Source organism: Trifolium pratense, linkage group LG4 (genome assembly GCF_020283565.1).
Source record: "Trifolium pratense cultivar HEN17-A07 linkage group LG4, ARS_RC_1.1, whole genome shotgun sequence".
Taxonomy (NCBI): Eukaryota; Viridiplantae; Streptophyta; class Magnoliopsida; order Fabales; family Fabaceae; genus Trifolium; species Trifolium pratense.
In genome coordinates this window covers 29,605,318-29,666,274 of record NC_060062.1, presented here as the reverse complement: position 1 = coordinate 29,666,274, position 60,957 = coordinate 29,605,318, and the positions used below count along the sequence as shown (strand labels likewise).

The window sequence follows — 60,957 nt, the reverse complement described above, 5'->3', positions numbered from 1 at the left end:
TATGCAAAATCAATAATACTCAAACTAGTCATTATTCTAACTAGTTATTCAAACTAGCCGTTATACAAATTCAATATTATTCAAATTATCCGTTATTAAAACTAGCCGTTATGCAAAACTCAATATTATTCAAACTAGCCATTATTCAAATTCAGGCTAGTGCTAGGGTGGATCATTTTCACAAGTCCACCGTTGACGAGTGCTTAAAATTATCAAAAATTCTAATTCAATCGTATTCTAGCTAGTTATTCAAACTACCCATTAGACAAACTCAGTATTATTCAAATTAGTCGTTATTCAAACTAGCCGTTATGCAAACTCAATAATATCCATATTAGCTATTATTCAAACTCAATATCATTCAAATTAGTCGTTAATTATTCAAACTAGCCGTCAAGCAAACTCAATATTATTCCAACTAGTTATTCTAACTAACCATTATGTAAACTCGGAATTATTCAAATTAGTCGTTATTCAAACTACCACATTATGCAAACTCAATGTTATTTAAACAAGCTTTTATTCAAAATCAACATTATTTCTATAAATGCTCTTAAGCTTCACAATACTTCCCAGCTTCTCCCTCTCTCTACAATTTATTATCGTATTATCTTCAATATTAAACTTCTTTTCACATGGATTTGGATCCTACTAATTCTTCCCACGTAGCAAAAATGTTCATGGATTTTATGAATGATGGCACGGAAGAAAAACTTTTGAGACTTTACATTGAACAAGCACAAGAAGAAGCTGCTGCAGACAGCTCCAGCAGGCGTAGACGCCGAAGAAAGAAAATAGAGAGGAATTATGACGCAGGACATGATTCCAACTCAACAAAGCAAGATGATGCTGAGCTTGATCCAAAATCAAGAGATTCTGATGTAAGAGAAGATAAAAGACAGAGTAGGCTGGAAATTGGTGATACTGAAAGCAGCACAAATATAGAACACCATGGTAACAGGAAAGATAGGAGATCAAGAAAACACACGGAAGAAGATGAATCTGTGCCTAGATCAAGAGAAGATCATGGATTCATGACAGGAAGCAAGATAAGAGATCTGGATACGATTCTGACCGAAGAGAAGAAAAGAGGTCAGGATTCTCAGGGTTTGTCATGGACAAGAATGAATGTTGGAGTAAGTCTAGTGACATGAAATGTTGTTCGTTCCATGTAATATTTTCATAGTCATTTTGTTTGTAATGTGATGAATTACTTGCAACACGCAGTAATTGTGTTAAATCCAAATCCGATGGTTTACTTGCACTGTCTGGGAACAATAATGACTCTTCTGTTTGTAATTGTACCTTCTGTTTGAACAAGTTATGATTTATGTTCAAATTCTGAATTTGACTTACATTGAACTATACATTATTCGAGTTCAATGCATTTATTTAACCGTAAATTTAACAAGTTTACGTTTTAGTCCAAATTCAAGTTATTTAGTTCAGATGCATTCCAACCGTAAATTTACCGAAGCTACAAAATGCACAAACACACCGTCTTTTGCTTAGGTAGCACAATGATTTATTTTGAAATTTTTTTATAATAAAAAAAATTTACTTGTGCTTGAAATCTGACTAAGTTACCACATCATATCTGGGAGGAAAACTGAATAACAAAGACTTAAAAAATGTGGGTAGTTTATCTGAAGCTCGGGAGGAAAATTTGATAAGAAAGACCTCCATGAATTGTGCTTATCTTGGAGCATCGATAAATAGTTTAACAGGACACCTATTATTAGTGTTGAGCAAGTATTTGAAGTGCTTCAACCTCACGCAAAAATCAAGAGCTTAAAAATACTTAACTATGACGGATCATGCTTCCCCTATTGGATAAGAATTCTTAGTAGTTTAGTTTCTCTTGAACTTAGTTTTGCAACAACTTGGTACCAGTTTCGCATCTTGGTAAAATACAATCTTTAAAAAGTCTCAAATTATACGACATGGATCATGTGAAATTCATGGATGATGATGAACCCCGTGATGGTATGGATGTGGGTGTTTTTCCATCTCTAGTCTCTAGAAGAACTTGAATTAGAAAGGTTACCAAACGTAGAACGGTTTATGATCGTGGAAAGAGGGGAGATGTTTCCTCTACTTTTTGTGTTGAACATCGACCATTGCCCTAAACTTGAGTTGCCATGTCTTGCATCCCTTAAAAACCTCTATGTCAGAGGATGTAACAATGAGTTACTGAGGTCAATCTCTAGCTTCTGTGGTGTTACCACCCTTACCCTTTATGGAGGTAACGAAATAACATCCTTCCTGTTGTGAATTCTTTAATAATCACACCAATAATCTTGATGTGTGGAGCAAATCGAATAAGCAATCAAAACGTGGAAATAGCAATAATAATCACGAACAAAAGATAAGTAATAAAACTGTAAAGAACACGAAGCAATTGTTTACCCAGTTCAGTCAAAACCGACCTACTCTGGGGGAGAGAGCCACTCTCCGTTCCACTATCAATGAAAATCTTGATTACAACGATTCAATACAAAAGAGTTGCAAGAATTAGACTTCAATCCTAATTCTACCCTTTTCCCAAATCTCTTCCCGTGACCAAGAGATTTCAATGATAAGTGATTACAAGATGAAAGAATCAACACCCAAAACCTAGAGATGAACCAAGAGTAACCCTCTTAACCCTAGCCGCCGTTTTGGTGAAAGAAACCCTCAAAACTTGTCCTGAAAAAACAGAAAATGTGACCCTTTAAATACCCTGCAGCGATTTCCGCCCGAGGCGCAGCTTTTTCCGCCTGAGGCGTAATTTCCGCCTGAAACACCAAAATTTCCGCCTGGGGCGCCAAAACAGAGAGCCCCCTTTTTCCTGCTTCAAATTTCCGCCCGAAACACAGGTTTTCCGCCCGGGGCGGAAAACAGCAGACTAGTGTTGTTTTTCCTTCACGTTTTCAAGGCAATTTGCAACAATCTCCACCTTGCCTTTAAAACGATGGTGATGCCAACTTCCCATCAACCACCGTGCTGCTCTCTCCACTTGTTTACACCATACCCTCTTCGGCCCCCGGAGTCTACCTCTCCGTACTCCCGAAAAATGCTTGCCTCCAATTGCCCTTGGATTTTTAGGACAATACACAAGCTAAACCATACCCTCTTCAAACCCCGGATTGTAGCTTTTCGTACTCTTGAAGATATGCTTGCCTCCAACCAACCTTGGAATTTTTAGGTGGTTTCACAAGCTGCAACCTCAAACTCTCCTTGTGTCCAACTACCTCCAGCAGTCTAGCAAGTTACCAAGCTTGATCACCGTTGCTTCCACACAAGGTCTTCATAGCCATACCACTTTGGTGTACCTCCACCTCAAACCGAGATTCCTCCACCAAAGCCTTAAACCGGTATATCCACAATGTCTTCCACCTTGTAACGTAAAACTTTTTCAACTACTCCGAAACACACATCAAGTCATTGTTAGTCTCCAACACTTCCCGGTTTAGTTCCACCACCTAGTAAACTTCATTTCACTAGTACAACTAAAACCAACCAATGTCACTAACAACCAACCGAAGTTTCACAACTTATCCACACCATGAGAATCACAACTAGTAACAAAGCTCAAGAACAATACCTCGCATTGTGTGAAAGAAATTCAACCATACCTTGAACCTTATAAGCTTTCCCGTCGCCAAGATGAACAAACTCCACCTTCAACTAGCTCTAGGGCTTCAAAGTACTCCTTCCTCAAAACACATGTGATCGGAGCATCCAAAGTTCATGACTTCAACTCCATTGATTCCCAACTTCACCACACTAGCACATCCGCATTCTCACAGTAATAAAGTTGTTGTTTCGAACGTAATCCTGAGTATTATTACCACTGCCTCTCCAGGCTGATGTTGAGTATTATTACCACCGCCTCTCCAGGCTGATGTTGAGTATTATTACCACCGCCTCTCCAGGCTGATCAGCAAGCTATGAGTGTCAACTGGTGACTATGAGTGCTCCCGCACTCTCATAGCCTTCCTCCTCATCAACGGCAACATGAGCTGACGAACTACCGCTGCCCCTTCTCTGAGGACAGTCCTTCTTGAATTGACCCGAATCCTGACAATAGAAGCATCTGAACCTGCCACCATTATCACCTTTTGGCCTAGACTTTGACCCATATTTCTTCCCCTTTCCTCTACCGTCGTTCTCACTTCTATCCCTCATCACATTTAACCCTTCCGCACTATCATCAACCCTCAAGTCTCTCAACTTTGTCAACTCCTTGGTCCTCAAAGCCGATTGAACTTCATCCAATGTGATAGTACCTTCTTTGCCATAAAGCAACGCATCCTTGAGATTTTCAAGTGATTTGGGTAAAGCACACAACAAATGAAAGGCCTTGTCCTCGTCTTCCAAATTCACGTCAATGTTCGCCAAGTCGTCAATGATCTTGTTGAACTCTGAAAGTTGCTCCACCACAGGCTTGTTCTCCACCATTCGAAAGAAAAATAACCGTTCTTTCAAACACTGCTTATGTGCCAAAGACTTCGTCATATACAACGCATCCAGCTTGGTCCACATAGTCGCCGCAGTTTTTTCTTTAGCTACTTCCCTCAACACATTATCCGCGAGGCACAAGATAATGACACTCAAAGCCTTATCATTCATCTCGCTTTTTTCTGCGTTCGAGAGAGTATTTGGCATATTCGATATGCCCAACAATGCTTCAACACACTTTTGTTGTGTTAATATTGCCCGTACCTTCACCTTCCACAAACCGAAGTCATTTTTACCGGTGAACTTCTCAATCTCCCACTTAGAACCCATGATACTTAATTCGTTTGATCCTTTGCCCCACGGTGGGCGCCAATTGTTGTGAATTCTTTAATAATCACACCAATAATCTTGATGTGTGGAGCAAATCGAATAAGCAATCAAAACGTGGAAATAGCAATAATAATCACGAACAAAAGATAAGTAATAAAACTGTAAAGAACACGAAGCAATTGTTTACCCAGTTCAGTCAAAACCGACCTACTCTGGGGGAGAGAGCCACTCTCCGTTCCACTATCAATGAAAATCTTGATTACAACGATTCAATACAAAAGAGTTGCAAGAATTAGACTTCAATCCTAATTCTACCCTTTTCCCAAATCTCTTCCCGTGACCAAGAGATTTCAATGATAAGTGATTATAAGATGAAAGAATCAACACCCAAAACCTAGAGATGAACCAAGAGTAACCCTCTTAACCCTAGCCGCCGTTTTGGTGAAAGAAACCCTCAAAACTTGTCCTGAAAAAACAGAAAACGTGACCCTTTAAATACCCTGCAGCGATTTCCGCCCGAGGCGCAGCTTTTTCCGCCTGAGGCGTAATTTCCGCCTGAAACACCAAAATTTCCGCCTGGGGCGCCAAAACAGAGAGCCCCCTTTTTCCTGCTTCAAATTTCCGCCCGAAACACAGGTTTTCCGCCCGGGGCGGAAAACAGCAGACTAGTGTTGTTTTTCCTTCACGTTTTCAAGGCAATTTGCAACACTTCCCAGATGGTATGTTGAGAAACCTTACTTGTCTTCAAAATCTAGTAGTTTATCTTCCAAAATTGAAGGAGTTACCAATTGAACCCTTCGGCCTAGTTATGGAGCATTTGACTATCGATGACTGCAATGAACTCGAGTCATTACCAGAGCAAATTTGGGAAGGTCTGCAATTCCTTCGAACCATGAAGATTGAGATGTTTGCTAGACGGTATTCGACACCTCACCACACTTGATGTTCTATCTATTTTGGGTTGCCCAACATTAATGGAGTGGTGCAAGGAGGGAACGGGGGAGGACTGGGACAAGATATCACACATTCCTAAAAAAGAGATTTACTAGAATGAAGTAGAGATGTTTGAAGTACAATAATTCAACTTCTTTGTTTCTCCAATAAAAAGCTTGTTTGCCTTATGCCTATAGCTAATAGTTTAAAAATCAAAACCCTCTGTTGCAACTTATCACCTTTGTAAACTGCATTTTCTTTTTCTTGAACCTCTTTCTTTGAAAACTCAAAGTTGTAACTGTAGCACTATTTAAGTTCATGAGGTGATTTAGTTTTGATGTTTCTTGTCATTAAAGTATTAAAAATTCATTTAATTGTGTTCATGTGTAGATCATTAATTTGAACTTAATTTTTTTCTGGTTTCAAACAGAGAAATGACAGCCACCAAAGTTAGAGGTCGACTAAAATTATAGAACAAAACCTTCAAGTTCATTCAAATACATGGGCCATGATATATGAAAGTCCTAATGAAGTTCATTGATTCAGAATCGTGTAGTTGTGATTTTGATCTTGATCAACATGCATAAACTTGTCAAGTCAATTACACAATCCAATTATACCAGTGACCAGAGACAGACATTAGAACTCAATCCAATTATAACACAATTACACGATCCAATTAAACCAGTGACCAGAGACAGACATTAGAACTCAATCCAATTATACAGGTACAAATAACAATGAATCACACAAACAAAGTTGTCAACAGTTTCAATAAACATAATACAAATGTTTGACCTATAAACATTTCATGACATATTACACCAGCTCATGTGACATACAGGATCACATAACAAATGCAATCAAACACATTTTACCCTACAAATGCAGCAACCCAAGAGTACATAATACAACAATATAATTATAAAGATCATGAAAATGGTGAAGGAGAATATTTCAAAACCTCATTCTTCTTGTTTGTGTAATCTTCTTAAGCTTGATCACCGTCACCATCACCAGGAAGTGAAAGCAGAGATTCTGTATACAAAGCCACTAGGGATCCATATCTATCATTACTGAACGAGCGATGCTCAAGCAGCTGTCCTTTGCTATTATACTTTACCAATACATTACAAGTGTCTGTTCCAACGATATCACCATTTTTTGCACAGTATTTCGGGCAAAAGTAGTGAGTGGGAATGCCATCAAAAGACAGAACAAGAGTCTTACTCCAAGACGATTGCACATTGTATTTTCCCATCACCCATATTTCAACTTTACCATTATCACCCCACATATCCCATAGACTAAGAAATCCTTTAAATACCCATAAATCATACAATCCAGGACCACGTTTAATATCATCTGGCAAAGGCATCTCTAGAAGTTTCCTTTCCATTAAATGAAAGCCAACAAGAACAGTACACTTTATATCATAACGATAAACCAACCAATGAATCGTATCATTTAAGAGCGACTCGGCTCTCGGAAAAACACAGGACTGCATATAAGGCAAATGGGTAGTAGTACTACTTGTACTAGTACCAGTACCCTCAATTTCTTTCCACATTTTATCTCTCAATGAGAAAAACCCTAAATGAGATAACATATCATCGGCGTTCGGATCATAAGACATAGAAAGCACCAAGTAATCATCTCTTAACCGATCATACCCAAAACCATAAAAACAATTTGCATTTAAATTGGAATCAATAGTAGACAAAGGTATTCGTTTACGAACTCCGGTGGATGGATTCCATATATAAAGATTCTTAGAACGATGCAAAAGTATAAAACCTCTACATGAACCTTTAATATCAAGTTTAAAAAAAGATTGAGGAAACAAAAAACTAATGCTCCGCGAATCGATAGCAGTATCATCGCTAAGCGATGCTTCAAAATCTATAGATAGAGATTTAAGAGCTGGAGTTATGAGCAGAATTCTATGAGTGTGTGTGGTAAGATGAAAATGTGAATTTGCAAAGTGAGGATTAGAGATTAGAGAAAACCATGACTTACAAACGCATTTGAAACGTATGAGAGATTTTACTGGTAATCTTAGTAGGATTTGGATGATTAATTCAAAGGGAAGATATAGGGTTTTCTCTGTCTCCATTTATGCGTCTTCCTCCTTTACGTTTCTCGTTCACCTTCTGATTTAGGGTTTGCTTTCTAACTCATTAAGACACATTTGCCATTCATGATTTCTTTTTATTTACTCCTCCAACCTTATTTTTAAACAAATATAGCAATTTACACACTTATTAAATGTGAAATTTATGTTACAATGAATAAAATGATTTTATAATATATTAAAATTGCATTAAGACTCTTCAATCATGTTAAAAAGTATAATAATTAATTAATGAAAGTACTTTTGAAAGAATAACATTAAATAAAGTAGATCTATGTAACTTTTGCTTATATTTAAAGTCAAAAAATTTTGTTAACTTTTGCTTATAAATAAAGACAGTACTTCATTTTATAAATTAGGTTTGGATATGATTTTTTTAAAAAAAATAAATTATAAAGATATATCTTATTTTTAAACTTATGATAATAGTTTATTTAAATAAATAAACTTTTATTTTAATTTATAAGTTTTCACCGACAAAAAAATATATTTTTATAAGCTATTTTCTCATAAACTACCTTGAAAAACTTATAATAATATATAAAAGCTTATTTATTTGCATAAATTGTTTCGGATAAGGTCAAAATAAGTCAATTCAAATGGGTCTTTATTATTGCAAGCAGAAGTGTAAAAAAAGGAAAACCTGTGGTACATTTGATCTACAAAATGTAATTATTCAAGATTGGTGGACAAATAGTTATTTTAGTATTTTAGACAAACATGTGCAGATGACAAAAAGTTGTCTCGTAGTTTAGTGGGTGACAAGAATTTTAGTTTTTGTCTCGTCCATTGGCCCGTAATTTTTTCAGTCTCAATAACAGTTTTAAAATCAAACATAGTACAACCAAAGTTATCATTTTTATTCCCTTATTTATTTATTTTTTAGCAGATCAAATGCACTATAAGATACTAGTTAAAGAAAGGGTAAAATAGGTTTTCAGTCCCTACTTTTATGGCGAGTTTTAGTTTTCGTCCGTATAAAATAAAATCACTTGTTTTTATCCTTACAAAAAAAAATTCTTTTGTTTTTAGTCTTTAATGGTAAAAAATTTGACATTTTAATGCACTTCAAGTTTAATTTTTAGTCCAAATTCATCTTTCTTTTTTTTTTTTATAAAATGATGCTTATAACATTTCATTCATAATCAAATGACTTATAGATGTCGGTACATCAATGTAAATATGGGAGCGAGCTATAAATGAGGCTATCCTAGCTGAAGCATGAGCTATAACTATTCGCTTGTCTATCAAACTCAAAACACGAGTTTTTTAAATGTTGCTTCAAACTATGAATTCATTCATTCTACACGTCCCCAAACTAAGTAATATCAGTCCCTCCCTCATGAAAGAAAAGTGCAAAATCTACCCTTTGGAGTTGAAGCTCATCATGAACCCAATTGAAGGAAAAAAAAAGAGTCTCAATGCCTCACCTAAGTCTACACTATATATTGGTGAAATCCACATAGTTTTAGCTAGCACAAACCAACCTTTATCATCATGAATGCACATTCCCAAGCTCCCTCGATCTCGTTGAGCCAAAATTAACACATCAATGTTGCACTTGTATCTCCCAATTGCCGGTTTTTTCCAAACAGTCCCTACACGATCAGCCCCGTTGTTACTGTGTGCTGCAAGCTCGGCTGTTGCTGATGTTACATTGACAGGTGCGTGCTGCATAAGGTTGTTGCTGTTGGCATGCTTCCAATCCTCAATCAAATGAAAAGCCGGCTCCAAAATTTGAGCACCTGTTTCTACAACATTTTGCCATAGCCTCATATTCCTATGTTTACATAAACTCCACAATATACCAGCCATCTGAGCAGCATATATAACCTCATCTTATTTTCTAAGTTCAGATGTACATAAAAATATTGTATAAACTATAAACCCTCCAAACAAAATCAGAACTGAATATAAAGAATATGCACAAGTGAGTATATTTGTCAAACACAAACTGCAACTATTTCCATTTCCAACTTATATTCATTCAACAATTTTTTATAGATAAAATGAAAAATCTCACATAAGCTATAGTTACAGACATACAAAATGACTTCTTCATTCATTGATTGCAAGAAAAGAACAAATCCAACTACAAAGCAACAAAAACAAACTTTATCATTTGCTTCCTATGATATCATCAATAACTTTTCCAATAGAAATGAAAGAAGATCCACCATCAACAACAGCATTCCTAGCCAACTCTTTAATCTCTTTCACCTTCTTGTGCACAATGTTATCATTATCCATCAAACTCTTCAACCCTTTCTCAATCTCATCAGCCACAATAACATCACTACCTCTTCTATAATCCATTTTCAGCTCCACACTTAATCCGAATTCCTTCACCATCGTAAAAGCATTCAACTGTTGTTCTGCATAAATAGGCCATGTCAATATTGGCACACCAAACCATAAACTTTCCAAAATAGAATTCCATCCGCAATGCGAAACGAATCCACCAATAGCCTTATGGCCTAAGATCTCAACTTGTGGTGCCCATCCACATATCATTCCCTTACCTTCCAATTCCATCCATTCTAAAAACCCGTCTGGTAACACTTTTTTCTCCGCACGATTAGACCATAAAAACCTTACTCCACTATTCTTAAGTCCTAATGCTATTTCTGTTATTTGAGATGGAACAAATTGAAATCCAAAGCTTCCAAAACATAGAAAAACAACAGATTTATTTGGTTGTTCATCAAGCCATTTCAATATAAGATCATGTTGAGATTGATCTAAATTTTGATTTGGTTGGCTTTTAAGATCAAGCAATGGACCAACAGCATAGATAGGAGGGATTTTTTCATCATGAGCATGTAATGCTTCAATTGAATGTTGTTCCAAATCTGAAAAAGTATTAACAATAATTCCTTTGGTTTCTCTAAATCTCTCAGCAAGCTTATAATAAGCAAAATATCCACCATCTTTGCTAAAACAAGCATCAGGTAAAACATTAGTAGGAGTTTCATTTGACAAACCAGGAATATTCAACAACTGATTATCATCAGTGTTGGAATTATCGTAAACTTCATCGATTCTACGTTTTTGAAGGGAAAGCATGAGACTTAAAAAGCCAACATTAGATGGTACATACAAATAAGAAGGGATACCGAATTCGTTTCCGACATCAATCAGTGAAACACAGAAGAAATCTAGGACTAATCCAACAACTTTGTTTGAACTAGATGATAAAATGGTTTGGATGGTTTCTTTGACATGAGGTTTGAGACTTTCAACATAATTCAAGATGAAGAATTCTGGAGATTTGTGTAAATCTTGTGAAGATGTTTCAACTTGAGGAAGATCAATGAGTTGGATTTGTGATTGTGAGGCTAAAAATGATTTGATGTATGAATCTGAAGAGGGAATGCTTGGGAGTTTGATGCAGAGAACTGTGATGTGAAAATTGTTGTAACGGTTGGTTAGGATATTTGCAAATTCAAGTGATGAAGCTAAGTGGCCAATTCCTGGTGAAGGAATGAAGATAAGTTGTGTTTTTTCATTCATAGCTATTTTTTTCTTTGTGGTGTTGGAGTTGGATTTGAGAGTAATATGATTTATATTCCACGATAGGGTCCCCTCCTATTTATTTATAATAACAGTTAAACAGCTATTTTGGTTTTTAAATGAGTGAAACGGTATCACATCTGATTCTTGAATAGGTGGTCTCTCTTTTTTCCACTCAGCCGTCAGACTCTTACCAACCATAATTCATTTTTGCTTTTTTCTTGGTTCATCCAATCCAATAGGGAGAAGTGATTTAGAATCAATTTTGATATGAAATTACCTTCTCTTAATTATTTTTTATTTCTTTTTCAATTCAACAAGTAATTTACACATGATTTTAGGTTTTATTTGAGGTTTTTTCTTTGTAGTATGGAGTTGTTTGTTATCCCGTCTTCATACGATGTTGCAGATTTATTTCAATCCAAATTCATGGCAGAATTCAATAATTTTATAGTCGTCAATGTTGCAGATCCGGAGGCATACTATTTCTGACAATTGAATTTCATTATATCAATGGTAGGCTTTGTCATATTTGTAGATATTGAGCTATTTTATGCTATTAACTCGGATGTTGTGAGCTTGTTCGCATATTCATTATTTTTAGTTTTTGGCGAATTTGAATATGTAATCATTTCAATTAATATACTCTGCCGATTTGAATGAATGAATATCATTTTTTTTCGTAAAAAAAATAATTCTTGAATAGGCTAATATTACGGACGGAAATGGTCACCACGTAGGACTGATGCTTAAAATATAGTGTATCAAAATTATAAAAACATGCATAAGTATTTTTTATTTTGTTAGTAATTTGATGGAACATACTGAGTAATGCACGTTCATGGGTCTAACTAATCAATAAAAAATGTACATCACATTTGAGAATTATGTTTCCCAACTAAAGGGATGCAGATTTCCTGCAATAGTTTTTCACAAAGTTTTCACACAGTTTTAAATTTGGACCGTTAATTATAGATCGGACAATCCAGATTAACGCAGTTAAAAAATCACATGAAACAATCCCTACCACAGGTTTTTGATCGGATGACTGTAATACAAAACTGCGTGGAAACTGTGTCAAAATAAACTGCAGGATATCTGTTTCCCAACTAAAGTAAGACACAATTGATGTTTATTTATTTATCTTTATAATTTTGATTGATTTAGATACTATAACAATAGTGCTTAGAAAATGTTATGTGAACGGTTACAAACAAAAATACAATAATTGACAAGTTTGTACATTGTTTGATTTTTTTTAATATAATTTTGTTGACAGTTTCAATGTGCATGTTTAGAGCGAGCTACAAAGTCTAATTTTTGTTTATAAAGTGTGATGTTTAAATAGCAGCCCTGTGGTGTAACTGGTGTTCGACATACTCCCTCAGTAATGAATAAAATAATGTAATTTTTATTTATATATTATCACGAGGGGGAATATTTAAAACATATAAATATAAATGGATGCCCGAAGTTTCCAAACAAACTAGCCACTCGAAATTAGCAGCCAATGTGAGGCCAATTCAATCACAGTATCCCAATTTTTTGCTGTCATACAATTATTTATTTAATCAATGTGTGGTGGTGGTGGGTGTGCAATTATTTCTATGCAACAAGTCTTTTAGAATCTACACATAATATCTTTTGCATAATGAAATTTTCAACAAGCGGAGACTTTTCAGAGATAGGTTACCACACATCTGGCATAAACATGTTTTTTTTTAAGGTGTTTACTTTTGTTTGGAGACTTGAGAGATAGGTTGCCAATTAAAATAAATTTGACATTCCTGATATCACCACTTCAAAGGCTCAGTCTTGTGAGGCTGGATACAGGGGTATGGAGTCAACTCAACACTTATTTATTTCTAGCGGTATCTTTGGCTCTCGTTGATCGTCAGTTAGGTCGTTGATTGACTTGTCATTGGTGGATCCTCAAAATCTAGTTGATCATTTTCTTCAGTTTACTTTTTCATCGGGTGGACTCAGAACGCGTCACTCCTTCCTACAACTTATTTGACTCTTATGTATCAGGATTATTTGGAACGAAAGAAATCAAAGATTATTCCGAAACTCAGAACAATCGTTATCTCAATTATTGGACAAGGTCAAACTTTATTCTTATTAATGATTAAAGATAATATATTCCAATATAATTTTCAATTATCATACCCGGTGGTCGAGCCTATTTACTAGAATCTACACATAATATCTTTAGATAATGAACGAATATTCTGCAACCTTGCTTACTGTTTAAAAATAGATTTAAATACATGTTTAGTACAATTTGTTTTTAATTCCTGTCCTTTTTAGGAAAAAAAATATAACATGAAAAAGAATGTTACTCCGGGGAGTTTTTTAAGTGCGCGATGCTTAGCAAAATCTTATTTTAATACAATGTACATTGCGGAGCTAATGTTTAAAATCATCAAAATCTTAGTTTATAGTGAACTGCCTATAAAAATGAGGCTAATGTTACGGTGGACCACCTTTATAAGTGGTCTATCATAGACAAGTGATCTATCGAATATGAATTTTACGAAATTCACTGTTTGATTGAAAGTTTATATTGTATAGATCATCCATAAATTTTTTAAATTTTTTTTAAAATCATTTGATATATTATTGAGACTCGTCAAGATTTACGTTATTTAATAAACCGTTAATCTTGATGTGTCTGGATAACATATCAAATGATTTCAATTTTTCTAAATTTTTCTATGGATGTTCTATATGATATAAACTTTCAATTAAACGGTGAATTTTATAAAATTCGTATTCGTTATAATGTTATTTATAACTGGTCCACCATGGACCACTTGATGAAGTGGTCATATTAGAATTTACTTTGTTATCTTAGTTTACACCATTTAAGAATATCTCTCATACAGTATATCAAAACTGAACAAGAATCTATCAAAGTGATTAATTCATATATAATTATTTTTATTCATTTTTATAATTATTAAAATGTGTATTAGAAAATATTGAGATCTATCAAGCGTAAGTTAATTAGTTTTACATCGATCGAAAGAGTTCACTCAAGATTTCTCCTCTACTACAACACTACTTTTAATGAGTTAAAAAACCATTGTCTAATATTATGCAAAAGGCAACATGTTTTTTCTTGTTTAAGAAAACTGTTGTCAGTGACCACTTATTTTATTTTTAATGTCTTAAAAATTTGCGTTAAAATGTAGTGTCAAAGTTATTTGTATAATTATTGAAGATCTAATTTGTTAATCCAATTCGGTAAACAGAAACATAGTACTAGTAATTGTAATATTCCGATCTTAATTAATAAAAATAATATTAATTAGAGATAATTATTGGAGTTAATTTAAAGGATAAGTGACCAAAAATGTGGAAAAGTAATTAGAGGACAATACTCTTTGATTTAGAGATGATATGAATGAGAGTGGTTATGAGAAGGGCAGGATGGTAATTGAGGATCTATTGCTATATAAATCACAAACCTTTGTCCATCCATTTCACTTCCTGTTTTAATTCTACAGAGAACATACTCCTCAGCTCATTTATCTATCTCTCTCTCAAGCAGAAACATAACTTTTCCCTTTCTCTTTTCTCTCTCACAAACTCACCATCATCATCAACAACCCCAAAGTCACTACACTTCCCATTGATTCACCACTTGAGAAAGTCAGAACAACAAACGTAACTCTCTTTTTCTCTCTCGCCTCACTCCCTCAAATTGATGGCAAATCCCTCACTTTGAATCAATGAAAGGAAAACCCATTGCATGTGTGTTTATGTTCAAATTCAAGCTCTTGCTGATTAGGAATAGAGGTGAGTGTTGAATTATAGAATTTAGGTTAAAGAATAGAAGAAAATAATAAGGAACAATAAAATATTATTGATTATTGATAATGATGTCAATAACCCTAATTACAATATTTACATTATTTACATTAATCAAATAGTATGATACTACCTTGGTATTTATAACCAAGTGAATAAATTTAAATCTAAACTAAATCCCTTTTATTATAGGGCTAAGAATAAACAAACCAAATCGAGATATTTTCTCAACAAATAATATTATAATATTTTCTATTCTAACACTCCCCCTCAAGCTAAAGCTTACTAAGCTTTAAGCTTGTTATTGATAGCAAGCTAACGAAGAGCAACAACCAAAGAAGCAGTAGAGGAGCGGCTGAAGAGATGAATCCATATCAAATTAAGTAAAAATACCCGCGGATTGAAGTATCACAAACGGGGGCCCGCGGATTAAAGAATCACAAACGGGTAACTGTGGTTAAAGGTAACGGGACCCGCGGATTAAAGAATCACAAACGGGTAACGGGATTAAAGGTAACGGGGACCCGCGGATTAAAGAATCACAAACGGGTAACAGGATTAAAGGTAACAGGACCCGCGGATTAAAGAATCACAAACGGGTAACGGGATTAAAGGGAACGGGGACCCGCGGATTAAAGAATCACAAACGGGGTATGCCCGCGGATTAAGGGATAACAAACGGGGTATGCCCGCAAATTAAGGGATCACAAACGGGGTATGCCCGCGGATTAAGGGATCACAAACGGGGTATGCCCGCAGATTAAGGTATCACAAAACAGGTAATTAGGCCACCAAAACAAGATCAAGAGAGACTGATGATCAATCTTGGGAAAAAACGGTGGTTAAAGGTAAAGGATTCATGGAAAATTGGCATGTGACTGCATGTGTTAAGTAACATATCAATAAGGGTTAGAAAAGAAAGCAAAGGGGTAAACAAGAACCACAAAGGTGTGGAACAAAATATAAATAAATTCTAATGACGGCTAGGGTTTATATGAAAAAAAGATAAAAAAGGTAAAGTGAAGAATAACCAAGAATTAATTATTCTCGGGAGAAATTGCAGCGGAATTATGTTTCAAGGTGGATACCATGGCTCTGATACCATGTTGTAATTTGGGGAATTTAGGTTAAAGAATAGGAGAAAATAATAAGGAACAATAAAATATTATTGATAATGATGTCAATAACCCTAATTACAATATTTACATTATTTACATTAATCAAATAGTATGATACTACCTTGGTATTTATAACCAAGCGAATAAATTTAAATCTAAACTAAATCCCTTTATTATAGGGCTAAGAATAAACAAACCAAATCGAGATATTTTCTCAACAAATAATATTATAATATTTTCTATTCTAACACTCCCCCTCAAGCTAAAGCTTACTAAGCTTTAAGCTTGTTATTGATAGCAAGCTAACGAAGAGCAACAACCAAAGAAGCAGTAGAGGAGCGGCTGAAGAGATGAATCCATATCAAATTAAGTAAAAATACCCGCGGATTGAAGTATCACAAACGGGGGCCCGCGGATTAAAGAATCACAAACGGGTAACTGTGGTTAAAGGTAACGGGACCCGCGGATTAAAGAATCACAAACGGGTAACGGGATTAAAGGTAACGGGGACCCGCGAATTAAAGAATCACAAACGGGTAACAGGATTAAAGGTAACAGGACCCGCGGATTAAAGAATCACAAACGGGTAACGGGATTAAAGGGAACGGGGACCCGCGGATTAAAGAATCACAAACGGGGTATGCCCGCGGATTAAGGGATAACAAACGGGGTATGCCCGCAAATTAAGGGATCACAAACGGGGTATGCCCGCGGATTAAGGGATCACAAACGGGGTATGCCCGCAGATTAAGGTATCACAAAACAGGTAATTAGGCCACCAAAACAAGATCAAGAGAGACTGATGATCAATCTTGGGAAAAAACGGTGGTTAAAGGTAAAGGATTCATGGAAAATTGGCATGTGACTGCATGTGTTAAGTAACATATCAATAAGGGTTAGAAAAGAAAGCAAAGGGGTAAACAAGAACCACAAAGGTGTGGAACAAAATATAAATAAATTCTAATGACGGCTAGGGTTTATATGAAAAAAAGATAAAAAAGGTAAAGTGAAGAATAACCAAGAATTAATTATTCTCGGGAGAAATTGCAGCGGAATTATGTTTTAAGGTGGATACCATGGCTCTGATACCATGTTGTAATTTGGGGAATTTAGGTTAAAGAATAGGAGAAAATAATAAGGAACAATAAAATATTATTGATAATGATGTCAATAACCCTAATTACAATATTTACATTATTTACATTAATCAAATAGTATGATACTACCTTGGTATTTATAACCAAGTGAATAAATTTAAATCTAAACTAAATCCCTTTATTATAGGGCTAAGAATAAACAAACCAAATCGAGATATTTTCTCAACAAATAATATTATAATATTTTCTATTCTAACACTCCCCCTCAAGCTAAAGCTTACTAAGCTTTAAGCTTGTTATTGATAGCAAGCTAACGAAGAGCAACAACCAAAGAAGCAGTAGAGGAGCGGCTGAAGAGATGAATCCATATCAAATTAAGTAAAAATACCCGCGGATTGAAGTATCACAAACGGGGGCCCGCGGATTAAAGAATCACAAACGGGTAACTGTGGTTAAAGGTAACGGGACCCGCGGATTAAAGAATCACAAACGGGTAACGGGATTAAAGGTAACGGGGACCCGCGGATTAAAGAATCACAAACGGGTAACAGGATTAAAGGTAACAGGACCCGCGGATTAAAGAATCACAAACGGGTAACGGGATTAAAGGGAACGGGGACCCGCGGATTAAAGAATCACAAACGGGGTATGCCCGCGGATTAAGGGATAACAAACGGGGTATGCCCGCAAATTAAGGGATCACAAACGGGGTATGCCCGCGGATTAAGGGATCACAAACGGGGTATGCCCGCAGATTAAGGTATCACAAAACAGGTAATTAGGCCACCAAAACAAGATCAAGAGAGACTGATGATCAATCTTGGGAAAAAACGGTGGTTAAAGGTAAAGGATTCATGGAAAATTGGCATGTGACTGCATGTGTTAAGTAACATATCAATAAGGGTTAGAAAAGAAAGCAAAGGGGTAAACAAGAACCACAAAGGTGTGGAACAAAATATAAATAAATTCTAATGACGGCTAGAGTTTATATGAAAAAAAGATAAAAAAGGTAAAGTGAAGAATAACCAAGAATTAATTATTCTCGGGAGAAATTGCAGCGGAATTATGTTTCAAGGTGGATACCATGGCTCTGATACCATGTTGTAATTTGGGGAATTTAGGTTAAAGAATAGGAGAAAATAATAAGGAACAATAAAATATTATTGATAATGATGTCAATAACCCTAATTACAATATTTACATTATTTACATTAATCAAATAGTATGATACTACCTTGGTATTTATAACCAAGTGAATAAATTTAAATCTAAACTAAATCCCTTTATTATAGGGCTAAGAATAAACAAACCAAATCGAGATATTTTCTCAACAAATAATATTATAATATTTTCTATTCTAACAGTGAGAATAATGAAATTAGTTCCTTTTCCATCCTTCTTTGTTCTCATTTAAGTTTTCAAAACTAAACCCTTATTCATTCTTTGTTGTGGCTGCATGTGAGGAATTGTTGTTTTGAACCTATGCATAAATGTTTGGAGCTGCAAATTGAGTGAAACAAGGATTGGAAGACCCTTTAATGAGTTAGAAGAATTGGGAGAGCTCATAGCTAGCCTTTTTGCCTCTTTGGTGGTTATTGACACTTTAAGGTAAGAAATTCTGCACATTTTTGTTTGTACCAGTCGTCAGTAATCGAGATGTAGCTGACAAACCGTAAATCCATTTCGTATGGCACTTACATGTATGGAAAGCTAACGAAATTTCCTTCAGTTTGGCTACAAGTTTCGTGAAATTTGGATCAGTATTGAAGCCGGTAGATGCTTCTGAAGTCAGGGCACTGATGCTGTCAAAATTCTGGTTTTGTGACTGCGGGTTTGAGCTTCAAGAGGCACGAACGGATGTTCGAGAACATACGGAACAACTCAGTGACGCTAGAAATATCAGGTGGGTTTGTTTAAGTAGAGACATGGCAACCATAAGTCCAAAGCATAGGATTTTAATTTATTTTCATGTTGGGATATGATTAGTAACCTAGATAACTCATAAATGGATTAATTATGAAATTGGACTTAATTCCCCATTGCATGTGACTGTGTTGGTTGTATCTATGATGGTTAAGGTGTTATAAATGATTAGAGACAATTAGGGACTGTTTTAGAACTCTGTTTATTGATTTTGCAGTTTTGCAGGAAAACTTGCATTGGTGCAAGGCTTGGTTGAATCGGTTCAACCAACTCAGAACAAGTACAATGGGTAAAACTGGGCCTGTTGAGTCGGTGCGTCATAATGATCAGCAGCGGACCTAGGGGTGGGCTGAGATGGGCCGCGGCCCACCCCACCCCCAAAAAATAATTTTTTTTATATGTAGGGTATTAATTTAAATGTATTATTAATGATTTTAAGTCACCCGGTATATATATATGTACAAATATTAATATAAATATTAATTTAGAGTATATTATTGATGACTATAAGTAATTCGGTACACATATTAGTTCAAGTATTAGTGTAAATGTTAGTTCATAATTAATTGAATTTATAATAATAGATAAAATTAGCAGTTGAACTAGCGTATATAAATATGAAATGACATAAAAAATATGTTTAATTAATATTAAATTTTTAAAGTCCCATATTTTCACATTTGTTGCAATTTTAGTCCTATCTCAATATTTTTTTATTACTTTTTTGCTGTAAAATTAGCGAATTTTAATGGGAAAAAATTGTGAATTTTGGTCTCAAATTTGATATTTCATCTTTAGATTCAATGTTTGGAGACAATAAATCACCTTTATAGCCAAAAATCACAATTTTTAGAGTAAAAATATAGTTTGTTGGTACCAAAATAGTAACATGTGAAAATAGAAGAGCAAAAAATTCAATTTGAAAATAGATTGACTATTTTTCGGCCCACCCACGATATTTTTTCTAGTTCCGCCACTGATAATGATGAACCGGTGCAAGAGGTTCCAGAGTTACAGGTTGGAAATTCTGGGCAAATTGTACCGGTGCGAGCAAGGCTTGAGTCAGTGCAAGAATCCTAGGAAAACAAAATAGTTTCCAAGTAGTTATGAACCGGTGCAAGCAAGGAGAGTTTGAGCCGGTGCAAATGGTAAGTTTGCACCGGTACAAGCCAACTTTGAATCGGTGCATAAATCTTAGAGTGGTCCCTATGGAGTCCAAAGGCACTGATGCACCGGTGCAAGTTAATCTTGAACCGGTGCATCCTGACAAAACAGTTTGAAAAGCTTGAGTACTTAACCATCAGAAATCGAACTGAACGTACATGCTTTAAAACATGAGTATAGGTAGCAACATGAATTAGAAACCTATGCATGGATCTATTTGATCACTTAGGACTTCCCGGGATGGGTTGTTATGTTCAGTTAATTAATTAGAGTAGTTGATCAATTAGTGGTTAATTCCCCAACCACTTATTACTATAGCATTATGCTATGAGAGGTTTCCGTACATTAGTAGGGAATCCGTTAAGTTATGTAATTAATGTGAGTAAGACCAACGTGGCATAGCTATGTCACAACGGGTAATGGAGAACATCCTAAGAGGAGTACATCCTTAGTGGACCTTTCGAGATATACTCACCTCGGAAGCTTCCTGTAAAATGAACAAGATTATAATTGTGTGATTCACTTTTAATTATGTTAAGCTATGTTTTAATGAATATAAGATTATTAGTGATCAACTATTTTCAGGACCACGGTGTTAGTACACCAAGTAGAGGGTAGTAAGAAACTCACTAAGGCTTAGTAGTCTCACCCCACAATTATTGATTATAGGTAGCAGGTTGTCATTCGAGAAGCTGGAACTTGGACGGATCAACAAGGCTTATTCAGTGGTTATTTGTTTTAGACTAAAGGGAGATTTTGTATAGGATTATGCCATATCTACATGTATTTATCAGTTATCATGGTTCTGATGTAAACTTATTAACGGTTACATTATGACAGCTTATTCAGTTTAATTAAATCATGTATATTTGGTATTTCCTTCAGACTACTTGTGTAAAAGATCAGTTTTATTTCCGAAATTTTAATGTTTCCCGATTCAGTTATGCATGCTCCTATTGATATTCTAGATAAATCAATATGTGGTGTTATAGTAAATATAGTGCAAAGAAAAAAGTATGAAGGGATAACCCCTTGTGCAATCAACAGCGGAACTAGGGGGTGGCTGAGGTGGGCCACGGCCGACCCCCACCCCTAAAAAATATTTTTTTTATAAGTATAGAGTATTAGTTTAAGTGTATTATTAATTATTTTAATTTATTCGGCGTATATATTAGTACAAATATTAATGAAAATATTAGTTTAGAGTTTATTATGAATGATTGTAAGTCACTCGGTACACATATTAGTTCAAATGCAAGTAAAAATATTAGTTCATAAGCTATATATACAAACTACTAAGCTATAAGCTCATGAAAAAATGTTACCAATTTTTTTTTCGATACGAACTTATAAATTATAAGCCATAAATTTTTTAGTGGTCCACCCAATAAATTTTTCCTGGTTCCGCCACTATGTGCAACCTAGTTAGAAGCATTAATTAAGTGTAATTTGGTGCCCATTTGCATTGATTTTTTTTTTTTGATAAGCAAACAATATATTATAAAGGAGTACAAATGGGTACTCAATTCCTCACAATATAAAGCAAATTATAATATGCTTTGAAGACATACAATAGGATCTAAACACCATTCAGAAAAAGAAAAAGAGGACTTACGGCCAAAACGACCCCTAAACCAAAACCAAGAAAAAGTTTTAATATCATCTACAAGTTTGGAAGCATCCGGCAAGGCTCCATTAAAAACATTATTTCTAAGCTTCCATAAGCACCATGTAGTGGCCAGCCAAATCAAATGACGAATCCGATTACCTTTTTTTGATTTAACCAAAGAACCAAAGGATAAAAAGTGATTCCAACCTTCTAAGTCTGCCGGTAAACTCTGTCCTAACCATCTATATATAGTTTCCCACACACCTTTAACAAAAGAGCAATTGAAGAATAGATGGGAACAGTCTTCCATATGCATATAACAAAAAATACAAGAAATATCATGCGGATTATTCAATATACCTCTATGATGAAGGGTTGCCCGCGTAGGTAGCTTCTCTAGAAGCAATCTCCAAACAAAAATATTAACTTTAGATGGAACATCGTTTTTCCAAAGTTTTTGGATAGCATCCAAAACATTTGACTCCAAAACAACCGTGTTAGAATATTGAAGCAACAAACTATAACACGATTTAACCGTAAAGAGGCCAACCGAATCCGGCACCCATTTGCATTGATTTGAATTTATGTGATTTTTCTCTTATGTTTTCTTTTTTCATGTGTCTTTTCCTCTCATTATTTTTTCTCTCGCATCATCACTTCTTTATTTTTTATTTTTAATTTATCTCTTTTCATACTCACAAAATTAAAATTACACTCATGTTGCACAGGAAGTGATCCAAATCTCATTTGCATAGGTATAAAAGTAAGAATAAGGTTTGTTCCGTTGTTACAAAGTTTAATGGGAATATTGTTAATTGGGTCACCAGGACCAGTTGGGAGATCAACCAATTGTACGCCTTCAGGCACTTCCAGATTCAACGTTTCAATTATTTAAAGCAATGGTTGAATCTGGTTCGATAATAACTACGTCCCCCAACATCCCAAAACCTGTTACCCACCAACCTTAAAGGATTAGGTTTATGGTTCACTCAATTATAAATCACTCAACCTCTACTTTTCTAAGTAACATGATACTTAACTCACTTCATATTTGCCACAACAATCTCTCCCTTAAGTGTAAATCATTCAATTTATTATGCTCCCCCTCAAGTGCAAGCTTTTCTTCATCCGTACACTTGCTCCGCCGTCGCCGCTTGACCACCTTTGTCAGAAAGACTTTTGATACAAGGACCCAATCGAACCCTTCACCGAACCATCCGCTCTGATACCACACTGTTGGGTCACCTCACATTTGCCGCAACAAATATATATAATATTATTTGCAACTATTTCATTTGACAATACTTGATTGTTTGATCAATATCACACCACGATTTTTGTCTATTGCATCACGGTTATTGCAAAAAAATCTTAAATTTCTAGCAGCTAAAAATTGCACCACGATGCTGATTGATCGTGGTGCGATTTTTTTCATAATTTTTTCTTGTTTTATGATTTGTCTTCAAAATCTTTGTGAAATTTCAACTCCGACTATAATCACCTCTAAACCACCATGTAATTACGCATAAAAACTTATTAAAAGACTTTAAAAATAGTAACTAAAACCTAATATGACTATATGTCATCAGATTCGGATACAATACCATAAGCCGAGCTGCTGGTATCTTAACAAGTTGTGACTTTATTCGGAAGCTTTTTAAAGTTGCACTTTAATTTTCATATATCACTCAAGTAAATTTGTCATGCACAATGCCAACATTTTCGTAGTATTAATTAATAATAGTCTTGTTTCTAAATATAAACTTTTCACATACTCACATGAGCTAAGTAGCTGGCAAAATATAACTTTTTTATTCATTGATTCTTAAAGGAAAAGATCAACATTTATAAAAGCAAAACAATAGTTTATTATCAGTTGCTTCCCATCATATTATCAATAAGTTTCCTAACAGAAATAAAGGAAGATCCACCATCAACAACACTATTCCTAGCCAACTCTTTCATCTCTTGAACTTTCTTGTGTACCATATTATCTTTCTCCATCAAATGCTTCAACCCTTTCTCAATCTCCTCAGCAATAACAAGATCTTTACTACCTATTCTATAATCCACTCTCAACTCCACAGCTAATCCCAATTCCTTCACCATCTTAAAAGCATTCAACTGTTGTTCTGCATAAATAGGCCATGTCAATATTGGCACACCAAACCATAAACTTTCTAAAATAGAATTCCATCCACAATGCGAAACAAATCCACCGATAGCTTTATGTGCCAATATCTCAACTTGTGGTGCCCATCCACATATCATTCCCTTACCTTCCGATTCCATCCATTCGAAAAACCTGTCTGGTAACACTTTTTTCTCGGCATTATTAGACCATAAAAACCTTACTCCACTATTCATAAGTCCTAATGCTATTTCTCTTATTTGAGATGGATCAAATTTAACTCCAAAGCTTCCAAAACATAGAAAAACAACAGATTTATGTGGCTGCTTGTCTAGCCATTTTAATATAAGATCATGTTGAGATTGATCTATATTAGGGTTAGGATGAACTTTGAGATCAATCAAAGGACCAACAGCATGGATAGGAGGAGTTTTTTCATTAGATAATGCATCAATAGCATACTTTTCCAACTCAGAAAAAGTATTAACAATAATTCCTTTGGTTTCATTGATTTTTTGAGCAAGTTTGTAATAGGCTTCATAGCCACCATCTTTGCTATAAGCAGAATTAGGTAAAACATTAGAAGGTACTAGGTTTGAGAAACCAGGAATCAACAACTCCGGTTCAGAATGATCGAACACATCGTCGATTCGACGGTTTTGAAGAGAAAACACAAAGCCTAAAAAACCAACATTTGATGTCATGAATAAATAAGAAGGGATACCAAGTTCATTTCCAACATCAATCATTGAAAGACAGAATAAATCTAAGACTAAACCAACAACTTGGTTTGCATGAGATGACAAAATGGTTTGAATGGTGGATTTGACATGAGGTGTAAGGGTTTGCATGAGGGTTTTGATGTAGCATGGTGGGGATATTAATAGCTCCTTTGGTGGTGATTCTACTTGAGGAAGATCAATGAGTTGGATTTGAGGTTGTGTGTCTAGAACTGATTTGATGTATGAATCAGAAAATGGTGTGTTTGGGAAATTGATGCATAGGACTGTAATGGAAAGATTGATATTAGTGCTGATTAAGTGTTTTGCAAATTGTAGTGATGAAACTAAGTGACTAATCCCTGGTGTGGGAATGAAGATTAGTTCTATTTTCTTCTTCATCTTACTCATAACCATTTTCTTTGTTTTTTTAAGTGGAGACTTTGGAGAAATGTGAAGTTTTTGATGTCTCTCAAGGTGCAATTTAAAGGTTGATTCCACACATTTTCATTCATTAATTAATTAATCTACATAATCTTTCTTTGCACTAAACAATAGCAGGACAAATCTAATGTTTGACTTTTGATGAAAGAAACATTGCATGAGAAATACGGCATGCTTACTCTCTACGTAAGAGTTTAGGGTTGTTGCATGCCCAAGTCAGGGATCGAACTCACAATCTTAGTTAAGTTTAAAGAGACTTGTATCATCTCATCTAAACGCTTTCAAGAAACATCAATAAAAATAACACATGTTGGACTAAAAAATTAAAATTAAAAATGTTATTTTCAAAGACCAAGTAATTTAACTTGATTCTGTAAAAAAACAAGTAATTTAAGTTGATTGATATCAACATGTGACAAAGTATTATTGTTATTTCTTGAACTCAACGGCTGTCACATTCAAAATTCCAAGGAAGGCTGAGGACTCAACATGTGATGGTGTCAGAGATCCGCTTGCTGGAAATCACAAAAGAGCATGTCCAATAGGAGGAATCCGACTTTCTTAATAATCAGATTAATTAAACAGAAAAGTTGACATTAACTTAAAATGTCATTAAGTAAAACAAACAAAATAGAAGAAAATAGTAGAATTAAAGAATAAAATCAGCTGTCAATTTTTTGGTTTGTTGTTTAAAGAAATGGATTCCGTGCGGTCACTATTTGACTGCATGTGAATCTTAGTCATCCATTTTCAAAACTGGACCTATCAAAATTTAATCTAAAGGCATGTAAGTCATGACTACATATACTTTTTGACTGCATGGAATCTTGATCCGTTGTTTAATGAAAGAAAAGGAAGAAAAGTTTGGTTAAGAAAATTTTAAAACTGTTTCGAATTGAGTCAAGGCCTAACAGGACTGGATTTTAAAACCTCAACGGGAAGATTTCGACGAGGCCAAGGTCCTCGACCTAGCTCGTTAGCTCGGATGGGAATGACCTTGTTACCTCAGGTAGATGACTGCGACACTTCAACAATATGACTTTGAAACCTCAGTAGGGATTACCTCGAATCTTCAGCGAAGTCAACTTCCCTACCTGGCTTATTAGCTCGGAGAAAGGGGGCCTCGATCCATAAGCAAAGGACCTCAACTACCCTGACTAGGTCAAATGAGTACACATCCTTCTACTCTTAACAATTTTAAAGTCACATAAAACACTACAAATGTTCATTGCTGTTCAAAAAAAAAAAACTCTACAAATGTTCATTGGTCGTCAGAAATCGAACAATAATGTCAGTTTCATGCTACCGTTGCAGGTTAGCACACTTAAATGCAACTATGCTTATAAGTTGACTCTCCTTGCTAACAAAAACAATTGACTTGGGGAAAACTGTTTTAGAGTGGACTTATTACCTGACACAAGCACAATACTCCTTACTTCAAGCTATATAAATCTCACAGCATTACCACTCAAGGTATGCCTCATTCTCAATTTGTCACCCAAGTTAATCATTAGATACACCCCACCATTGGGCATGATATCCTCTATTTTCTTGTGTAATCTTTGAGTTCGTTCAGAACAAAAACACATAACTGTTGCCATATTAAGGAGTATGACTGCAATTTAAGTTGGATATAATTTGATACGATTACAACTGCAATTTAAGTTGGATATAACTAAACTCTACCAAACTAACTTATAAGGCGAGAGACGTTTCCCAATTATTAACAATTGTTCAATATGAAACTCTCACAATTTGAATTGAGGCTAATTCAACTCCACAAAAATAATGACAGATTATAACAGAAGAGTTGCAGAAAATTGACATCATTTGGGGAATTAAATTTAAAGAATAAAAATATATGGTGTCACTGTATTAAGAAATTATTGATTAGCCCAGTTTCATCCTCATTAACAGAGACTTTCCAAGAATAATTGGATTAGAATGTAAAAGTAAAAGTACTGAAACATATCCCTATAAACGGAAACGTGCGTTGAACAATAAATCTAAGTGCAAAAGTCAAGTTGGAGTCAAAAACTACAAATCTTAGCTTCAAATTAGAACCAACTCTGTAGGCGAAATTGGTTCTATTTGATAACATCCGAACATGTCAAAATCAATTCTACACCTCCATAATCAATTTTGAATCCCCAAAAATGGAACTAAACTCAATTTTGTAAGATGAAATTCAATTCATAAAATCAATCTAAAATTCTATCTTTAGAGAATTTTTCTTATTCATTTGCATTAGCATAATTTAAAAGTTTACGAGTAAGAGGCAATCCTGAAGCCACAGTACTTAGTAAAGGGATAGCAAGTTAGCAACAGAAAGCCTTAGAATCTATATCTATCAGTAAAAATTAAGAATTCTTATTATTGTAGCATTTCATAATATACTATTGAGTATTTGTCATGCAGGAAAGTTAAGTTTTCAGCTTTTTTGCAATTTCAGCAATGTATTTACCCTGGTAAAAGGCCTGCTGAAGCTCTAGCTCCGTAGGTTGACGAGTTCCATCTCCTGCGAATGTTCCAGCGCCATACGGAGAGCCTCCTTTTACCTCATCCATTTCAAACATGCCACTTCCAAAGGTGTATCCAAGCGGAACAAAAAGCATACCATGATGAGCTAACTGAGTTATAGCTGTCCATCTACAACCACGACATAAAGAGCAAACTAAATACTAAAATCACGTAGATATTAAATGATTAGTTCCAATATTTGATCAACAACAGTTTGTTTTCTTTTACTATATAACTTGAGAAGATTTAAACAAACATTTTATGATTCAATTAGTTAAGACCTTTTGCAAAAACAGAAGTGTGAAATTCTGCTATATGTTGTTAAGGGGATACTCACGCCGAAAGTTCTTGGCCTCCGCCATAAAATCCAGTACTCCAGAATATTCCAGCAGGTTTTCCCGCGAGTGCTTGAGACGCCCATAATTCATTAGTGGAATCAAAGAAGGCCAAAAGCTGGCTTGGCATCACACCGAAACGAGAAGGAAAACCAAATATAAAAGCATCAGCCTCCACAAGTTGTTCCGGCTTGATGTCAGCTATATCATCTGGTTTAGGAGGAGCCTTCATCTTTTCCAATATTCGATCCGAAAGCATCTCAGGTACCTGCTTTCAACAAACTCAAAACAGACTACTAACATAAAATGAATCCAAATATTCTGCTACACGATCGCACATTCTAACTAATAATTGAAAAGTTACCCTCCAAAGTGTTGCTTCAACACCTTCAATTGAAGCTGCCCCCTTATGGATTTCTCTTGCCATAGTGTCAACATGTCCATACAATGAGTAATATCTACACAATACATAAAATTCGAATAAAACCATAAAACTTAAAATTTCTTATGTCATTATTTAATTGGAGCAGCTTACATAATGTAGACTTTGGTGATTGTCATCTTCAAAGTGTTGGCTCGATATGAAACACTAATTAATCCCTTGAATGGCAACAAGATAGAACAATTAGGGTGGGAAGAGGAACAGGAAGAATAAGAATAGTTTGAGATTACAATGTCTAAAAATGATCAGCAGAAATAGCAACTTGCAAATGAAAATTATGATATGATTCATGTAACAAGTAATTGTACAAGAAACATGATATAAATGTTTTGCAAACCAGATGGAATATCGAACCCGTGAAATGTCCAAGTCATGGTTCAATTGGTCGAACTACATGACAAATAACTTAATTATTAAAAGAATAATTGTAAAAAACACGAGATGACATGAATATGAGTTTATAAACAGAAGCAATTCTTATCTTACAAGTCAGTTTTGTAGATGACATGAATATGAATTTATAAACAGAAGCAATTCTCATCTTACAAGTCAGTTTTGTAGGGTTGAGTTAAGTCCAACCCAAATTCTAAGATGATATCAAAGTCTTACAATTCACATCGAATGTGGGACGTAACAAGAATCAAACCAACTAATGAACTAGTAAGTTCCCGGTACAATTCAATCACTTGAACATGAGAGTTCTGGTCTGATTTTCAAAACATTGCTTGATATCTTAAATACCAGAACTTACCACTTATGAACATCAAAAGTTTGGCTAGCTAGAGGGCAACAATACAAGATTATTAACCTTGCATGATTGCTTATCAAAAAAAAAAGAAAAAAAAACCTTGCATGATTTTGAGAAACAAAGCACATTCAAAAACAATTGAATTAATCCTATGTCCATGTTAGGAAAATTAATCATAAAGGGAAAATAACACCATATTAAGAATTAATTAATACTTTATAAGGTAAAAAAGGATGAGAGAAACAAACCTTGGATTGCTGCCGATTATTGATTAATGTTATAAACAACTGAGAGAGTACAACACGCAAAAAATGATGATGTATGTTTATATTTGTATATGAATGAAGCAAAACATGCGTACAGTACAGTTATTGGTAGGTGTTGAACTGTTGATTGATTGAATTGGATAAAGAGAGCTAAAGCTTACGTGTCAATACAAAAATGTAAATTTAAATACAGAAACTTTCCATGTGGAAACACACCCGTGACATATTTTCTATATTATTTTTTTCTTTTTCAAATTGACAGTTGGTTAGGCTCCCACAAGAAATTTGAACTCCAATAATACATATTTGTTACAAATAAACTTTAAGAACAAGTTAAGCCTTTAAGAACAACTTATACCACTAAGTTTGATCTAGTGGTGAGGATGTTTGATCTAGTTCAATCCTCTACGAGTCTGACTCCATTGTAAAAAAAACACTTTAAGAACAAGTTTTTTTAAAATAAAAAATAAAAAATTTTAAAGAACAAGTTTTAGCTCTCTAGTACAAGTTTTAGGATATTGAACACAACATTTTTTTTTAATGTCCATTAAAGATGCGTCTCATTAAAATCTTACTAAAAAAAACTTAATGGAAAAAAATTCCGGTAAAAGAAAAAAGTAACATACTTTGTATTTGAATTGCCTGGTTAAAGACAAAAGAGACCAATTAAAGACAATACCAAACTGTAAACAATTTTATCTCTAAATCGGATGCTTTTTGTCTCCTAACCAATCCAAATAAAACACACCCCTACCCTACCACATAAACCAATATCCTTGGCAGTTTCATCTTGTTTATTTATCACCATTATTGTTGGTGCATACTGACCTTACATTTTCAAGAGCTTCAACAACTCACAATGTACTACATTTTGACCATTTATTATTCTTACTTATTACTATCATTATCTTTTTGGAAGAGAAGAAATTTACTTATGTGTATTCGAGTAGTAGCATACCAACATTATACCAACATATTCATGTTAAGAACCAACTTAAATAAATAGATACCATACCAACATCATTCAACAAATCATAAACTTATAACACAAAAACCAAACAAAATTCAAATTGTCATGATCATTTAATTTAACCATACAAAGGTGGTATAGAAAACATGTCTAATGTGCTCCAAATCAAAATCATCTAATCTCCATGCCAAAATATAACAGCTTAACGCTTCTTTGAGACACCAACAGTCTTTCCCCTGCGGCCGGTTGTCTTGGTATGCTGACCACGAACACGAAGGCCCCAGTAGTGCCTCAAACCACGGTGGTTTCTGCATAAAAGAAAAGGTGTTAGTCTTCCAAGTGTAAATTTACCAGCAAAGACAAAATTTATCCCACATACATCATTCGTATATTACCAACAACAAAATTTGACTAGTAAAAGTGTAAGGGGTTTATTTGACTTGTATGTTTATAGAAACGGCTTATTAAATGTCCAAAATCTGTTTTCAGATAGGAAGCACCGACACTCCTCAAATTAGGCGTGTCCGTGTCAGACACGTGTCGGTGTCCGTGTCCGATACCGACACTTATGATTACACTAAATTATGTCATTTTTCCAAATTTTTATCGGGTCGATGTGTCAGTGTCCGTGTCCGTGCTTGATAGGTTTTCAGCGTATTTCTATATGCTCTCTAGAATCTCATACAAATCACTTGTAGATTATATGAAAACATTTTAACTTGATATTTTCTTTCATCATTGAAATAGTTAATATGAGCATTTATGCGATAAGCGCTTATACAAGTGCTTAACTAAAGTTTATCCAAACAGAACCTATATATTTCATGACAATGTGTCCCTATATCAACGCGGATATGAAATATAGCAAAATACTCGGAAATACCTATATATTTCAATTCAAAAACTTAAATCTTGAGACTATCTAGGCAACAGAAAACCAAAGAAGTCATTGGATAAAGAACCAACAAACAAATTTATGGCCTTGTTTAATTTAAGTGCTTAAATAAAGTTTATCCAAACAGAACCTAAAACTATATTGTTTGTGTTAGGTCATCTCATGACAAATGTGTCCCTATATCAATGTGGATATGAAATATAGCAAAATGCTTGGAAATGCCTATATATTTCAATACAAAAACTTAAATCTCGAGACTATCTAGGCAACAGAAAACCAAACAAGTCATTGGATGAAGAACCAACAAACAAAATTATGGCCTAGTTTTGATTGACTACATTTTAGCTTATGAGAACCATTTGATTATCCAAGTACATCAATGCATGTAGAAAAATTGAATAAAGAGCTAGCTTCTATGGTTGTACTAATTGCTATGTCAACATTAATATTCCTAACATTCCTTCCAGTTCTAGACAACATAGGAAAACAAACAAACACATATTCGCCGCAAAAACCAATTAAATAAACAATGAATCATCATCTTATATCTAATTTGAACATATACCTGATTTTCTTGAGTCTCTCCAAATCATCCCTCAACTTCATGTCAAGAGCATTGGACACAACTTGAGAAAACTTTCCATCCTTGTAATCCTTCTTCCTATTCAAAAACCAATCAGGAATCTTGAATTGACGAGGGTTCGCAACCACGGTCATCAAATTATCCAACTCTGCAGCACTCAATTCACCAGCCCTAAGAATAGCAACAAAAAAAGTCATTTCAACAACTTACAAAAAAGTGATTTTTCAATATGCAATCTACAAAACTAAACTACATACCCTGACACCTTAATTTCAACTACAAAAAAAGTGATTTTTGAATATGGAATCGATTAAACTCAACTACAAACCTCTTGTTCATATCAATATCAGCCTTTTTACAGCAGATGTTAGAAAATCTCCTTCCAATACCCTTAATGGAGGTCATTGCGAACATGATCTTCTGCTTTCCATCAACGTTAGTGTTCAACACACGCAGAATGTGCTGAAATTCTTCGTTCGCCACTAAAGACTATCACAAATCACAAAAATTGTTGAATCAGTGGTTAAACAGAAAATTCGAGGATAGAGAAATGGAATTAAGAAGGGAAGCGTACCATTTTAGTCTCTCCGATGAAGGTTTCCGGTGAACGGTGATGATTGCCGCCAAGGGTGTGTGTCGCTGCGGCTAATTGAGGATTTTAACGATGAAGAATTAGGGTTTTGCTGAGAATGGATCTTTTATATTACTATGCTAAATAGTATATTGACGGTTTCACCCTCGAGAGATTTGTTTTTCTTTTTTTGAGAATTGGAGATAGTGTTTTGGACTAAGCCTGAATCTGATGATGATATTTTGAAGAGAAAAAAACTTCTCACACCCCTATATTTAACCCTTCACCTCTACAATGAATATAAAATTGATTTTAAGAAGGATTTAATTGATATGCATCGACAGTGTAAAATAATTTTACACTGTCAACCAATGCCAACCATGTTTTCCGTCACATCACCCCACTTCACCCCACTTTCTTCACATGACATGGCAAAATGATGGTTATTTATTGGACGATCGTCTAAAATTATTTTACACCGTCGATGCATACCAATTAAACTCTTTTAAGAAATGCTCCTTCAAACATAACAAATATAAAAAAATGGAAATATAATAAAATTATATATTTTTTTATATTATAAAATTTGAGTTTAATTGTTGTGCACTGTCAGTGTAAAGATTCTTTACACATGCATCCAATGATGTGTTGCCACATCATTTAATGAACGCGACACATCATGTGTTTTTAAATATCATACATGATGTGTTGGTATATTATTGGACACATGTGTAAAATAATCTTATACTGACAGTGCATATAAATTAAATTCATAAAATTTTATAATAATAAAATTAGATTCTAAAAATCAATCAAATTCAACTTAAATATAATTTTTTTATAAAAGTTAAATATAGTTTTTATATTATCATTTATAACATCATCATATTTTCATTTTCCTGTATTTTTGTTTAGAATATTGCTTATGTTTACGAAAAAGTCAAAATAAGAAAAACAAGAGTCAATATCCACCCTTCATTGCAAACCATTATCCCATGTTTTTTAGGGGAAAAAAAAAACATATATTATACCCGTTACTCGCATTTTTACTAAAAATAAATTGATCAATTATAAAATATCATATAATTTTAATAGAATTAAAAAAATTTCAAAGATTTTAATATTTACTAATGAAAATTATAAACAAAATTATTACTAACTTTATGTTCAAGTTCATATTTATGTTAAATATTCACATTATTTTTATATTATGTTATAAATAAACATTTTTATTAAAAATATGTAATAGTTTACTAGAGTTGTATTGTTTTAAATTGATTTACATATATTATAATATAATAATATAAATAAAATAAATAAATATATATTATGCGGGTATGGGGCGGGGTGGGTACTAAGGTACCCGTACCAGCACCCATACCCGTTCATTTTTGCGGGTAATTACCCATACCCGCGCCCGTACCCAAAATGCGGGTTTTTCCCCTACCTGTTGTGGGTAATTTTTGCGGGTACCCTATGGGTATGTGTCAAATTGCCATCCCTACTTTTTGGATGGGGAATATTTATATAATTTTTTTTTTGGGAGAGTGCATCTCTAAAAGGAGAAAACTTAGAAACCGTACCATAGATATTTTTAAGTTAAACAAGTTATTTCTTAAAAAAAAAATTTTAAAAACAAGATATGATAGTATTTTCCCTTTATTTATCCATCTACTATTGAAAAAGCTAAAAATATTGTAATCAAAATGTAATGTCTTCAATCCTCATTAACCAATATTATTGTTTTGACACATTTTTAACTCTTGTAGATATGTCTGATATGTGTCTAGGGAGAGAATAAACAAAGAAAAAACAATTTCTTATGGGACACTCGTCCGACACGTGTAGTACGAGTGTCTTACAGGTGTCGGACACCGATAAAAGGAGTGTCAAAGTAAAAATTGAATTTTTTTGGACATCGGCGCGAGCTATCCGACACGTGTCGGACGAGTGTCATACGAGTATCGGACACCGCGACACGTCTAATCACAGAGGTGTCCGTGCTTCCTAGAATCTTATACAATACTATAATATAATTTATTTTATTTTTTTTTGACGGAAATACTAGTACAAATTATTAAGTCTACATTTTTAAGGAATATAATACAATACTACTATGCTGCTTCAAGATATATATCATCAGGGTTCCTGGATGTTTAATTCTTTAACAACTGATATTCCCATTCATATTCAGTTGAAAATTCAAAGCCTTTTTATCGATACAGAATCCTCTGACATCATCATTTGGAGTCATTCTAATTCTGGTACTTATTCAGCTAAGTCGGGATATCATTGGATTTCTCAAATTTCTAACTTGTCTTCAGCCTCCTCTTCTACTTATAGTTAGACTTGGCTTTGGAAATCTAAGCTTCCAGAAAATATTAAGCACTTTTGTTGGTTGGTTCTTCACAATTGCCTTCCCACTAATGCCTTCAGGTTTATGCGGCACATGACCACAGATTCTTCATGTAAAAGGTGTCATTCATTTGATGAGAATCTTTTACATTTATTCAGGGATTGTCCCGATTCTACTTCTATTTTGGTTGCTCTTCTTTTCTCTTCACCATCTTTTTATTCAACAACTGAATTTACGAATTGGTTTACCATACATGCCACTTCTTCCAATGGGGTTCTATTTATGGTAACTTGTTGGTTTATTTGGAAGTCTAGGAATGACTTTGTGTTTAATAATAACAGGTGGATCAAGTGGCATTGTCTTAGCCAAATCCACTGCTCTGTTGACACTTTTTTGCAGGTTTTTGAATCATCGCATTTGCAGAAGCCGTTACGTCATGTATCTTGGATTTCTCCCTTAGGAAACACTATCAAAGTTAATGTGGATGGCAGCTCCCTCAACAATCCTGGTAGAGCCGGCTTCGGAGGTATCATGCGCAATAGTATGGGTAATTGGCTACTCGGATTTTCTGGATTTATTGGGATTGCTACTAGCTTACAAGCCGAGCTTCATGCCATTTACAACGGTCTTTGCTTAGCAATAGACCGAGGTTTCAACAATGTGATTATTGAATCAGATTCTACAATTGCAATTGGTTTGGTGGAACATGATATCTCTCCTCTTCATCCTTATGCTCCTCTCATCAAGAAAATTAGACAATTCCAAAACATGGATTGGACTATTGCTTTCCATCATACTCTTAGAGAAGACAACGAGTGTGCAGATTGGCTTGCCAAGAAGGGCGCTACCTCAGATGTCTCCCTAAAGATTTGGCATAGTTGTCCTCCTCAACTTAGTAATGTTTTGATAGCTGATGTTTCAGGTGTTGATCGCCTGCGAGCCTAGTTTGCTTTTTATTTTTTGCTTTTTATTTTCTGATATATCAAAAAAAGTATAACGTGAATGTTTTTTTTAAAAAAATATACACCGCCTAAGTAATTGCTAAATTTTATTCTTACAAAAAAAAAAAAAAAAAGAATAATGCTAGCAACACACTCTTTAACAAACACACTCCAACACATTCTCTTTTATTGGTTGAAATTCACATGGGTCACATAAAAAATGTGGACCCATATAACTTTTATGGGACCCATATAAATTTTAATCAATAAAAAGAGAGTGTGTTAGAGTGTGTTTGTCATTGGAGTGTGTTGCTAGCACTCCTCAAAAAATAAATATATATTACCGTTGTTGTTGAGTGCGTGCATCTCACGTCCTGATCCTTATAAATAATGAGCGCCCAAATCCGGGAACCCTAGCTATTCATTCATTCATTCTCTCATTGCTCTGTTCTCTCTCTCTCTCTCTCTGATAATAATAATCTCATTCTTTTCTGAAAGCTCTCTCTCTGATTCATTCTTCTTGCTGTTGTTTCGTTTTCATGGAATCACCGCGCACTCCGATTTCATCTCCGCTCCCACTTTCCATCTTCATGGAATCACCGCACACTCCGATTTCATCGCCATCGTCCCTCTCGTCGGTAACTCCTTCACCTCGCACTCCTCTCTGTGAATCTCCGATGATGGATCATACTCCTCCGATTTCACCTCGCACTCCGATTTCATCGCCATCGTCGGTAACTCCTTCACCACCTCGTGCACCCAAAAAAAGTAATAAGCAACGAATGATATATTCTACCCCGATGCTACGCTTAATGGATCGAATCATTCAAGATGGTGAATTGTGGTTGCTTGAGTATCGAAGGAATCAGAACACCGCTCAACTCATCGAAAACGAGAGAAAGAGAAAAATCAAAATTTTGATGTCACTTCGATGATGATGATAGTAACCCTTTCACAATTATTTCTCTCTTATTATTCCTTTTCAGATATGACATATATAGATGCTTTCTATATCAAAATGGGTAAGGAAAAAGGGTAAGATTCCATTGTTATTTTTTGACATAATATATAGATGCTTTCTATAAGGAAATAGGTGAGTTCATTGAAACTTCCTCCTTCTCAGGCTCGTTAGTTTTCAATTTCATTTCCATAAAGTTTTAAACTTTCTTCTTTTTAGGTTATAAAAATTGTGTCTTTAGTTATGTCGTTTTAATTTGGGTAATTTCATTTATCTATTTTTTGTTTCAGAAAATGTGGTTTTTGTTTATTTGTTGTATTCTTTTTGTTGATGATTTATGTTCTTGATTGTGTTTTGGTGTTTGGACTTTTGACTAATTTGTTGGTGATCTATATAGGTTTCATTTTATGGAGGTAGGTATGTAATATTTTTATCGGGTTTGTGGAGGTTTGACACCGCCCGCCAATGGATGGTACTAACCAAACAAAACTTTCATCAAGTTCTTCCTAGTTTCAACTGTTTCATCTTTGACTGAGTTTCTATTTTCTTTTATTATGCAATTGTGATTAATGATATGTTGGAGAGAAGATATATTTTTTTGTGTTTGTTTGAATCCATAACTACCTTGATTGTCAGAGTCAATGCAGGTACTACAGCTATTGTAGGATAAAAATCAGTCTCGTCTCTTCAGGTCATTAGAGGTAGTAATGGAAAGTGCGTCAGTTTTTATATGGATTTGTGTTTGGTTGCCTTACTTATCTTATGTTCAGTTTTGTTACTCACTTTCTTTTGAAAACAAAAAACAGAAAGGAGCAGAAGATACTATAAGAGGCTGAGAGGGTAATCATATCGGAAACAGATCTTCCTCGTGACTTAGGTATTTAGTTCTTCCTCATGATTTAGTCCTTTAATTTATATTTCTTACTGGCATTGATTTAATGTTTTTAGGTTGCTTCAGATTTTAAACAAGTCTGGGATACATTAAAAAAAAATTATTAAGCTTAGGAATAATTCAATTGGAACCCATGTGATCTCTATGCCCTCAAGTATTAACAAGGATTCTGTTCTCACTGATAGGGTAATAATATCGGAAACGATTCTAGATCTCGTTATTGAAGTTTTCAATGGGATACATTGCTTACATATGTTCTAGCTTCAATATCATGTCCTTTTATGTCATACCAGTATACCTAAGTATTTATTTCTTCCTCAATTAAAATTGAAATTTTTGCCCTCGGAATATTATATAAACTCTTTCTATGTTCTCTGTCCTTGAATTTGTATTTCTTACTGGCATTGATTTATTACTTATTGGTTGCTTCAGATTTTAAACATGTCTTGGATACATTCAGATTTTTATTAAGCTAGGGAGTGATTCGGTTGGAGCCCATGTGATCTCTAAGCCCTCAAGTATTAACAAGGATTCTGTTCCAGCACTAACCTCTTTAATGGTTATAAATAATATGTAGGCAAGCTATAATCCTTGACTTATAGAGGTACAAATATGAGAGTTTGCGTGCTCAGATTCATTGATCAATTTCCCCTTTGAGCCCTTTTCCTTTAATCCCTTTTAGGTACAAATATGTATATTATTGATGGTAAACGAAAATAGTAGTAGAAGATCTCTCTAGTTAGTAGCTACTTTCGGAGCAAAGCCCCAACACAGAGAAATATCTATTTCTGGCCCTAACAAAAAATAATTCCATCCTACCCTCTCTCTGGTGTCTGGCCTAATATTTGTCAAAACTTATTAAGTGTAGGACAGTTGCTTGAAAAGGGTTCATACACATCTTTAAGAATAGTATGTGTGTGAGTAAATCTGCTATGCCCAAGAGTTGTTCATATCTTTAAAAGATTATCATTAGAGTCCTTTCAATGTGAGGAAGCTTCTGTTGTAAAATCAATTTGTGATACTGAAGTTTGCCACTAGAGGATGTGCCATTTTAATCATGTATGAACTCTTACAAGGGTATGCAGATTTAATTTTTGAAATTTGAAGTTGCTGATATTTTTGTAAATTCAAAAATTGGGTTGAAAATAAGAGTGGATGCAAAATTTAAGTATCAGGTAATGGAATTGAATACACCTAAAAAAATTCAATTAGCTTTGTGTAGAGGTTGGAATTACACCTCAACTCACTGCTCCCTACTCATCGCGGCAGAATGGTGAGTGAAAGGAATACTAGGACCGTGATGCAGATGCTTGCTATATGAGAAAAATATGCCTAGAAGTTTTTTGCTCAACAGACTAACTACAATGACTGATATTGGAGAGATGTCATATTTCTTGGTAATGTAGGCTTAAGCAAAATCATTTGCAGGAATCCTTATATGTCAAAAGAAGTATGCTGAGATGATGAGATCCTAAAGAAGTTCAATATGAGCAAAAACAAGCCCATGAGAATGAGAAGCTTATCAAAGAAAATGGGTCTAGAAGAGTTGAAGAAGCTTACAGAAGCTTAGTTGGATTCTTAATTAACATACTTCACATCAGGCTGTTAGTCAGATTCATTGATCGACTTCCCCTTTGAGCCCTTTTCCTTTAATCCCTTTGAGGTACAAATATGTATATTATGGTAAAGGAAAATAGTAGTAGAACATCTCTCTATTAGTAGCTACTTCCAGAGGAAAGGTCCAACACAGAGAAATATCTATCTCTGGCCCTGACAGAAAATAATTCCATCAAAACTTATTAAGTGTAGGAAGTTACTTGAAAAGGGGTCATACATTATCTTTAAGAATAAATAGTATGTGTGTGATTAAATCTGCTGATGCCTAAGAATTGTTAGTATACCGATGAAGGTTAAAAGATTTTCATGAGTTGTTGCAATGTGAGGAAGCTGCTGTTTTAAAATCAACTTCTGATACCGAAGTTTGGCACTAGAGTATGTGCCATTTTAATCAGGCAGAGAAGGTTGCAGTTGATACATACAGATCTTCAGCATATATTACATACTCTTCATGTATGAATTTACAAGGTTATGCTGGATTTAATTTTTGAAATTTGAAGTTGCTGATATTTTTTGTAAATTCAAAAATTTGGTTGAAAATCAGAGTGGATGCCAAAAATTCAAGTGTTAAGATCAGGTAATGGAATTGAATACACCTCAAAAATTCAATTAGCTTTGTGAAGAGGGTGGAATTACATATCAACTCACTGCTCCATACTCATTGCAGCAGAATAATGTGAGTAAAAGGAAGAAAATAGGACCCTGATGAAAATGGCTCGATTTTTGCTATACGAGAAAAGTACGCCTAAGAAGAGTTGAAGAAGAATATGGACGACGCTTAGTTGGATGCTTAATTAAGGTGCCTTACGTCAGGCTGTTAGCATCCTTTCAAGATTTCTGCATTATGCTAGCGAGGAGCTTCTCAATGTAGCAACGAGTGTTGAGATATAATATCAATGGAATTACAAGATATTCATGGTTTCTGAGATAGTGATTGGGTTGGATCTATTGATTATATGCTTAGCACCTCTGGCTACTGTTTTTCATTTGGTTCTGGAATGTATTCATGGTGCTAAAAAGAGCAAGATACTGTTTCTCAATTGACAGCAGAGGCAAGAGTTCCTAGCAGCAGCTGAAGCAGCTAATGAAGAATTGTGGATTAGGAAGTTGTTAAAAGATGTTCAAGTGTTTATGTGGATAGTAGTTAAATTCCAACAATCCAGTGTTTTGTGGAAAGAGACCAATATAATGAAGTGTTTTAGTAGTAGATTAAGAATTTAAGATATTCTGTTTTAGGAGATTGTTATCAATTTTTGTATTTAAAGATGCTTCATATCAATAAAAATTTAAGTATAGTTTTAAAAACACATTATTTAATACAATACAATGATATTATTTTCCTATTTTTAGTTTCTTAACTTGTGCACATTTGCCATATAATATGACATTTTGTCTCCTTTTATTGGAGATTAAGTGCATGTTGTTCAGGGTGAATACACCATGTTTTCAAAGAGAATCTAATTTGATTCATCATTAGTTTATATTCTCCGAGTTAGATCCATATCAGGCTCATTTTCCCCGTCAAACATCATAAAGAAGAATAGAATATACTTCTTTTCCCTTGTTTACCAATTTTCACTTACAAAATAACACAACATAACAAGAAGACTCTAAAGAATCACACATCCTCCATAGAGGCTGTGAAGGTTCCAAAGAAATGCTAAAGCATACTGATAATGAAAACTTTATAATCATCATTTCTCCTGCACTATCCCATATTCACAAACCTATCTTTACACTCCCCCAAAAATAATAATGCAAATTGATCAACGATCACATTCTTTTATCAACCAGCTTCACTTTCTCATCACTCATCAGTCTCATGCAAGTTCCATGCAAAATCTAATAGGTTCCTCTCTTCCGAATTTCCTTCATCTGTTTCCTCCACCCTTGGCCTTCCACCAATCACTTCCAACACAATCACACCAAACTCAAACACATCAGCACCATTACACACTACTGCCTCAAACTGTTTTGATTCTGCTCCCAATAGCACAAATCCAAAATCTCCCAAAACAGCTCTGAAGCTGACATCTAGAAACACACTGCTGCATTTCATGTTCTTGTGAGCTAGTTGTTTACTGTGCAAGAAACTCAAGCCGTCGGCTACATCTTTGATGACTTTGAACCGACGCGTCCACGGAGGAACACCAGCTCCGAATAGCCATTTATCGAGGCTTCCATTGGGGACAAAATCATTGACTGCAATGATTTCATTGTTGTCTTGACACCATCCCCTTATTGGAAGCAAATTCGGGTGACGAACATGATTAATGACTTTGATTTCTTTCAACAAGCGCTTCTTATCGGATCCGTGTGTACTGAGAAATTCAGTTGAGAATCTTTTCACAGCTACTTGGCTTCCATTACTAAGCTTTCCTCTGTAGTATACTCCTCTAGTATCACTTCCAAGTACTTCTATCTCACTGAATGATCTAGTCAAAGAGGAAATTGCAGAAAAAGCGAAGCGACGTGGTTTGTTAGGAGGCCTTGGCCTATGAATATCTTCCTCTGTAGAAGTCCTTGATTTATAAACACTTCTTCTGTGTTTGCTGATAAAGTAAAAACCAACTAAAACAACCAAAGCCCACACTACAGCAGCCACAAAAATCAAAAAGCTTCGCGGAGTTTTGTTCCTATTAGAGTTCTTATCGGTAGCTGCTATTGTTTCTGTAGTATTCTCAAGCATGATCTTACCTTGACATGTTTCAGATGAAGGGTAGCGAAGAAAAGCTTGGCTATTTGAAGTGAAGTTCCAAGAGAGTATGTTGTGAATTTGTGTGTGGTTACCGGTTGAAGCTAAGAATCCTACAAACATATACTCATTCAGGTAAGGTGACAGATCCATAAACTCTGAGAAGATAGGCTTGATAGGATAAACTTCTTCGTTCGCAAGTCCTAAACGAATGTCGATTCTCCTTCGTGGACCATCATAATCGACCCACGCATTGTGAACAAAACCATCTTTAAGTGAAACTCCAACACCAGAAACATTGATAATTTTAGTAGATACTATGCTACCTAAATTGATACCAACATGATTATGATGTAGGAGGATTTCTTCAGTATTTTATTATTTTAGTTAGATTTAGTTTTATTATATTTTAGGTAGATTTCTTATTTTTATATTTCACCTAGATTAGTTATTTTCATATTTTAGGTAGATTTGTTATTTTTATTTAGCTAGGTTTGTTATTTTTATTTTTACAATCTTTTAGAAGATTTGTTATTTTTATTTTTCACTACTATTTAAGGTAAACTATTGTAGCCTTGAAGGCAACTTTTTCATTCAATAAAATTATAGAGAATTTTCTCAAATTTGGTGGACTCCAAATTACTCCTTCTGGTGGATTCCGGAAGTCTAGTGGATTCTAGATTAGTTACTCCTTCTGGTGGATTCCGGAAGTCTAGTGGATTCTAGATTAGTTACTCTTTCTGGTGGATTCCGGAAATCTGGTGGATTCCAGAGCCTTATCTGACAGGTTTGTCGCTTGCGAACCTGTGTTTTATTATAGGATTAGCGCTTGCTTTTCCTTCACGCTTCCGTACTGCGTCAGTTGGCATCAGAGCAGGTTTCCCCTGTTCTTTCGTGAATTGAACAGTCATGGGAGATAAACCAGCGACCAGGGCAGACCTTGAGGGATTTACCGCGGATGTTACCGCAGCCCTAACTGCTTTGAGTGCACAAATAACGATATTATCAAATTGTTTGAACAACAACAACGCCTACTACAATACCACCAACAACGTTCGACGGCATCATAGAGATAAAGGACACGTTGCTTGTAAACTCGCAACGGATAAGTTTGAAGCAAAGGAACATGAGGTAAAAGAATGTACTAAAATCGATTTGTTTGTTGAGAATGGTCATGAGACAAACAATATTTTTACGGTCAAAACAACAAACAGGAATACTGATTTGCCTGAAGACGAGAGTGAGAACCATGAAGTGCATAAAATCGGTGGCAACAAAGAGTTAAACTCAATAAAATTTGTTGTTGATATTGAAGCTGGTGTTACTAAAAAGAATGGATCCTACGAACATATTGTTGATACAGATACCGAAACCCTAGATGATAGTCAACCATCTCTTCCGCAGAAACTCAACGATCGTTCTGATCAAACAAAACTGAAAGAAGTTAAATTAGTAGCTGAACAAGATGTTTCGGTTGAAGTGGACGAATCCAAAGATGAGAAGAAGGAGATCGATGAACGAGATGATTCGGAGAAGAACTATGTTGATGAAGGCAATTGGTCTATTGTGTCAATGCACACTGCAAGATCAAGGATAACTCAAGGTTCATTCCCTATTTTTAGAAGCTTAGAACGTGTAACAAAACGGAGGGAGTTGTATCTCAAGTTAGAGGAGAAAAATCAAGCTTTTAAAGAAGAAAAGAGTCGGTATGAGACAAGACTAAAAGAAGAGCAAAAAGTAGTTATCGAGCAAACGAGAAAGAATTTGGTAATTAAAGAAAAACCGATACTAAGTTTCTACTATGATAAACGCATGAGTCAGTATCAAGCAGATGAGGCTCCTTATCAAGATGAGAACTCGGGGTCGAGTTCTTTTGAGGTAGAGGAGACTGATGTAGGAGGATTTCTTCAGTATTTTATTATTTTAGTTAGATTTAGTTTTATTATATTTTAGGTAGATTTCTTATTTTTATATTTCACCTAGATTAGTTATTTTCATATTTTAGGTAGATTTGTTATTTTTATTTAGCTAGGTTTGTTATTTTTATTTTTACAATCTTTTAGAAGATTTGTTATTTTTATTTTTCACTACTATTTAAGGTAAACTATTGTAGCCTTGAAGGCAACTTTTTCATTCAATAAAATTATAGAGAATTTTCTCAAATTTGGTGGACTCCAAATTACTCCTTCTGGTGGATTCCGGAAGTCTAGTGGATTCTAGATTAGTTACTACTTCTGGTGGATTCCGGAAGTCTAGTGGATTCTAGATTAGTTACTCTTTCTGGTGGATTCCGGAAATCTGGTGGATTCCAGAGCCTTATCTGACAGGTTTGTCGCTTGCGAACCTGTGTTTTATTATAGGATTAGCGCTTGCTTTTCCTTCACGCTTCCGTACTGCGTCAGATTATCATTTGGATCACCAAATTCCAGATTCTTACGCGTATCAAACTCAATTGCAACCGCTTTATAATCGTTCTCACAAACATCATTAAGCATACCAAGCCAAGGTCCTGGCCTTCCAACAGTGAATTCATCAGGTACAATGATAAAGGTAAGTCCACTACCACCACCATAATCACTTAAATCAGAATTAGTACTTAAATTATGAAGCTGAAAAGAAAAGGTGGTTTGAAAAGAAGCTGGTGTTTTGGTAATTGGATCTAACAAACAAAATGGAAAGGAATATAAACCTCTACCTGCTTGATGTCTTATATCTGTTTCTTGTGATTCATTTGGGATTTGAAGTGAACCCTTTTCATTTGAGAACTTTGCATTTCCTAGAAGCTTCAAATCATGGACTAATCTTGAGTTATTGGTTAAGCTAAAATCTAGGAAGGAGAAGTGTTTGGTTACATTGATTGGAACATTGATTGGAACATCATTAGCTGAATAAACTGATGATACTAGATATGGCTCATATAAGCAAAATAAGAGAAGATTATGGCTCATAGAAGCCATTGTATGAGAGAGGATAATGGAAACAATTCAAATTCAAGTAATTCTAATTCTTTTAAATTCGGATTCACCAAGTTCACTACTCATATAACAGGAGTAGGATTAGATAAAGAATCATGTCCATCTTTTTTAAGAAAGTTTCTAACATGATTGAATTAATTGTTTTACAAATAATTTGTGTGTATATATATATATATATATATATATATATATATTTTTAAAATATAAATTTGTTAATTTCTAATCGTTAATCGAGTTTTTTTATTATTTAATTAAAAAAACGATTTTTTACTATTTTATTTTATTGTTAATAAAAAATGAATTTTAATATTTAATTTTATTATTATTATTGATTTTTTTATTAAAATAAAAATGAATTATATATAAACTAATTTTTTAATACAAATACATCAATTTTTTTTCTACAGACTTATTTTGTATAACATAATAAATTAGAAATGTCTATTATCATAAAATAAAATAATAAATTAGGAACATAAAAAAAAAAATTAGACGAGTCCAAATTTTTAAATATGGAGTTCAAATTTCGGTCCCCATAATAATGTCTGTTCCACCAATTGAGTTATACTCATGGGATCACGGGGGTGAAAATTTTACAAGTAAATGAATGAATGTTATCATTATTCATTAAGTACTATATATTTAAATAAATCAAAAGATTAACACCGCTAAATTTTTTTTAGATGGATGAAGCATCCAAATTTATACGCGGGGATGAAATTAAGAAGGTTCTCTAGGTTATATTAGTGGATAGACTCATACACTTTTAAATGCAAAGAGTGTTGAATCTGAGGTTTGAAGTCTGTGGCTAGACTCACCAGCTGAGTTACACTATATGACAGGGATAAAAAAATTTACAAGTAAATGAATGAAGGCTTAATATAAATGATATATTAACATAATTTTAATTTGTTCCGTGAGTTTAATTCAAGTTTTAAGGGACAACACATTTTATATGCAGAAGTCCAGAATCCAGATTCAAACTCTGGACACCCCATTTATTCGCCTTATGAATGATATTCTAGATAATGTGTTTGAAGGTCTAAATAAAAGTCTCACAAGCATTCAAACAAAAAATATTGTAATTTTATAAGATCTACAACCTCCCTATAAGTTTACCAGTTGAGCTATATTCATAGGATCACAGGGATGAAAATTTTACAAGTATATGAATGAATATTTAATATAAATTTCGAATTTCAATCTTACGTTAAATTAAAATTTTAAATATAAGAATAATTGAATGAAGCATTATATGTTATATCTAACTAATTGCAAAAAGAAAAAAAACAAAATTTCTATTAATAATATATTTATGATTGATGGAACATCCAAATACACGGGATGAAGGTTCTTTAGGCTATATTAGTGGCTCAACTCAATGTAGTGAAATGTAGACTATAGGGTTTGAAGTTTGGTCCCTTTACTAATGCCAAAATTTACCAACTGAATTATATTCATAGGACCACGAGGATGAAAATTTTACAAGTATATGAATGAATGTTTAATATGAATTTTGAATTTGAATCTTACATTAAATCGAATAAAGTTTTAAATAATAAAATACTTGAATGAAGCATTATATATTATGTAATATCCCAACTTTAATTAATGGAAGAATATTAACTAGAGTCAACTATTAGAGATCAATTGAAAATATTTCTATTTAATAGAAATAAGGAATTGTCAATTAAGGGGCAACATGGCAAACAAGTAATAATAAGGAAGGTGAAGGGTGATTATGTTAGAGACAGAGGCAGTAAAAGGAAAGTGGAACTTGAGAAACACAATTTTGAACTAATGTTTCTTTTCGATGCAATGCCTTTTCAATACATAGAACATCTATTTATATTGGTGCATAAAAAATTCTTGTAAATAAGTGAAAGCATCTAGGCATATTAAATACCCTCTCTAGAACTTGTAGGAACATGAATGAACTTCTAGATACATTAAGTAACCTAGGAATATGAAACATTGCAAATTATCATTTAACAGATTATTTGTAGTGATTATTTAAGACTCTGAGGACAAATCCACTTTCATTTGTCATAGATCTATTTTCAGTAAAGAAAATGACCTTTCTTGTATCTCCCTCTCTCTCTCTCACGCTCAATAAACCATAAGACAAGATCCAAACCCACTCATACACTTCCCTCTTTCATAAGGTTAGGACAACTACTCAGCAAACCTCTTCTTTCTCTCACAAGCAAGACAACAACAACAAGACATTCATCTTCTTAAACTTCACAAAGTAGGAAAAGCAACAAACTTCCCTCAAACTCTCTCTTGTTCTCACGCTAGAATCTCTCTCACTCCGAGCTTCCATTTCCACTTTCAATTCTTAGATGCATGTGTTGATTTTCACAATCAATAGGGTATGGATGGTGGAAACTCAAGGTGAGAAATAATAAGCTACTCTATTCTTCCTTTTTCTTGCTATGACCAAAATCATAATCCTTAACCCCAAATTCTGATTTGCTATGTTTGGTACATGCATGTAATTTATGTCAATAAATGGGTGTTGGTTGGAAATGTTAGATAATAAAATATTGGGTTTATGCTATTGGGCTCATTAGGTTTATAGTCCACTAGATTTTGCTATATAATAATCTCTTGTAACTATTTTATTAAGTAATGCAATTCTAATATTATGTAACCCTAGTTGCTTCCTTTGTTATTATCTTAGTTTGTATCTTTGATTCTAACATGGTATCGAGAGCTTGTTTCGATCCTCCTTAGATTGTATGATGGTATTCCGCTGCCGAGATTCCCAAAAGTTTGGGAATGTAATGTTTTCTATTTTGTTGGTGTGATTCTTCTGGATTTTGAGTTACGGTTAGTATTTCAAGTTGGTTTGATTTGATTTTTGTTATTAGATTTCTTCTTTGATTGTGAGTCCTCTGCAAAGGAAAAAAATTGGGTCTTGTGTTTCACCTTCTTGTATTTGTGTTCGTAGCCTTATTGTCGGTAAAGTTTTGAGGAAGGTATTACCTTTGTGGCTTTTGTGAATTGTGTTGCGTCTCTCTGTTGCATTTGTGTGTCTTCATTATTGGATTAATCCTTGTTAAACTTGTTGTTTAATGATCATTAGTCAATTGATAAAGTGGATTGTGGTCACCGCCACATATGATTTGTCTCGTCCAAGTTGTTTTAGACAATTGTCACAATGGTATGAATCTTTGTTCTTAGAATGGTCAACGATTTTTGGAATTTCAATTCTTAAATCAGATGCGTTGGTTGTTTTCCAGTTTGTTTTTTTGTACCAATGTGGCAGGTTGTGATTTTTCCATGTTATTTTTGACATAGTTTTCGATCGGTCTGGTTCTGTTTGATATGGTTCTCTATGTTAGTTTGGCTCTTTTAGTGGTTTGTTTGGTTTCAGTTGCTTTGATTATGTTTCGTTTGGTCTGCGGTTTGGTTTTGTTTGGTGAGTCGAGTGCTCATAATTTGATTTCTTCTGATTGATTGTCTTTCTATTGGTCTCTTTCTGATTGATTGCTTCTCCCCCTTTTGATTCTTCGTAGTTTGATTTGTATTCTCCCTCATTGGCTTCTTCTGTTTAATTGGTTCTCTCTATTTGGTTCTTCTATTTGATTGTCTCTCTATTGAATTCTTCTGATTAATTGTCTCTTCTCTCTATTGTTTCTTCTGATCGATTACACTTCTCCCTCTACTTGTTCTGATGGATTGCATTGCATTTCTCCCCTATTTGGTTTCTTCTTTTTGATTGTCTCTGTCTGATTGCTTCTCTATGTTGATTTTCTTATGTCTGATTGCATCTCCCTCCCTATTGATTCTTCTTCTGTTTGAATGCTTCTCTTTTTCTCTCTATTGGTTCTTTTGATTGGTTCATCTCTCTGTTTGGTTTGATTACTCTCTCTCTCTCTGATGTTTTCTTTTCTTTTCTTATGTCTGATTGATTCTCTCTCTCTCTGATGATTTCTTTTCTGTTGGATTTCTCCCCTTTGTTCTTCTATTTTGGTTGCTTCTCTCTCTATTGACGGATTCTTCTGTTTTGTGGTTTGATTCTTCTTTATGTTGGTTTGGATTAGTTTGATTTGATTGGTTCAGTTCCCATTTTGTTTGGTTATGGGTCTATGGCTCATTTGGTTTTGTTCGATTTAAATTGGTTTGGTTCAGTTTGGATTGGAACAATTTGGTTTGGTAAAGTTTGGATTTGTTGGATTGGTTAGCTTTGATTGTATTGGATGATGAATTGGTTTGATTTGGTTTGTCTCTCATGATCTGTTTGAATGCTTCTATCTGATGGTTTCTCTCTTTGGATGCTACTTCTCTCTCGGATGATTACTCACTTTGGTTGCTTCTCTCAATTGGTTAGTTATTAGTTGAGTTGGTTTATTTTCTGGGTTAATTTGTAACAAGCTTAAAGCTTAGTAAGCTTTAGCTTGAGGGGTAGTGTTATAAGTTTATTTTATTTGTTAGATGTTTTTAGTATTTTGTTTGACAAACTCACAATGTTTTTTGTTGATAAGCATCATGAGTTTGAGGGTGGGTGTTAGATAATAAAATATTGGGTTTATGCTATTGGGCTCATTAGGTTTATAGTCCACTAGGTTTTGCTATATAATAATCTCTTGTAACTCTATTTTATTAAGTAATGCAATTCTAATATTATGTAACCCTAGTTGCTTCCTTTGTTATTATCTTAGTTTGTATCTTTGATTCTAACAGGAAAAGCTTGAAGTTGGAAGATAGAAGCTTGAATGATTTAGAAGGGGTTGAGGTTTGAAGAAAGATGTGAGTTGTAATTAGAATGTAGAATGAAATCAAGTTGGAATTTTGGATTAAGTTTAGGGAAATTCGTGTTTTGGACATGTCTTTAATATCGAGGTCAGGGGACGATTTTAAAGTGGAGGGCCTGCAGCTTAATTGTGCAGGAAAATCTGGACTGTTCGTGGAGTCTCGCCGAGCGAGAAGCGAGGATAGCAGTTCTGTTCTGCTACCGCATGTTGTTGTGGTTATTCCCTGCTGATTCACATCCAGTCTATGCATATGAGCCTTTTACCAAGTAATGGATGCAGTAATTGGAGCTAAAGAATAAGGAACAAAGCTTAGAGTTGAAACTCATTCAAGAAATTGTTCATCTAATATCAGGTGGGTTCCCTTAGAGCCTTAAACTCTAGTTAGTTTAGTACCATAGTTTCCCCAAATCAAGAATATGTATGACAACATTAGTTTAGAAGGTAAGTTAAGATATTCCCCAAAATTATGATGCATGATAACATTAAGGATTTTAGGACTATAATGTGTGTGTGAGGTGGATTAAATCCCCAAGTCCACCTCTACTATAAATGATGGATATTGGTTAATGACTATGACCGGATGAATATGGTTTGTAGGTGGCAATTTAATGAATTTATATAGAAAATGCGAAACAGAGTACTTAATTGGTGTATTCGCTAAGCGAGAATTAACTTCGCTAGGCGAGCATAGCAGGACAGTACACTGTATAATTACTACTTTTCCAACTTAGCCACTCGTTTTAAACCCTTATTTATTCTGGAACTTTTCCATAGACAATATACTGATATACTATGTTTATAGCGTCAAACACACTTCAGGAAATTACATATCAGGAATCAAGACAATTTAGAAATACCTTGGAAGGGAATTCATGGGCAGGATAACAATCAAGATTGTAAGTTAAGTTAGGAAAGTCAGTCAATCATGGTGGTTACTTTTGTACCACGTTATGGGATTCAGTAGAATCCAATTATGTTATGATTGTGAGCTTCCGTCGTGTCGATGTATATTATTATCGCAAACGGATATGTCAAGCCTCTGAGATCGGCTCACCTCAGAGTGTCTTTGTAATGAATAAAACGAACAAGATAATAATTTGTGATACACCTTTATGATATTATGTTATGTTATGAATTACGTTATAAAATTATGTTATGGACTGACTATCAGGATCAGAGAACTATATTAGTTCATTAGTTGCCCCCGGTGTAAATACCAATAGTGACTGGGTAGTAGGAATCCACTGAGACGAAGTGACTGTTCTCATCCCCCACTTATTTGATTTCAGATAAGTAGATTGATCGAGATATCTTGGTTTGCTAGCACGAAGATTCAGATACATGGATTACGTTATGGGGCTGACATCATGTTAATCTTATTATTATATAAGATTCAGTTAATTTGAGTTTAGTAGTTAGCTCAATCATGCATTCATTTAGTGGATTATTGTAATCCTATTGATGTATTTGATCTTTATGTAGTGAAAAATTAATGTTCCCGATTCAGTTATGTACACTCTTGTTGATATTCTAGATAAATTGACATGAGATGTTATATATTATAGGGTTAAATATGTTTTTAGTCCCTACATTTTGTCATATAGTCAAGAATAGTCCCTACATTTTTTTTATAGTTAAAAAAAAAATGCTACACTTTTTTCCGTTATCAAAATTGGTCCCTACTGTTAATGTTTTCTAACAGAATGCAGATGTGATGCAACTGACCAATAACATGATCGTGTCTTTTTCTACAAGAGTTATTGTGCACCTTTTCACACCAAATCATCTTTTATTTGTATTTGCATTTCCTGATCTAAGTGTTTATAGAGAAATGCAAATATACAAATAAAAGATGATTTGGTGTGAAAATGTGCGCAATAACTCTTGTGGAAAAGACACATGTCATCATGTTATTGGCCAGTTGCACCACATCTACATTATGTTAAAAACAATTACCGGTAGTGACCAATTTTGATAAGGGAAAAAAGTGTAGGATTTTTTTAACCATAAAAAAAATGTAAGGACTATTCTTGACTATAGAGTAAAATGTAGGGACTAAAAACATATTTAACCCTATATTATATTTTCTAATTACAGGAAAAAAAAATCAAAATTTCTATTAGATATATTTATGATGGGTGGAACATCCGAATTTTTATACACAGGATGAAGGTCCTCTAGGTCATATTAGTAACTAGGCTCAATGTAGAGAAATGGAGAATCTAGAGCGGTAATGTCAAAATTTACCAATTGAGCTATATTCATAAGACCACATGGATGAAAATTATACAAGTATATAAATGAATGTTTAATATAAATTATTTATAAGTTTTTAAATATCGAAACTTAAAAAATATTATATATACCTTTAAAAATAGGGCAACCAAACATACACTTAAATTTTCAGTGAAACAAAATTGTACACTAAAATTTATTATTAGAAAAATATACATTTTAATCTAATATTTATATTTTTATAAGTAAAAACTAACTGGTGCATTGCACGGGTAATTTATATTAGTTAAAATAAAAAAAGAAATGAAAAGGGGACCAGATGTCTGAAGTTTTCAAAATAGGAAGACAAAAATTATGCAAAAACTGCATTTAAGACTTTGTAAAAAAAAATAAAAAATTTCGTTTAAGTATACATTAATTTTTAAGTAATCTTATACAATACTATGATATAAATTATTTTATATTTTTTTACAGAAATACTACTATAAATTATTTTATTTTATACAATACTTTTAATTTTTCAATCCTTAGATTAATCTCGAGGTTAGAATTTGTTGATTGAGAGAGATTGACAAAAAATGGGATTGAGAGGATCCAGATACGATAGTTGCATAAGAGGCTATTAATGTGGTACATAAAAAGAACTTTGCAGGTAGCATAGCGTTAAAGATCAACATTAAAAAGCCTTTGACACCTTGGATTGAAATTTTTTGCTCGCTGTGCTTAAACAATTTGGACTTTGTTCGTCCTTTTGTGGATGGATCGAAGAGATTTTGCGTCCAACTGAGTTGTCTATTGTTTTATCAATTGTGGCATCCTTCAACAACTCTAGTAACTCCTTCAACTGTCCATCCTCCCATGCGAAGAGAGTTCTACGCCAATTCCACAACCACTCCCTCCTATTTCCATTGGTCTTAAGTATGTACGAAATCATTACATTTTTGTCAGTCATAACAGAAAAGAGTCTGCAAAATCTGTCCTTCAATATATAGTGTGTCATGCACACCTCTGCAACTAGAATGACATGTTTTCACCGTTACCGATTTTCCTAACCACAATATCCTCAAACCAGCTAACACACGAAGGATGAAATTTATTGACTTCCACTAAATCTCTCCATCAAATAGAGTCATTATTGCTGCTAACTGCCAACAATTCAATATCCAAACTTCCAGACTTCCTGCCATAGCTGAAACGCAACAAAGGCTGCCAAGAAGCACTACTATCCACTAAGCACCTCCATTTCCATTTCGCGCAAAGAGCCAAATTAAACAGCTCAAGATTCTTAACCCCAAGGCCACCATCTTCCTTCGATTTACAAACGTTATCCCAACTGATCCACCTTATATGTTCCTAATCATGATCCATACTTTTAGTTCCTCCATCCTCAAGTTGGATCCTCTTCTTTCCAATTTTTCTACATCTCTCTCCTTACTCTTTATTTTACTCTTTATTACTCTCTTTATCTGTGAAAAAAAAAGTACGAATAACCACCAAGTCTTCGATTAATTGTGCTAATAAAAAAGATGAAGTATTAAAGTTATAGCTTCAGCTTCACTTTAGTGAGTGGAAATATCCTCACATAGGCTAGCTTCTAGGCTATCTATTGTATATCTATGCAAAATTGAAAAAAACTATTTAGTTGAATCTATTTAGAGTTATCTGGTTGAGTTTATCACAAATCTAACATGATGTCAGATCCTCATTTGTAGTAAAAACAACAAATTATATTTTTCTATTAATTCATACCACCAACCTTCCAATAGATGAAGAAACATTGAAATTTTTGGCAGAATTTGAACATCGAGGAAGGGAAATAAGGACTTTGGTGAGTTCCAAAATAGTTTGTCCTTGGGTCTTTGTTAACTCCTCGTAATTATTGAAATATATTTGACTCAGTGTAAAAAAAATATAAATATATTTGACTCAATTGAGTTTGTCCTTAGATCTTTGTCAACTACTCGTAGTTTTTAAAATATATTTGACTTTGTTTAAAAATAAATAAATATATATATTTAGTATAATGTTAATGTTTTTTTTAAACAATATACACCGCCTAAGTAATTGCTAAATTTTATTCTTACAAAAAAAATAAAAAAAAATATTACCGTTGACTGCGTGCATCTCACGTCCTGATCCTTATAAATAATGAGCGCCCAAATCCGGGAACCCTAACTATTCATTCATTCATTCAATTCATTCATCGCTCTCTCAGCTCTCTCTCCCATTGCTGCTATCTCTCTCTCTCTCTGTCTTGTTATTTTACTCTCTTCTCTGTGAATCTCCGATCCTGCGATTTCACCTCTCTGTGAATCTCCGATGGATCATACTCCTCCGATTTCACTTGTTCTCTGTGAATCTCCGATGATGGATTATACTCCTCCGATTTCACTTGTTCTCTGTGAATCTCCGATGATGGATCATACTCCTCCGATTTCACCTCGCACTCCTCTCTGTGAATCTCCGATGATGGATCATACTCCTCCGATTTCACCTCGCACTCCGATTTCATCGCCATCGTCGGTAACTCCTTCACCTCCTCGTGCACCCAAAAAAAGTAATAAGCAACGAATGATATATTCTACCCCGATGCTACGTTTAATGGATCGAATCATTCAAGATGGTGAATTGTGGTTGCTTGAGTATCGAAGGAATCAGAACACCGCTCAACTCATCGAAAACGAGAGAAAGAGAAAAATCAAAATTTTGATGTCACTTCGATGATGATGATGATGATGATGATGATAGTAACCCATTCTCTCTTATTATTCCTTTTCAGACATGATGACATATATAGATAGATGCTTTCTATATCAAAATGGGTAAGGAAAAAGGGTAAGATTCCATTGTTATATTTTGACATAATATATAGATGCTTTCTATATGGAAATAGGTGAGTTCATTGCCACTTCCTCCTTCTCAGGCTCGTTAGTTTTCAATTTCATTTCTATAAAGTTTTTAACTTTCTTCTTTTTAGGTTATAAAAATTGTGTCTTTGGTTATGTGGTTTTAATTTGGGTAATTTCATTTATCTATTTTTTGTTTCAGAAAATGTGGCTTTTGTTTATTTGTTCCATTCTTTTTGTTGATGATTTATGTTCTTGATTGTGTTTTCGTGTTTGGACTTTTGACTAATTTGTAGATCGTCTATATAGATTTCATTTTATGTTAATTAACAGCCTTTCCAGAATGTTTTTCAGTGACCCTTTTACCTTATGAACATGGAGCAAACTGAGGGAGGGATGAGAAGTGAAATTGATGATTTAAGTTTTTAACTTTCTCAGACAAGTTAAGGTTATTAAAAAAAATCTTTTTTTTTTTTGTTCTGTTTTGCATGTGTGAAAAATGATGATCTGTATCAAGAGTTCTTCCTAGTTTTGATTGTTTCAGCTTTGACTGAGTTTCTATTTTCTTTTATTATGCAATTGTGATTAATGATATGTTGGAGAGAAGATATATTTTTTTGTGTTTGTTTGAATCCATAACTACCTTGATTGTCAGAGTCAATGCAGGTACTACAGCTTGTGTAGGATAAAAATCAGTCTCGTCTCTTCAGGTCATTAGAGGTATTAATGGAAAGTGCATCAGTTTTTATATGGATTTGTGTTTGGTTGCCTTACTTCTCTTATGTTCAGTTTTGTTACTCACTTTCTTTTGAAAACAAAAAACAGAAAGGAGCAGAAGATACAATAAGAGGCTGAGAGGGTAATCATATCGGAAACAGATCTTCCTCGTGACTTAGGTATTTAGTTCTTCCTCATGATTTAGTCCTTTAATTTGTATTTCTTACTGGCATTGATTTAATGTTTTTAGGTTGCTTCAGATTTTAAACAAGTCTGGGATACATTAAAAAAAAAATATTAAGCTAGGGAATAATTCAATTGGAGCCCATGTGATCTCTATGCCCTCAAGTATTAACAAGGATTCTGTTCTCACTGATAGGGTAATAATATCGGAAACGATTCTAGATCTCGTTTTTGAAGTTTTCAATGGGATACATTGCTTACATATGTTCTAGCTTCAATATCATGTCCTTTTTCTGTTGTACTTACATATAAAACTTTATGGTCTTTTGGTCTTTTTTGGTTGCAACTTCAAGCATCTACTGATCAAGAATTGAACCAAGAAATTCCTCATTTTCAATCTACCATCGAAGATTTTATGCCGTGTTGTTAAGGTTCCGTTGCTGGTACTGTTGTTTGATTCCTCTTGTTACATTCATGTCTTTATGTGTTCTTTGTTGTGAAAATGATGGTTTGTGTTTATTTACCTTAGAATCTTGTTGATTTTCTTTCTGTTGTTGTAGGCTGAGCAAGAAACTGATGAGGCTTATGCTTATCTTGTTTTGCTTCCAGAATCAGATGTGAGAATATATTATCAATCATTGGCGTTTAGAAATTGAATTTTAATTTCTAAAGCTTGAAATCATGTTAATGGTGATTTTCCGCAGCGATAATTTGTTTATGAAAATGAATGTCCATTGAGTTATATCTAGTGCTTGCCTTATGAAGTTGGCGAATATTATTTTTCTGGTGTTTGTCCTTTGTGTCATTTTGGTCTGAATGAAGTATGATGATAGACTTCCAGGCATACATGATACATGTTTAATGCTATTTGATGAACATCAATGATCTGGTGTCCAAATTGTTCTAGCGCTCATTATACTACTAGCTGTGCAGATATGTGACGCAGTTGTTGTGGCTGGATTACTAAATGCAACTCTTGTTATTCCAATATTTCATTTAAATAGTGTATGTAGAGATTCAAGGTATTTGCTTTTATTATGCTTGCTTTTAAAATTTGTAACATGGTTATAGTCGTTGTTTAATTTATGCATTTATTTGCCTGTTAAATCTCAATGCTATATAACTCAGACTAATTTTGAGTTTCTTCTCAACTGTATCATTCACATGATTGTATTTGTTTTTAATAAATATTTGTACCTGACACCGGCTGATGGAAAAGCCTAATGTTGTTGTATTAAATCTTTGAAATGGATTTCAAATTTAAGGATTGTAATATATGCATAGGAAGGAACTAATCAATAATACCATGAAATTGATAAGTTTTTCTGCGGTGACTGTTTTCTTAATTATTATTTCTGCCCTGCAACTTATCTCTTACAGAAAATTGATAAGTTTTGTAAATGAAAACAGATATGTCCTGCATACCTCATCAGTTTGTGTTTGGTCTTTTGCTTTTTTGACATATCTAGCACCATTCACTTCCAATAGAAGACCACTTGAATATCCGAGTCATCTTAAACCTACTTACGGATTCAAGACTTATAAGTAACAGTCACGGATGTTGAACTGAGAGTCCATTACATTAGTTGCCACTGAGAGTCCTTATGTCAATGCCATTACACTTTACTTGTAATAACACTGTTTTTTATTTATATGTATGATTTCAAGATATAATGATAAATTGTTGACATAAAGACTTTTTTTTTTATTGAATTATTTGAGTTATCTACTAGCATAAGCTTATGAGGGCGGGGTATGACATATTCATAAGCTATTTTCAGCGTATTTTCATAAGCTCTCCGAGATACTTATGAAAACAACTTATGGTTTATATGAAAACCATTGAACTTTATTTCATTTTTTGTTATTATTAGTTCAATCTCCTGCCACACATCCAACTTTAGAAACTCGTGTTTTCTATTTTTTAAAACTCTATACTTTTTATTGAGTGATTGTTGTTTCTTTAAAAAGCTCATAGTGTATCTTCATAAATTTTATTCCATGACAGGATAAAGAAATTGGCCACTGGAGATTCAGCTGCATCTTGTCCTTTCCATGGATGCCTATTCTTTCCGGTAAATTTCAAGCCTAACGCTGTGGAGTGTATACATATTTTTCTATACTGTATTGTATTGTATTGTATTTATCTGCATTTCAATGGAACCTCTCGGAATTTCTTTCATTTTTTATACTATTGGTTGAAGGCTCAAATTAAAATGAGTCAGCTTTTTAATAGAATATGTGGCAAGTACAAAATGTTTATTTAGTAGCAAGCAACAAAAAGAAGCTTAAATTATATTGTATGGTACACAGTTTGACCATGTTAATATATGCTGCAGCAACTGGATACAGAATATTACTTTTATGCACAATCAGGAAACGTATGCAGGTGAAAAAAATGTTCAATTATGATGACACATGTTTACCATTGTTTGATTTCAATTATGAATACATTTGACTAATATGAACTATGCGAATAAGTTTTAAAATGAAATCTTATGTGAGTAGGTTATTAGTATTTAGGGTTATCATTTTGAAATCATCTAAAATATCTGGAAAAAAATTCAGGCGTGTGGAGCATTGGAATGTTCCAAAATCGGCTTTGTTCAAGCAAATTCTATGGCCTGGCAAGGGATTTGGCTTAAAAGATTATGTGACTAGGTGGTTGAAAATTTTCCAGAGTCATTAAATTTACAAAGATTTTGTGGCAATGCCAACGTTTCGTTATACACACCTAAACCTGTGTGATATTAGTATGTACTAGGAGCTTGTGACATAGTAGGAATATCCTGTATATGTGTGGTTTACCAAATTAATTAGGACTGTGAATGTGGTTTTGTTACCAAAGAAAGAAAATAGAGAAAGAGTATTTTTTTTTCCTTTTCTTTTGTTAAGTTTCTTTTTTTTTTTGTGACTAACTTTGTTGGTTTATGTTTTTTTTTTTGACAACCAAAGACTTATATCATTTCATTATTCAAAATGTGAGTAATACAAAGAGGTAATGACTCAAACGTACAGCGACTAGACCATGACAACGCCGCTCTAACAAGTGTATGATCAACGTTGTTCGCTTGCCGCTTAATAAACTTTACCATGAAGTTTGGATTACATGACAATAAATTATTAATGCTACAAATAAGTGAACTAAATTCAGAGCTTCCAACATTTAAATGATGAATTGCATCCACCACACTTTTGGAATCCGTCTAAAAAATAACATGAGATAAGGCACATTGTCTCAAAGTTTTCAAAGCTGCTAGTAGTGCCAAGGACTCCCCTTCTACAATGGAGCAATTTCCATTCATCCAAGTTGTTTCTGCTAGCACAAAACGACCCATATAATCACGTACACACCATCCCATGCTTGTCTTATTAAGTTCCTTGTGAAATGCCGCATCGACGTTACACTTATACCAACCAAAACTCGGTTTTTGCCAACATATTTGTTGTTGTTGCTGCTGCCCGTCGACCTGGATTCCTTGTTGTACCTGCTGGATCGCTGCCCATTCATGCCATAGATGTTGAGCCTTGATGCCTAGATCACGTCCCGTTTCATTAGTATCATTCCAAACTTTGTTATTTCTATTGTTCCAAAGCACCCACATTAACATAGCAAAAAGGCCAGTCGTATCTCTGTCAACATTAGAGCAGATGGCATGAATTACTTCCCTGGCTTGGCTAGCGCGCTGCAACATAGGCTGAAGAATAGCTTCCAAACCTGCTGCTTGTCTAGCTTGAATACTCACCTCACAGTCAACCAAGACATGCCAATCGTCTTCAATATCATGGTTACATAGAGGACATGACAAAGGACAAGGTACATGCCGTTCTTGAAGTCTCATGCGCGCCGGAAGACAACCTTTACTAATCCTCCATAAAAGATGTTTGGCCTTTGAAGGAGCATGGATTTTCCATAGACTTTGCCAATCATCATGTTGAAGCTGCACTCCTACCTTCCCTGTAATATTCATCATCACTTTATAACCACGCTTAACACTATAATGACCATGTGGATTATCAATCCAAATAAGCTTATCCTCCTCAATCATATCAAACAAGGGAATCTCAAGAATACTTTTAACCATATGCAATGGAAACATAGCCATAATTTTCTCCCGATTCCATAATTTCATATTAGGTAGCAAAAACTCATTAACAGTAGAATTATGTATACCTTGGGTTTGTGGTGATGGTAACCATGCACTCTCCTTTTCTCTCAACCAAGGGTCACTCATGAGCTTTATACTAGTTCCATTGCCAACACTCCACCTACAACCATTCATTAAAATAATCCGAGATTTCCAAAGACCTCTCCAAGCATAACTTGGATTATGACCAATTTTTGACTCAAAAAAAGAGGAATTTGGAAAATACCTTGCTTTGAAAATTTTGGCCACTAGTGTGTTAGGATTTGTCATGATCTTCCACCCTTGCTTAGCAATCATCGCCAAGTTGAAAGAATGTAAATCCCGGAAACCCAAACCTCCATGACTTTTTGGTTGTATCATACGGTCCCAAGACAACCAACGAATACCTTTGTTATTTACACCGCCACCCCACCAAAAGGAATTCATCATTCTCTCAATATCCTTAATGGTTGACTCCGGAAGAAGATAAACACTCATAACATATGATGGAATTGCTTGCAAAACCGACTTGATCATTACCTCTTTCCCGGCTTTAGATAACGCTCTTCCTCTCCACGAATTAATCCGCTTCCATATTCTATCTTTAATATATGCAAAAACAGCCTTCTTTTTCCTGCCGATCATAGATGGTAGTCCAAGATAGTTACCCGTGCCTAGGACGTGTCTGACTCCCATTATTTTGGATAGATCCTCCTGATCTGCGCTGCTCAAATTCCTGCTAAAGAACACCTCTGATTTTGTTAAATTTATCTCTTGTCCGGACGCCTCTTCATAAGTTTTTAGAATTTTCATCATATGATTAGCTTCTGCGACTGTAGTCCTACAAAACAAGAAACAGTCATCAGCAAAAAGAAGGTGGGACACCGGCGGTGCCCCGCGACATATCTGTACTCCATGTATATCTCCACTCGCCAACGACCTTTGATT

The 60,957-nt window shown here is 34.3% G+C and overlaps 6 protein-coding genes and 4 long non-coding RNA genes across 23 annotated transcripts; 4 read left to right on the top strand and 6 right to left on the bottom strand.

The window, feature by feature from the left end:
* Positions 1–6,410: 6,410 nt before the first annotated feature.
* On the bottom strand, positions 6,411–7,909 carry LOC123881798 (F-box/kelch-repeat protein At3g23880-like). The gene has a single exon (XM_045930540.1). The coding sequence runs from the start codon at positions 7,820–7,822 to the stop codon at positions 6,698–6,700; it is 1,125 nt and encodes a 374-aa protein (XP_045786496.1). The 5' UTR covers positions 7,823–7,909; the 3' UTR covers positions 6,411–6,697.
* A 1,870-nt stretch (positions 7,910–9,779) lies between these two features.
* Positions 9,780–11,524, bottom strand: LOC123881797 (UDP-glycosyltransferase 71K2-like). The gene has a single exon (XM_045930539.1). It carries the CDS (start codon positions 11,351–11,353, stop codon positions 9,959–9,961), a length of 1,395 nt encoding a protein of 464 aa, XP_045786495.1. The 5' UTR covers positions 11,354–11,524; the 3' UTR covers positions 9,780–9,958.
* A 7,229-nt stretch (positions 11,525–18,753) lies between these two features.
* Positions 18,754–21,355, top strand: LOC123881796. Of its 2 annotated transcripts, none has more exons than XR_006799608.1 (3): positions 18,754–18,992; positions 19,126–19,287; positions 21,141–21,355. It is a non-coding gene; the product is annotated as an uncharacterized LOC123881796 (long non-coding RNA). The 2 variants fall into 2 exon arrangements; XR_006799609.1 differs by having other exon boundaries at positions 19,114–19,287.
* Positions 21,356–23,523: 2,168 nt separating this feature from the next.
* On the bottom strand, positions 23,524–27,594 carry LOC123881792 (UDP-glycosyltransferase 71K2-like). The gene has a single exon (XM_045930533.1). The coding sequence runs from the start codon at positions 25,345–25,347 to the stop codon at positions 23,953–23,955; it is 1,395 nt and encodes a 464-aa protein (XP_045786489.1). The 5' UTR covers positions 25,348–27,594; the 3' UTR covers positions 23,524–23,952.
* A 98-nt stretch (positions 27,595–27,692) lies between these two features.
* Positions 27,693–29,834, bottom strand: LOC123881794 (probable NAD(P)H dehydrogenase (quinone) FQR1-like 3). 3 transcript variants are annotated; one of them, XM_045930536.1, is made up of 6 exons: positions 29,668–29,834; positions 29,009–29,061; positions 28,765–28,829; positions 28,594–28,687; positions 28,232–28,497; positions 27,693–28,023 (listed from the first exon to the last, which is right to left on the bottom strand). In XM_045930536.1, the coding sequence occupies exons 3-6, from the start codon at positions 28,788–28,790 to the stop codon at positions 27,798–27,800; spliced, it is 612 nt and encodes a 203-aa protein (XP_045786492.1). In that variant the 5' UTR covers positions 28,791–28,829; positions 29,009–29,061; positions 29,668–29,834; the 3' UTR covers positions 27,693–27,797. The 3 variants fall into 3 exon arrangements, with proteins under 3 accessions (XP_045786492.1, XP_045786491.1, XP_045786490.1); XM_045930535.1 differs by having other exon boundaries at positions 29,026–29,061; XM_045930534.1 differs by lacking the exon at positions 29,009–29,061 and having other exon boundaries at positions 29,668–29,833.
* Positions 29,835–30,661: 827 nt separating this feature from the next.
* Positions 30,662–32,852, bottom strand: LOC123881795 (40S ribosomal protein S18-like). Its single transcript, XM_045930537.1, has 4 exons — positions 32,708–32,852; positions 32,462–32,622; positions 32,116–32,304; positions 30,662–30,963 (listed from the first exon to the last, which is right to left on the bottom strand). Exons 1-4 carry the CDS (start codon positions 32,708–32,710, stop codon positions 30,858–30,860), a joined length of 459 nt encoding a protein of 152 aa, XP_045786493.1. The 5' UTR covers positions 32,711–32,852; the 3' UTR covers positions 30,662–30,857.
* A 3,564-nt stretch (positions 32,853–36,416) lies between these two features.
* LOC123881790 lies at positions 36,417–40,880 on the top strand. Of its 2 annotated transcripts, none has more exons than XR_006799606.1 (3): positions 36,417–37,660; positions 37,766–37,836; positions 37,908–40,880. It is a non-coding gene; the product is annotated as an uncharacterized LOC123881790 (long non-coding RNA). The 2 variants fall into 2 exon arrangements; XR_006799605.1 differs by having other exon boundaries at positions 36,435–37,660; positions 37,766–38,037; positions 38,284–40,774.
* Positions 40,881–40,999: 119 nt separating this feature from the next.
* On the bottom strand, positions 41,000–42,466 carry LOC123881788 (L-type lectin-domain containing receptor kinase VIII.1-like). The gene has a single exon (XM_045930532.1). The coding sequence runs from the start codon at positions 42,314–42,316 to the stop codon at positions 41,276–41,278; it is 1,041 nt and encodes a 346-aa protein (XP_045786488.1). The 5' UTR covers positions 42,317–42,466; the 3' UTR covers positions 41,000–41,275.
* A 4,533-nt stretch (positions 42,467–46,999) lies between these two features.
* On the top strand, positions 47,000–51,465 carry LOC123881791. The gene is made up of 2 exons (XR_006799607.1): positions 47,000–47,535; positions 49,837–51,465. It is a non-coding gene; the product is annotated as an uncharacterized LOC123881791 (long non-coding RNA).
* A 2,852-nt stretch (positions 51,466–54,317) lies between these two features.
* On the top strand, positions 54,318–58,729 carry LOC123881789. 10 transcript variants are annotated; one of them, XR_006799603.1, is made up of 7 exons: positions 54,318–55,702; positions 55,808–56,325; positions 56,443–56,565; positions 56,816–56,887; positions 57,891–57,957; positions 58,222–58,271; positions 58,451–58,729. It is a non-coding gene; the product is annotated as an uncharacterized LOC123881789 (long non-coding RNA). The 10 variants fall into 10 exon arrangements; XR_006799599.1 differs by having other exon boundaries at positions 56,816–56,904; XR_006799601.1 differs by lacking the exon at positions 56,816–56,887.
* Positions 58,730–60,957: the final 2,228 nt, after the last annotated feature.

Coding starts and splice junctions, on each gene's coding strand:
- LOC123881798 (XM_045930540.1), bottom strand. CDS start 7,822: ATGGAGACAGAGAAAACCCTATATCTTCCCTTTGAATTAATCATCCAA.
- LOC123881797 (XM_045930539.1), bottom strand. CDS start 11,353: ATGAATGAAAAAACACAACTTATCTTCATTCCTTCACCAGGAATTGGC.
- LOC123881792 (XM_045930533.1), bottom strand. CDS start 25,347: ATGGTTATGAGTAAGATGAAGAAGAAAATAGAACTAATCTTCATTCCC.
- LOC123881794 (XM_045930536.1), bottom strand. CDS start 28,790: ATGACAATCACCAAAGTCTACATTAT. Junction 28,688..28,764: donor ATCACCAAAGTCTACATTAT/GTAAGCTGCTCC, acceptor TGTATTGTGTAG/ATATTACTCATTGTATGGAC. Junction 28,024..28,231: donor GGAGGCCAAGAACTTTCGGC/GTGAGTATCCCC, acceptor TCGTGGTTGTAG/ATGGACAGCTATAACTCAGT.
- LOC123881795 (XM_045930537.1), bottom strand. Junction 32,305..32,461: donor GATATTGATATGAACAAGAG/GTTTGTAGTTGA, acceptor TGCTATTCTTAG/GGCTGGTGAATTGAGTGCTG. Junction 30,964..32,115: donor GAGAGACTCAAGAAAATCAG/GTATATGTTCAA, acceptor TCTTTTATGCAG/AAACCACCGTGGTTTGAGGC.
- LOC123881788 (XM_045930532.1), bottom strand. CDS start 42,316: ATGGATCTGTCACCTTACCTGAATGAGTATATGTTTGTAGGATTCTTA.